General features: G+C 43.6%; 1 protein-coding gene and 1 non-coding gene across 6 annotated transcripts; both read left to right on the top strand.

The window, feature by feature from the left end:
• Positions 1–11,286: 11,286 nt before the first annotated feature.
• LOC137299370 (death-associated protein kinase 3-like) lies at positions 11,287–41,839 on the top strand. Of its 5 annotated transcripts, none has more exons than XM_067968065.1 (10): positions 11,287–11,312; positions 18,464–18,556; positions 18,670–18,824; positions 23,260–23,620; positions 26,666–26,795; positions 28,298–28,346; positions 29,076–29,102; positions 31,409–31,561; positions 33,222–33,267; positions 33,661–41,839. In XM_067968065.1, the coding sequence occupies exons 3-10, from the start codon at positions 18,739–18,741 to the stop codon at positions 34,201–34,203; spliced, it is 1,395 nt and encodes a 464-aa protein (XP_067824166.1). In that variant the 5' UTR covers positions 11,287–11,312; positions 18,464–18,556; positions 18,670–18,738; the 3' UTR covers positions 34,204–41,839. The 5 variants fall into 5 exon arrangements, with proteins under 5 accessions (XP_067824166.1, XP_067824169.1, XP_067824167.1 ...); XM_067968066.1 differs by lacking the exon at positions 11,287–11,312 and adding an exon at positions 11,324–11,428; XM_067968067.1 differs by lacking the exon at positions 11,287–11,312 and adding an exon at positions 14,077–14,161.
• Positions 41,840–45,430: 3,591 nt separating this feature from the next.
• trnag-ucc (transfer RNA glycine (anticodon UCC)) lies at positions 45,431–45,502 on the top strand. The gene has a single exon. It is a non-coding gene; the product is annotated as a tRNA-Gly (tRNA).
• The last annotated feature ends 16,212 nt before the right edge of the window (positions 45,503–61,714 follow it).

Here is a 61,714-nt window from a genome sequence, read left to right on the forward strand (position 1 = left end):
TTTAAACTATATTCTTACCTTCCCTCCTCTTGAACCTGAGTGGAACCACTCTGGTTCAATTCTCACTTTAACCCTCAACTATCTCCTTGATCTTGCCTAAGATCATCTTGAGTTTACATTTTATCAGCATTAGGTTTACATAAACACATAGACATATACATGTTGCTTCTAAGTTTCATTTGGTTAATACAGAAAGCTACAGCATATGATATTATCAAGAAATCATGGACTTAAAAGATTCTCCAGCTCTCCTTTTACTAATATCCATCTTGCTAAGTATTATTTCTCCCGAGCCGAATTTCATTGTTAACTGAAAGGAACCTAACCCTGATTTTTGGAAATCCAAATTACTTTAATTTCAATTCCTCTAATTAGTACCACTGTTACCTGATTGTTTCACTAATTAGTCGGGTTCTCTATGGAGCATGTGTCTGTGCCTTGTTTAAAAGGTTTTCCCAATCTCCTGAGCCACATCAACCATTTCATGTTGTGCTGTTGTCCAGTAACTGAGCATGTCTGTGTCCTGTTCAGTGCATCTTTATCACGCATTTCCGCATACTGGTTGCCTCACACACAACATATCATAGGTAACTTTCTGCTGGCTATTTCTTTTTCCTCATGGTATTTCTGAATATGTCATATGTCTAGTAAGATTTAATCCTGTAAGAGCAACTGCTCTGTTTAAAGAGTGCTTCCAATAGCTCACCAGGCTGTAGGCCTTTGTAATCATGTTCTTCATCCCGGTCTCCATTTCCAATTGATGGCAACATACATTTGTATCTTTCATGTCCACTGTAGCCATTCAGGTTATCTTATCAAAAGATGGGTCGGTGTTTAACAGGGAGCCGGGAGGGGATTTCCTGACGGGAAACCCAGAAGTATGGTTTTCCTGGAGGTCCTTACGATTTTGACGTAAGGATGTCTTTCATTTTTTTCTGTAGTTTTCCTGCCCGACAGGCCAGCCACATCGACAGGTCTGGCTGTTAGTTGGACGGGAGAGCAGCCAGGAAGCGGATGCCAGCAGGAAAGTCTTAAATGGGGGGGGGGGGGTCATTAGGGGGTCAGTCATCCAGGGTTGGGGTCGGGCATTGGGGGAGTCGGAGGTCATTCGGGGTGTTGGTCATTGGAGAGCCATTGGGGTCAGCAGTCATGGGAGGGTGATTGCGCTCATTCATGGAGGGGTCGGACATCGTGAGGGGGGTCGGAGATCTTGGCAGGTGTCGGACATCGTGGGGAGGGTCGGAGATCATGGGGGGGTTGGAGATTGTAGGGAGGGGTCCAACATGTGGGGGGAGTCGGCTGATTGCGTGTGTGGGATTGCGGCAAGTAAGCTTGTTGGGCCTGGAGGAAACACTCCTGCTCCTCCTGGCCCATAAGCAGTGCAATAAAGGCACTTTCCTGCTGATCCGGGCCTTCTCGCCTCCTCTTAGGCGACGAGAAGCAGAAGGCCCGGGAACCCCGGCCCCCAGGATTTAAAAATAAAAAACCTGTCAAAATGGAGACCCGCAGCCTCCTTAAAAGATTTTACTGACCGACCCGCCTCCTGAGAGTGGGTTGGTCGCCTGCCCCTCGACCCACCTCCGTCAAAATCGGACTTGGGCAATTTGGAGGCGGGTTGGGATCGGGTTTTACCTTCTTACGATTTTTACCACCGGCTCCCACCCCACCCGTTCAAGGGGTTAAAATTTACCCCAGAGAGAGAGAACGATCCCAAAAACCACAGTCCCCTGTTTTAAAAGAAACACAGAAAATCCATTGTGGCTCTTCTTGAGAGCCCAAGGGATTAAAAACAACAAACAATTCATTAATTTTCTTCTGTCACCCTTTATCTAGGGACCAGAGAGGACTCCTCACGCATTTCCGTGAATGAATCTAATTACCTCACTCCAGGAGGAATAGTCAGCAAAGGGAGCACAAAAATTATGCCCAATATTTCCTTCTATCACATGGGGAAATATCCACTTCCATTAAGAAATTTATCTTAAGTAAATGCAAAGGTTGTTGCTTGGTGAATTAAAAACAGATGTCTGTGTTCTTGGAAAGGGTTAATTTCTTTGCAGAAAAATAAACAATTCACACACAGCATGCGACAACGTAGAGTTTATGTTAATTTTGATAATATTTTAGCTCGTTCATCTTTTTAGTTAGTCCAACATTTCCAGATTTTTGTCATAGAGGCTGGAGATTAAGTTTCATTTCTTCTACTTTTAATTGAAGGACATGTTAGCCTTCACAGCTAAACAAAATCTTTGTAACATTACACAAAACAGAACACAAAGCAAACATTACGAAAAGAAAGCACTAACACGGGCTTTTAAAACAAAGAACACATTCTGTAGCTAGTAACGCTCTACTGATTTTTACATAATTCCTCTACAGCTTCTGTCTGCTGTGAAAGGACTCATTTTAACTCCTCATCCTCCTGCACAATTTCTTTCCCTCTTTTTCACTTCAAACATAAACTATCTGGAGCACTTGCCATCGTTATTTCTTTCTCTCTCTCGCTGTTTCTGTCTCTCTCTTTGGCTCCCTGTCTCTCCCTCTCCCTGTCTCTCTCTTAACACTAGTTATTTTTAAACCTTTAAAACTCGGGCCCACCTAGGGACGCCATATGTTAACAGATTTTCCCATTATTGTCGCAACTATGGGTTGTTAATCCTTCAACAAAAACTTCCGCTTCATTCTAGCCCAAGTGGTTATAAAATAGCAAGTTTAATAGATTGACTTACAGAGCATTGCACTACAGCTGTCTTCAACATTACATTCAATAGTATTATAGTTATAATACAACTGTCTACAGATTACATTAATGACAAGCAATCAATACAACCTGATTTGTCCGTGAATTCAGGATGATCAGTCATAACCTCGGGAACTGCCTTTGGCAATGGGCTCCCAACTGTCCCCTCTTGAGAGCTTTAATTTTTAGGAGGGAGCATGCTCTATCTTTAGACTATTCGGCTGCATTGTTCTGTACCTAAGCACCGCTGATCTTATCTCATGGTCGTAAACCATCCCATTTTGCTGACTCTCAGAAACCACCAAGGATTGTTTATACTATCTGCTGCATAAACAGTTTGTTCCATGACAGCCTTGAACATGGCTCCTGTGATGTCTTGTTTACAGTATGTGGTTTCTTTAGCAACCACATCCCTTGTTTTGGTATAAACCACCTTCTGACGTTAATGTTCTATTCTATGGCCTCCCTGATGTTCTGCTGTGTGAGCTGTCCTTGTTCTCACAGAGATGCTGAACTCCACCACCCCCCGCCTTCTGCTAACACCCACCCTCTTGCTAAGATGCTTGGGAGCTTTACACGAGCTGGGATGGGATATTGACCATGATTGTTTTAAACCATATTCTTACACTGGTCAACATTTATCCCTCAACAAACACTAAAAACAGATTAGGTTCTTTATTTCATTGCTGTTTGTGGGATCTTGCAGTGCGCAAATTACCTGCTGTGTTCCCCTACATTGCAACAGTGACTACACTTCAAAAGTACTTCATTGGCTGTAAAGCACTTTAGAACATCCTGAGGTTGTGAAAGATGCTACATAAATGCACGTCGTTCTTTATTGTGTAGGTTGCAAAAACCTTACTTATTTTATTCCATCCACACTTTACCACCCTGAGATATTTTGAGTGGACAGCTTTGCTCTCAGCTTGGCATTTAAAAAGGCGCAGGGTCTGATAACTTTATCCATCGTGTAGCTGAGCCATTCAGACCAGGAAGGTCACAGGTTTGGTCTCCGGTCTTTGTTGAATTAGCTGAACTCAGCTGGACCTGCAGTTGGAATTCGACAACTATCTTCAGTGTCATGGAGGAGAACAGTCAGCTAGGATAGGGGTCCAAAGTATGACCCATGGGCTAAATGTGGCAATCCAGCTCACACAAGCCTAAGCAGCTCAAGCTCAGTTCCAGCTTTAATTTATTACTTGGTAGTTTGTTCTGTTTGGCAGTTCTTAATGCTGTTGCCTCATTGGTGAATAAATCCTAGATCAGAACATTAAGATGCGTCAATTTCCGCAGCTTCACGTCGATGCAAATTAATGGGAAAATTAAACCTTATGGCGTAAATATGAAGGTGGGCACCCAATGCATGAAGCCCACCCCCAGGACAATCGGGTGCAGAGGCTTAGGACCTACAACCTACCAGAGGTGCTCACTGTGTCTCAATACAGAATGGATGGAACGGGGATTAAGAAGAAAATACCCAATTTGTGCACTGAGCTCATTAGGCCCCTAAGTACTGTCTAAGTGAGCTCCCTGCCCCATACTACAGTTGGAATTCTTGAACAGCACTCCACACGAGCATCGAAGGGGAGGCTGCCATATTTTTTTAAAATGTGGGCACCCCTGCTCGCTGCCTCCTGGTACCAATGATCTCCCACCTGATGCCCCCCTGATTGGGAAAGTGTCTGCTCAATGGGCAACCAGCAGCCCTTCACCCACAAATGCAGCCCCGTTGTTCCTGGCATGGGCAACATGCCCAAAGTATCAGTAAACTGTCTAAGTGGACTGACCTCTCTTTATCTGAGGAGGTAAGACCATTTGTGCGCAGGGGCGCGTAGACCCAGTATAATAGCCTGTGTTTATAGAGAGGAACCATTAAAAAAAATCAACTTTAAATTGCAGATGTCAGAATTTCAGGAATTGAAAGCAAACATTAAGCATCTACATAATTAAAAGTCTTGTGTCTGGTGTCGAGTGCACGCCATCATTACATAGGACTACATAGAAATTACAACACCGAAACTGGCTGTTCACCCCAGCCAGTCCCTGTTGTTTATATTCTACACAAACACTAGGCCTAACCTGTTTCCATATTCTTTTATTCCTTTTTCCTTCAACCACCTATCTGACTTATTCTTAAATGTTGACATGGTCCCTGTTTCAATTACCAACTCTTGGTAGTGCATTCCACAGCCTCGAACTCTCTGTGTGAAAAAAAGTTCCTCCTGCTCTCTGTCCTAAATATATTACCTTTAATCCCCAAATCCCTTTGCTTTTCCACATCACCCAACTTTCAAAGTATAATTATTCCTTTTAATTTTTTAAACCAAACCATACTACCTCACATTTACTGACTTTGAATTCAATCTGCCACTTTTTTGTCTATTCCCCCACCTTACCAATATCACCTTGCAGCTTCCTTTGGCCCTCAGCATTAATTACTATGCCTCCTATTTTAGAATCATAGAATTATAGAAAGGTTACAACACGGAAGGAGGCCATCCAGCCTATCGAGTCCATGCCGGCTCTATGCGAGAGCAATCCAGCTAGTCCTACTCCCCCGCCCTCTCCCCGTAGCCCTGCAAATTTTTTCCTTTCAAGTACTTATCCAGTTCCCTTTTGAAGGCCATGTTTGAATCTGCCTCCTTCACCCCGGCAGTGCATTCCAGATCCTAACCACTCGCTGTGTAAAAAAGTTTTTCCTCATGTCACCTTTGGTTCTTTTGCCAATTACCTTAAATCTATGTCCTCTGGTTCTTGACTCTTCCGCCAATGGGAACAGTTTCTCTCAATCTACTTTGTCTAGACCCTTCATGATTTTGAATACCTCTATCAAATCTCCTTGCAACCTTCTCTGTTCCAAGGAGAACAACCCCAGCTTCTCCAATCTATCCACGTAACTAAAGTCCCTCATTCCTGGAATCATTCTAGTAAATCTCTTCTGCACCCTCTCTAATGCCTTCACATCTTTCCTAAAGTGCGGAGCCCAGAACTGGACACAATACTCCAGTTGTGGCCGAACCAGTGTTTTACAAAGGTTCATCATGTCTTCCATACTTTTGTACTCTATGCCTCCATTTATAAAGCCCATTTTCCCTTATGCTTTTTTAACTGCTTCCTCAACCTGCCCTGCCACCTTCAACGATTCGTGCACATATACCCCCAGATCTCTCTGTTCCTGTACCCCTTTTAGAATTGTGCCCTCTAGTTTATATTGTCTCTCCTCATTCTTCCTACCGAAATATATCACTTTGCATTTATCTGCGTTAAATTTCATCTGCCACGTGTCCACCCATGCCACCAGCCTGTCTGTATCCTCTTGAAGTCTATCACTATCCTCCTCACTGTTCACTACCCTTCCAAGTCTTGTGCCATCTGCAAATTTGGAAATTGTGCCCTGTACACCCAAGTCCAAGTCATTAATATATATCAAAAAAAGCAGTGGTCCCAGCACCGACCCCTGGGGAATACCACTATACACCTCCCTCCAGTCCGAAAAACAACCGTTCACCACTACTCTCTGTTTCCTGTCACTTAGCCAATTCTGTATCCATTTTGCTACTGCCCCCTTAATTCCATGGGCCACAATCTTGATGATAAGCCTACCATGCGGCACTTTATCAAACGCATTTTGAAAGACCATATACATCACATCAGCTGCATTCCCCTCATCGACCCTATCTGTTACCTCATCAAAAAACTCTATCAGGTTAGTTAAACACGATTTGCCTTTAACAAATCCGTGCTGGCTTTCCCTAATCAATCCACACTTGTCCAAGAGACTTAATTCTGTCCCCGATTATCGTTTCTAAAAGATTTCCCACCACTGAGGTTAAACTGACTGGCCTATAGTTGCTGGGTTTATCCTTGCACCCTTTTTTGAACAAGGGCGTAACATTTGCAATTCTCCAGTCCTCTGGCACTACCCCAGTATCTACGGATGTTTGGAAGATTATGGCCAATACCTCCGCAATTTCCACCCTTACTTCCCTCAGCAACCTAGGATGCATCCCATCCGGACCGGGTGACTTATCTACTTTAAGTACAGCCAGCCTTTCTAGTACCTCTTCTTTATCAATACACAGTCCATCCAGTATCTCAACCATATCTTCCTATACTGAGACTCTGGCAGCATCTTCTTCTTTGGTAAAGACAGATGCAAATTATTCATTTAGTACCTCAGCCATGCCCACTGCCTCCATGAGTAGATCTCCTTTATGGTCCCTAATCGGCCCCACCCCTCCTCTTACAACCCGTTTACTGTTTACATGCCTGTAGAAGACTTTTGAATTCCTTTTTATGTTGGCTGCCAGTCTATTCTCATACTCTCTCTTTGCCACTCTTATTTTCTTTTTCACTTCCCCTCTGAACTTTCTATATTCAGCCTGGTTCTCACTTGTGTTATCAACCTGACATCTGTCATATGCCCCTTTTTTCCGTTTCATCTTACTCTCTATCTCTTGTGTCATTCAGGGAGCTCTGGCTTTGGTTGCCCTACCTTTCTGCCTCGTGGGAATATGCCTGGACTGTACCCGAACCATCTCCTCTTTAAAGGCCGCCCACTGTTCAATTACAGTTTTGCCTGCCAATCTTTGATTCCAATTTACCCGGGCCAGATCTGTTCTTATCCCATTGAAATTGGCTCTCCTCCAATTGAGTATTTTTACCCCAGAGTGGTCCGTGTCCTTTTCCATAGCTATTCTAAACCTTATGATACTATGATCGCTGCTCCCTAAATGCTCTCCCTCTGACACTTGCTCCACTTGGCCTGCCTCTTTCCCTAGAACCAAGTCCAGCAATGCCTCCTTCCTCGTTGGACCGGAAAAGTACTGGTCAAAAAAGTTATCCTGAACACATTTCAAAAATTCCTCCCACTCTTTGCCCCTTATATTATTATTGTTAACCCAGTCTAGATTAGGATAATTGAAGTCCCCAGTTATCACTACTCTATAGCTTTTGCACAACTCTGTAATTTCCCTGCAAATTTGCTCCTCTATATCCTTCCCACTAGTTGGTGGCCTATAGAATACGCCCCTTAGTGTAATGGCACCTCTATTATTTCTTAACTAACCAAATAGATTCTGTCCTTGACCCCTCCAGGACATCCTCTCTCTCCAGTACTGCAATATTCTCCTTAATCAATACTGTCACTCCCCCTCCTTTCTTTTCTTCCCTATCTTTCCTGAACACCTTATATCCAGGAATATTTAGTACCCAATCCTGCCCTTTTTTGAGCCAGGTCTCCATTATCACCAATACATCATATTCCCATACACCAACCTTGTTTACCATGCTTCGTGCATTTACACACATGCACTGCAAACCAGTCTTAGACTTTCTTGTACTCTCTCTTAGTTTGATCCCACCTAATACTGTACTATTACTTGCTCTAGTGCTATCTTTCTCTCCCGATCCTTTGTGCCCCTTGTTTCTCCTTTCCAATGCTACATTCTGGCGCCCATCCCCCTGCCAAATTAGTTTAAACCCCCCCCCACAGCACTAGCGAACCTCCCCGCGAGGACATTGGTCCCAGCTCCATTGAGGTGTAACCCGTCCGGCCTGTGCAGGTCACACCTGCCCCAGAACTGGTCCCAATGCCCCAGGAATCTAAAGCCCTCCCTTCTGCACCATCTCTCCAGCCATGCATTCACCTGCTCTATCCTTCTATTTCTATACTCGCTAGCACGTGGCACCGGGAGTAATCCAGAGATTACAAACTTCTAGGTCCTGCTTCTTAATCTCTTTCCTAACTCCTTAAAATCTGCCTGCAGGACCTCATCCCTCTTTCTACCTTTGTCGTTGGTACCGATATGGACCACGACCTCTGGCTGCTCCCCCTCCCCCCACAGGATGTTCTGCAGCCGCTCAGTGACGTCCTTGACCCTGGCACCAGGGAGGCAACATACCATCTTGGAATCACGTCTGCAGCCACAGAAATACCTGTCTGCTCTGCTAACTATAGAATCCCCAATCACTGTCACTCTCTTGACCTTTTTCCTCTCCCCCTGTACAGCTGAGCCACCCATTGTGCTATGGACTTGGCTCTGGCTGTACCCCGCAGAGGAACCCTTTCCCTCACCAGTATTCAGAACTGAATATCTTTCTATTTCTTTCTCCCTCATGTGTATATCTAACTTCCCCTTAAATGTATTTAGTGTGATAGCGAATTCCACATTCTAACCACCCTCTGGGTAAAGAAGTTTCTCCCGAATTCCCTATTGGATTTATTAGTGACTATCTTATATTTATGACCCCTAGTTCTGATCTCCCCCGCAAGTGGAAACATCTCCTTTATGTCTACCCTATTAAACCCTTTCATAATTTTAAAGACATCTATCAGGTCACATCTCAGTCTTCTCTTTTCTAGAGAAAAGAGTCCCAGCCAGCTCAATCTTTCCTGATAGGTATAACTTCTCAGTTTTCGTATCATCCTAGTAAATCTTTTTTGCACCTTCTCCAGTGCCTTTATGTCCTTTCTATAATATGGAGACCAGAACTGTTCATAGCACTCCAAGTGTGGTCTAACCAAGGTGCTATACAAGTTTAACATAACTTCCCTGCTTTTTAATTCTATCCTTCTGGAAATAGACCCTAGTGCTTGGTTTGTTTTTTTATAACCATATTAACTTGTGTCGCTACTTTTATTGATTTGTGTATCTGTACCCCCAGATCCCTCTGCTCCTCCACCCCATCTAGACTCTTATTATCCAAGCAGTATGTGGCCCCCTTATTCTTCCTACCAAAATGTACCAATTTCACACTTATCTATATTGAAATTCATTTGCCAATTATACACACATTCTGCCAGTTTATTAATGTCTTCCTGTATTTTGTCGCAGTCCTCCTCGGTTTTAACTATACCCTTCAATTTGGTGTCGTCCGCAAATTTTGAAATTGCCGAATCCAGTGCCGAATCCAGCACTGATCCTGGTGGAACACCACTTCTCACCTTTTGCCAGCCTGAGTAACTACCTTTACCCTTACTCTCTGTTTTCTGTTTTGTAGCCAGCCTGCTATCCATTTTGCTACTTGTCCCCTGACTCCACATGCTCTGACCTCAGTCATGAGTCTACTACGCGGTACCTTATCGAAGGCCTTTTGAAAATCCAAATATATTACATCTTGTCTATCCTTTCTGTTACTTCTTCAAAGAATTCAATTAAGGTTGGACAACAAGTATAATCTTCCCTTTTGAAATCCGTGCTGGTTACCCTTTATTATATTTTTGGTTTCTAAATGTTTTTCTATTACATCTTTGAGTAAGGATTCCATTATCTTTCCCACCACCGACGTTAAGCTAACTGGACTGGTCCTATCTGCCTTTTTAAATATAGGAATTACATTAGCTGTCTGTCAGTCCTCTGGCACTATTCCCTTTTCTACTGAATTTTTATATATATGCAATAGTGCCTCTGCTATCTCGTCCCTAACTTCTTTTAATATGCGCGGATGCAATCCATCCGGACCAGGGGATTATCCTGTCTAAGTTTGATTGTTTATCAATTATCTCCTTTTTTATCTTAAATGTTTTTATATCTTTTTTGATCTCTTCTTCTAAAATCATGCCCACCATGTTAGACTTCCTGGTAAATACTGAGGCAAAGTAATTATTTAATATTTCTGCCATTTCGCTGTCATTACCTGTGAGTTTATCGTGTGTATCCCTTAGTGGTGCCATCCCGATCCTGATTTTTCTTTTGTTATTTATGTGTCTGTAGAATACTTTACTATTTCTTTTTATATTCCTTGATAATTTAATTTCGTAGTTTTTCTTAGCCTTCCTAATTGTTTTTTTTAACTTCTTTCCTAACCTTTTTGTATTCCCTCTTGTCATCCTCCTTTGTTGTAAGAACATAAGAAGATAAGAAACAAGAGCGGGAGTAGGCGATACGGCCCCTCCAGCCTGCTTCGCTATTCAGTAAGATCATGGCTGATCTTCAACCTCAACTGCACATTCCCGCCCAATCCTCTTATCCCTGATTCCCTTAGAGTCCAAAAATCTATCGATCTCAGTACTTAGTGAATGCCTTTTTCTTTAGTTTCAATGTTGTCCTTATTTCTTTATTCACCCATGGTGTGTCACTATTGACTAGTTTGTTCTTGCTTTTTAGTGGGATATATTTCTCCTGGACTCTCTTGATCACTGTTTAAAAGGTTTCCCAATGCTGTTCTATTTCTTTGTCTATCAGTGAATATTTCCAGTTTATTTTCCCTACTTCAATTCTCATCCCCCAAACTTTTTTTGAAATAATTCGCTCCCTGGAGCTAAGTTGCAACATCATAACCCTCCAGCATTACGTCATCCCTTGCGGCCAATTAGAAAAGAGAAGAGGCGGACGCTCGGTTAACGCCTTACGTCATGCTGCCGGGCCCCGGCTCGATGATTGACTTGAAATCCGTCCTATCAAAAGCGCGCGATGTGCGCTAGGAGGCGGGATCTTAGCTAACCGTGTTACGTCATGCTGCCGGGGCGCCGGTCAGTTGATTGACGTGTGGCGCAGCCAATCAGGCGGGGGCGGAGCGTGTGACGTCAGTTCCTCCCGCTCGCTGTGGCAGGGTTGGGAGTCTGACAATGGTGAGTGGGCGCTGAGGCATTTCATTGTGTGCCTGGGGTAGGGCCATTAGTAACCTCCTCTCTGCACATGGAAGGACAGGCACCGGGGAAGCTCTGAGTGACCCATTTCTCTTCTGGTAAAACAATGGTTTCCTTCTTCTCCAGGCGATCAATGAATGTGGAGGCAGAGAGGATGGGGTGACTAGGAGCCCAGGCTCCCAGCCACTCAACCCTCCCCATAGTCTTCCTGTGTAGCTTTCAATAGCTTGCAGTGAGTTGTCAGAAACTGTAACTGTATCAGAAGAAGTGTGGCCATTGTGCTGCTGTTAAATATAATTTAATATTTAGTTCTTTTTGTATTGAAAAATACCGATCTCTGGACTATTTGCAGAATTGGAATGAAGAGAAAGGGGAGAGAAGGGGGTTGTGTCTTTTTTGTAGAGTAAGTTTTAAATGGCCACAGGAATCTGTGTGGTATGTGGGGCCCAGAAATGCTTCCAGAGTTTGTGATGTGATGCACACACGGACGGCTTTATTCATGAAAGGATGTATATCTATTAATAATAGATATTTAATTGTCCTTAAAAATCATAGTTTATTTCTTAAATGCATTGAAATAATCTAGGCTTCATTCAGATTCATTTAAAAAAAAAATAATGGTAAAAATGTATCCATATTTTTCAAATCATTGACTTTTGTTGAAACTGCTTATGTTTTATTTAGAGATTAATTTTAAATTCAGGGTGTACTAATAATGTGACTGGTGTGTGGGCCCTTGTTAAGGGATACTATGGTGTTCTCTGTGAAATGCTTGTGTGTTGTATTATACTGTGTAATGTGCTGTTAAAAGTACAGACATTGCATTTAATGCTACCAAAGTTATTGTTCCTCATCAGCATCTAAAACATTAAATGACTCTTCCTGGAAAGTGCGGACATGTGGACATTGTACAAGGATAGAATGGGACATTGCTACGATGACCCCTCAGCATTGAATAGCCTGTTAACACTTGGCTTACACAAAGAATGGCCACAGTATCGGAGAGTTGCTGACATTCCTAGAACTAGAACCATACCCCCAAGTTACAGCATGTAGGAGCGGAGGGGAAAAAAAATTAAACTTCATCTTTATCTTGAGCTGGCTGATCTCATCAATCGGCATTCACTGCCCAGGCTTAGTGAAGATTGGGTGAGGCACTGAGGGTCTGGCTTCACCTGCAGAACCATAGCCCACTGCAAGTCATTATTTTCAGCAAAGACGACCAAAATGGCTGTAACTCATAGTTCAACATGCTAACAAGATGCCAATAAGTGTACAGGTACCTCCCCTTATAACATTGAGGTAATGTCAAGTGGGTCAAGTAGATAATTCTCCTTTTAATTCTTCCAGGAATGGTGTTTTAAAAGTAACAGTCAGCATTAATAAAGCTGCAACCTTGCTGTGCTACTCTGTTGCAAGCTGAGTCTGTGTATGTTAAGGAAAAGTTTAGACAAAAAAGTTACAAGATATTTTATGAGCCAGGGAAAGTACTTTTAATCCTTAGACTGTCTACTGGCCAGACTGTCACCCTGGGCTCATTAAACCACAGCCTACTCTGCCAGTTCTGCTTCAGATAGATATTAAAGATCTCACGGCACTGTTTGAAGAAGGGCAGAGGAGTTCCCCCAGTGCCCTGGCTAACATTCCTCTCTCAACTGCTCATTGCTGTTTGTGGGACCTTTCTGTGTGCAAAATGACTGCTGTTATGTGGGCAAACACCATAGTCACTGCGTTTAAAAGATGTGAAACGGCAAGCCTTTTCTTCCAGCGTGTTTTGGAGGTGCCATAAAATGTTTTCATTGGCTGCTAGCATTCACATAGAATTGATGAGCTTCAGCTTGGATGTGTAAAAACACAGCGAGCCAGCAAGGAGCCTCACCAAGTGAGTTTATGCCTCCACCCCCAGGAACCTGACAGTACCTGTGAGTAAAATTCATCCACAGTTGATACATTATACTGTTATTTCCCATGCCCCACACCTCCCTATTGGGAGAAATTTATTATTAGGCTGTTACCTGGGGCTGCTGGAAGGTGAGAATTTGAGGTGGTGTTGAACTGCTCTAGACTCTCAGTTAGCAGTGCTTGAGTTTCCCCCCCCCCCCCCCCACACACACACCCCCAGCCAACGCTGCCCTGGCTCAGATAAGCTAACTCAGCACAGATTGAGGAATAAAATTTCCTGGTCTGCGTTGCTTAGCACAACATCAGCTGGCCATTGGGTGAACTCGTCTATGCTTTTTTATTTGTACACACGTTCGTACGATCTGCAATTGGCATTCCCTTCCTGGACCAAGACTTGCTGCTTCAGTTTTTTTTAAATCAGTGAATTAACTGGACTGTATACCAATATGTAGCAAAAGCACATGCAAAACCGATGGTATTGTGTACCTCTGTTATTTAAAATAGTCAGAAATAGCACATCTTTGGGGGCTATCAGAACCTGAAGCTGTCATTAAGTGCACTTAATTAGGTAAATTTTTAGGTTCAAATGTAAAAGGGTGGTGGGTTTAAGGGTGCATTGTGTTCCTTTATGGTTTTGTCTTGTGACTGGGATGTGGTATTGTGTGATCCTGCTTTGGAATGTGTTTACTTTGAACATTCTCTACAAATGAGTTATCGAAGGAAAAATAATTCCAGTACTGTAGTTGGAATGTGATATGTCAGCACCATGAGATATGAGTATTCAGTGAATATATGACCCATAGATGGCACAGACATGTCTCCTACTGTTATTCAGTGCATGCTGCATTGCAGGTTAGGTTGCTGGTGAGCATAAATCGAGGTCGATAGGCTGGCTGAGAAACACTGTAAAACTTCCCCCTAAATCAGAGGTGGGTAATTGCAATGAGTGGCACTGTCGACATTGTAAATCACTTGATGTGGTTGATAATTTAATTGCGTTCTTTCCATGCTTCTTGTGCCACTGGCACTGAGTTGAAACTCTGTTCCAAGACTGTAGTTAAAGGTTCAGGTAATTTAAATAACATTGATTTTGCCATCAGACACAACTGTCCCCCATTGTGGGGACACTGGGTGCCAGTGAAATTGATACAGGTAATGACTGAAATGTGTGGCCATTGCAAATTAAAGTTGTTGTGTTTCGCAGTTTGAACTAAAATGAAGCTCCTTCCTACTTTTGAGCTATGGAGGAACAAAATACCTGATTGCCTTGCGTTGTGAGCTGTCCTATAGGCTGCTGTAAGCACCCAAACTGCAGTGTGCGGCAATGAGATGCCAGCTGTGATGTGTAGGTTTTGCTTTAGAACACGAGAAAAGGCCAATTCAGCCTATAGAAACTCATCCCCCCCCCGCCAGGAGCCCATCTCTCCCATTATGGCATCCAGCTGCATTTTGAATAGCCCTAATGTTTTTGCTTCCACTACTCCACCTGGAAAATTATTCCAAGCATTTAATAAATACTGAATAACGAGGTTCTTCCTAATATTTATATTGTTTTATTTCTCATTTCAATTTGTGCCCCCTCCCTCCTTGGTTTAATTGAATCCAGACACTTTCTAAAGTTTAAAATTGTTTTAGTCTCTATGCACTGAAGTTCTTGTGGTTTCCAAAACATAGCACACATGACAGTGTATTAATACCTGCTCTGCTGGATTCCTGTCATGGTTCTACTCTGTACCAGATATAATGCTGAAAAAGGCACAACCTAAGGAGCTGCTCCCATTTGCAATCTTTTTTAAAAAAAAGTGTTCAGAATCTGAAACTAATTTTCAAAGCTCTTCAAGGGCAACTGAACAACAACAACTTGCATTTATATAAGACCTTTAACATAGTAAAACGTCCCAAGACGTTTGACAGGAGTGTCGTTAGAAAAGATTTGACACCGAGCCACATCAGGACGGAGGTAGGTTTTAAGGAGAATCTTTAAGGAGAATCTTTAAGGAGAATCTTTAAGGAGAATCTTTAAGGAGAATCTTTAAGGAGAATCTTTAAGGAGAATCTTTAAGGAGAATCTTTAAGGAGAATCTTTAAGGAGAATCTTTAAGGAGAATCTTTAAGGAGAATCTTTAAGGAGAATCTTTAAGGAGAATCTTTAAGGAGAATCTTTAAGGAGAATCTTTAAGGAGAATCTTTAAGGAGAATCTTTAAGGAGAATCTTTAAGGAGAATCTTTAAGGAGAATCTTTAAGGAGAATCTTTAAGGAGAATCTTTAAGGAGAATCTTTAAGGAGAATCTTTAAGGAGAATCTTTAAGGAGAATCTTTAAGGAGAATCTTTAAGGAGAATCTTTAAGGAGAATCTTTAAGGAGAATCTTTAAGGAGAATCTTTAAGGAGAATCTTTAAGGAGAATCTTTAAGGAGAATCTTTAAGGAGAATCTTTAAGGAGAATCTTTAAGGAGAATCTTTAAGGAGAATCTTTAAGGAGAATCTTTAAGGAGAATCTTTAAGGAGAATCTTTAAGGAGAATCTTTAAGGAGAATCTTTAAGGAGAATCTTTAAGGAGAATCTTTAAGGAGAATCTTTAAGGAGAATCTTTAAGGAGAATCTTTAAGGAGAATCTTTAAGGAGAATCTTTAAGGAGAATCTTTAAGGAGAATCTTTAAGGAGAATCTTTAAGGAGAATCTTTAAGGAGAATCTTTAAGGAGAATCTTTAAGGAGAATCTTTAAGGAGAATCTTTAAGGAGAATCTTTAAGGAGAATCTTTAAGGAGAATCTTTAAGGAGAATCTTTAAGGAGAATCTTTAAGGAGAATCTTTAAGGAGAATCTTTAAGGAGAATCTTTAAGGAGAATCTTTAAGGAGAATCTTTAAGGAGAATCTTTAAGGAGAATCTTTAAGGAGAATCTTTAAGGAGAATCTTTAAGGAGAATCTTTAAGGAGAATCTTTAAGGAGAATCTTTAAGGAGAATCTTTAAGGAGAATCTTTAAGGAGAATCTTTAAGGAGAATCTTTAAGGAGAATCTTTAAGGAGAATCTTTAAGGAGAATCTTTAAGGAGAATCTTTAAGGAGAATCTTTAAGGAGAATCTTTAAGGAGAATCTTTAAGGAGAATCTTTAAGGAGAATCTTTAAGGAGAATCTTTAAGGAGAATCTTTAAGGAGAATCTTTAAGGAGAATCTTTAAGGAGAATCTTTAAGGAGAATCTTTAAGGAGAATCTTTAAGGAGAATCTTTAAGGAGAATCTTTAAGGAGAATCTTTAAGGAGAATCTTTAAGGAGAATCTTTAAGGAGAATCTTTAAGGAGAATCTTTAAGGAGAATCTTTAAGGAGAATCTTTAAGGAGAATCTTTAAGGAGAATCTTTAAGGAGAATCTTTAAGGAGAATCTTTAAGGAGAATCTTTAAGGAGGGAATTCAAGAGCTCAGGGCCTAGACGGCTGAAAGCATGGCCACCAACGGTGTGGCAAAGGAAATCGGGGATGCGTGAGGCCAGAATTGGAGAAATGCAGAATTCTCGGAGGGTCGTAGGACTGCAGAAGGTTACAGAGATAGTGAGGGGCAAGGCCATGAAGGGATTTGAACACAAGGATGAGAATTTTAAATTTGAGGCTTTGCTGGACCTGGAGCCAGTGTAGGTCAGCGAGTGTCTGTAGCTGCAGGCGAGTAGAAGGACTGTTATGGGCCTGACAGAACTCATTCTGCAAGTTCCTCAGTGCTTGCACTTCGGCACAGCAGCCTTGTGACACACCACTTCCAGCAAAGACCTGCTTGCGCGCAGAACAACAATTCAGTTTACATTCGTGTCAGTGACTGGTCCTGCTGCCCTTGGTTGTATTTTGCACTTGCTTGTCTAGTGCTTGTAACGTGCTTGTAACATGCTCACTGACCTCACACCAAGCCGAGAGCTATTCTACCTCCTATAAATCAGAACTTTATATATAGTGTGTTTATTTCAAAGGGGAACAAATGGCTGTGACTTTAATTCCAGGTATAGAAAATGTGAGTACATTGGCTGAGAATATGTTGTCCAAATAACATTGAGGCTAATGGCGTTCACCATTATTTATACGCAAATTGCACAGCAACTCCAGACGAGGGCAGATGTGTGGTTAACACAAAACTCCGTAAGTTGCTGCCCGAGATACGCTGCTTCGCGGAAACGGCATCTTGCTGTCTGACTCACCGTTCAAATGTGTTGAATGGCGTGAAGTTTCTGTACTTGGATGGTAGATACGGACTAAACTCGCCACAGAAAGTTAGGGCTTGCCCATCTCTAAGTATCCTTTTAACGGCGTGATAAGTGTTAATTACTGCCAAGCAGCCCCTCTGGCATTGAAAATTAACAATGACAAGTGTGGAGCCTCATTCCTTCAGCTTTTAATTTTTGGAGATTTATTAAAAAAAATTAATTTTTAGAATTTTTTCTTTGTCTCTTTCTCACTTAATCCAATCTATCTTTCCCTCTCTATTTCTTTTTCTGTACCTGATTTGACATTGAATTCACGATTCTAACTCACACTTCCTTGTTCAGACTCTGCGCTGTTCATTTAACAATTCTTCAGTCTGATTAGTTAAGGAGATACACAGTTGTTTGCACTGTTCACATAGATCCCAGATGCCCCACTTCCAGCAAGTTCCAGTGCAAAAGCTCATGGAAGTTAAACGGGCAAGTCTAATGTTTGGTGCCATTCTTAGACTGGCTACAGCAAATTCTGGGCCATTGTTTTTGTTTCATGGTTTGATGCCAAGCACAACCCTATACTGTGCAAGACCCTCTTACCCTATTCTGTGTGCTAACCGTTCCTTCTAAAACCAGAGTTTTCTAGCAAATACCCAATAGGAATTCGCCTTCCACTTATTTTTATAGTTAAATGATTTAAGAGTGACTTTCTCTTGTGTACCATACAAAAATTTGAAGTATATAGTATGTTTATGAAATTAAAACACTTTATAAAACTGCTGAAAGATGCACAGAGGGGTGCTTGAGATAAAGGCTGCGTAAGTTCACTTTAGATCATTGGGCATGTGTGTTACAGCTAAAGAAAGCAGCATGTTTAAGTGGAACCACTTGCTCTTGACAGAAGTATAGTGATATAGAGGTGATTGGAGGACAGGCAGCAGTACATGGACTGTGCGTGTTCCAGTCACACTCTGTTCACAATACGAGCTGTGCAGTGAAAGGTTCCCGTTTGTTAAGCACTAACTAAAGCGTGCTGTGCTCGCATCTGCTTACAGATTTGAATTGCAACAGAGGCGAGCACTCCAATCCGTTCTTAGTTCCTCAACCTCAACCAAAAGCAATGAATCCCTAAAAGTTAGGTGTATTATGTAAGTGGAAAGCAATGTTTCTAATTCCTAGTAAATATCAGTTGGGCTGTTTTGAATGTTCCTTTCTCTTGTTCAATTTAAGTGACGGTGTTTTGTGTATGCTTCTGTTCTAGACTGGCAGTTGAAATGGGAGGGATTCTCCTGGGCAACAGCTTCTCCAGTTGATACTTCTCAAGTGGATAATGACATTGGATTTGACCTGCAGAATGGCGGTTTTCAAGCAAGACAATGTGGAGAAGTACTATGAGATGGGTGAAGAGCTGGGGAGGTGAGATAACATGGCCTGTTGATCGTGTTGACTTTGTTGCTATCTTTACAACCTTGACATCTGTGGTTATGACGTATCTCCCTGAATTCACACTGAATTTCAGACAAACCAGGTGCTGAGCAAAGCTGAGAGTCCTTGTCCGGGATTGATGAGATCTGAATCATTCAGTAGGATCTATTTCAGCCTATATTCTCTCTCCTCTTCTCCACTTCAGGATTGCGTGCCAACCAGCGTAATGCATGTGGGTGCATGATCCTAGAAATATTTCAGATGTACCTTGGGAGTATTGATCAGTGCTTGCTGGGTTTGTGTTACATAAAATAAATGAATAGTTAATATTTCTCACCACATCGGTTTAAAGGGCACAATCCCTTTGTAAACCTCTGCTGCTAGTTCGGGTACGATGTCTTTTTCCCAACTGAAGTTAAAAGCAGAAACTTTAAAATGATTTCGAAGTGGGATTTTTGGGAAGATACGTACATATCAGTGGAATGGTCATTGTTGTGGGTTTGACTGATTTTCTGCTCCTGGGTTTGATTGTTTATGGGTTTTTTTGTACTTAAACCATTGTGTTAAATGTGCAACTGCAAATGTATTGGGCACTGCAGCTGAATTGTGACTTGTCATTATTTATGTGCTGGCCTCTTGACTCTGGCTTGCATTTACTGCAAAGAAAATCCTGAATAGGGAAGATAGTCCACGAGTCAGAGCTGCCAATCCACAGTGCCACAGAGCAGTATGATGCTGGTTCATGATTGTAATTCCCTGTGTGGTACGATCCTAATCTTGACCATGCCGCTGTGGTGTTGCCACAGACATAGCTATCCGCAGAGAACAAAGGAAAATCAGTGACCCATCCCAGGATCCTGTCAGGTACTTTTAAAAAGTTCGGTCAAGTGCACTGTTGGCCGGGGTGCAGACTGCCTCTCTTGGTCAAGATTATTGTCCAAAACGAAAGCATGGCAAAGTAAGTAGCAGGCTCCAGTCACTGTGATAACTGAATGGTGAGCATCGTCAGGTGAAATGAGTCCCATTGGATCAGCGCTGCTGTGGGGTTTCGCTGCTGTGGGGTTTCACTGCTGCAGCGAGCATTGCACACTGTGTCTGCTTGTTGTTTCGAATGTTCTAGTGTGAGGACTGTGTGAAAATGTGAATACTCTGTTAATGCTGAGCTTGGCTTGGAATGAATGAATACCTGTTCCTAATCTGCAGTCGTTGGGTCAGAGTGCAGTTCCATCATGAACATGCACTTCTGAAACTTCAGTTTTTTTTAAAATCAAAAATGTGGGAACCTTCTTAAACCCTCCGGTCGCCCCCAACTCTCCCACATTTCCAGTTGTCCAGCAGTGCACTATTATTGAGCTGAGAGGGAGGTAGGTGAGCAGCTTCTTTAGCCTCTAGAGACGCTGCTGTTGATCCATTCGCTTGGAGCTGCCGGTGACTTTTTCTAACCGCACAGCAGGGGTTGGGAGCTTGGCTGATGGGTACTTGATACTCTGTGACACAATACACCACAGATCCAACGTTGCACTCCTATTGGGAACGAATGTCTGGAGTGCAGACAGCAATCAGATTACATTCTGATAAACTAGCTATTAATTAGCAGTATCTTGATTCAGAACTTTAAAAAGGCTGCAGTTTCATCAGAAACTCTGAAGGTTTTTTTTAAAAGGAGTTGGCATCATTCCAATACTGGTGTCAAGAGCCTTCAAGCAATGGCAGTGCCCAACCACTGACATCTGGCTCACTCATCTCGTGCAAACTGACTGAGAGATTATTGAAGGGTTTGAATCATTCTTAGTCAGTGAGTCATTATTGTCTTGTGGACTGAAAGGCAGACCAATGCCTTTATAAGGATAAGTATTTCCTGTAGCATATATTTGTTATGATTAGCTCATTACTTTAGTATTTGCATTATAAACCCATATCTTTGAACCTTTACAAGAGACGGATGTTTTCTGGAAGACCAAAACATTTCCAAACCACAAACCAATTTTTCAGATCTTTTCTCCCATGCTCCCCTCTTCCCCACCTATGCTTAAATAGAACTCAGTACAATCTACCACTATGTGGAATGATGTTAATAATATGCCAACACAGAGTGGCAGTGCTGACTGGCAGCTCTTCCTTTTTTGTCTTTTTACAACTTTAATTTTGAAATTTGAGGAGGAAAAAGTTTGATATGTTTTGTATCCCTCAAATTTTCTTTTAGATTTCTTTTCAGCTGCATAATTTTTCTTTGATTTGTGTTTTGAAATTTTTTTATCATCAATCGATCAAACAGATCGCTGAAGGGAGGGGGGAGTATACCTGAATGTGCCATTTCTGCATTTGGAAGGTGGTCTAGGAGTGTAAATGTTAAACTTCGGTGATTTAACAGTTTTGATTTCTGGTTGACTTTTTTAGTACGTTCGTGGAACTTGCAATTTGCCATATTCTCATTGGTGAACTGCTGTAAATAAATGATGTCTGATTTCCTCCTCCAAAGATGAGTAGTTAGTGAAATACTTTTTTTCTCTCCACTTCCTCTACCTTGTCAGAAAAGTGAATGCCGTCAGTGAGGAGGGTTGTGCAGTGCAGCCTGGCGGAGTCAGTGAGGAGGGTTGTGCAGTGCAGCCTGGCGGAGTCAGTGAGGAGGGTTGTGCAGTGCAGCCTGGTGGAGTCAGTGAGGAGGGTTGTGCAGTGCAGCCTGGCGGAGTCAGTGAGGAGGGTTGTGCAGTGCAGCCTGGCGGAGTCAGTGAGGAGGGTTGTGCAGTGCAGCCTGGCGGAGTCAGTGAGGAGGGTTGTGCAGTGCAGCCTGGCGGAGTCAGTGAGGAGGGTTGTGCAGTGCAGCCTGGCGGAGTCAGTGAGGAGGGTTGTGCAGTGCAGCCTGGCGGAGTCGGTGAGGAGGGTTGTGCAGTGCAGCCTGGCGGAGTCAGTGAGGAGGGTTGTGCAGTGCAGCCTGGCGGAGTCAGTGAGGAGGGTTGTGCAGTGCAGCCTGGCGGAGTCAGTGAGAAGGGTTGTGCAGTGCAGCCTGGTGGAGTCAGTGAGGAGGGTTGTGCAGTGCAGCCTGGCGGAGTCAGTGAGGAGGGTTGTGCAGTGCAGCCTGGTGGAGTCAGTGAGGAGGGTTGTGCAGTGCAGCCTGGCGGAGTCAGTGAGAAGGGTTGTGCAGTGCAGCCTGGCGGCGTCGATCAGGAGGGCTGTGTAGTGCAGCCTGGTGTCAGGAGGGTTGTGCAGTACAGACTGTAGGAATCCCTGACTATCCAATATTACTCCTTGTTTGATCTACTAGAGAATGGGAATGGACCACCTTTCTCCCACTTCTCCTTTTGGACATTAACTTGAGACCCCATCTGCCAATTTTGGTGGTTCAGGTGGGTGAGCAATATTGTTCCACTAAAAGCAGAATGGGCTGGATTTTGCTGTGAGCGGCGAACAAACAGCACCTACTGTTTTAGATTTGCCTTTGCCCATGGGCTTTTGCACGGCAAATTGCTGACAGCAGGACAGCCAAACAGTGCGGCACCCTCTACAGGGCACCTGGGACCTGTGTGAACAGGGCAAGCAGCTGTGTATCTCCTTAACCAATCAATTTGAAGCATCATTGTTAAGCTGTGCAGACTGAACCAGGAAGTGTAAGTTACTATAGTGAATTCGATGTCAAATCAGATACAGTAAGTGAAATAAGAGAGAGTAAGAAAGATTGAATTAAGAGATAGAGGTAAAGGAGACAGAAAAAGTAAAACAATAAAAATTTAAAATTGTTTTTAAAAATGTCCAACAACAATTAAAATCTGAACAAATTTAATGTGTAAAATGTAAGGTGATACATATTAGTATAGGAAACGCAAACCATATCTGTATGATGTATATGTGCTTGATTGAACTTGGGTGCATGTATTGTTCTTCTCAGGAGAGGATGTTGGTGCCTTTCAGGTTGAAGGAGATTACCTTGTTATGAAAGACACAAAATACTGGCAATACCCAGCAGGTCTGAAAAGATCAAGGGTAGGTTAATGTTTCAGGTTGAGGGTCAAATATAGGAACGTAAGAACAGGAGTAGGCCATTCAGCCCCTCAAGCTTGTTCCACCATTCAATTAGATCAAGGCTGATCTGTATCTTAACTCCATTTGCCCACCTTGGTTCTATATCCCTAACCATCCTTACCTAACAAAAATCTATCAATCTTGGTTTTGAAATTTTCAACTGACTCCCAGCTTCAGCGGCTTTTTGGAGGAGATAGTTCCAGATTTCCACTACTCTTTGTGTGAAGAGGTACTTCCTAACATTAGTCTGGAAAACTAACCTGCCCTTTCTGTTGTCAGGCACTGAAGGACCTGCCGTGTATTTCTAGTGTTTTCTGCTGGTCCCTGGAATACTGATGGCGCTCTGATGAATTCTTGTCTTTCCGTCCATCGCAATGTAATCATGACCCTCCTTATTTATTTCCCTCAGTGGGCAGTTTGCTATTGTGAAGAAATGCCGCGAGAAAAGCACCAACGTCGAGTACGCGGCCAAGTTCATCAAGAAGCGACGCCTGTCCTCCAGCCGCCGAGGGGTGAGCCTCGAAGAGATTGAGCGGGAGGTGAACATTCTGAGGGAGATCCAGCACCCGAACATCATCACTTTGCACGATATCTTTGAGAACAAGACGGACGTTATTCTCATCCTCGAGTTGGTGTCGGGAGGGGAGCTCTTTGATTTCCTTGCTGAGAAAGAGTCGTTGACTGAGGAGGAGGCAACTGAATTTCTCAAACAGATTTTGGATGGCGTGCACTACCTACATTCAAAGAAAATTGCTCACTTTGATCTCAAGGTACAGTGTCCGTTAATCAGTGCTATTAAACAAAGACATGTGGTATACTATAGGAATTATTTAACCACAGTCAGTAGGCTTTTAAAAACCAAGCTTGGCATCACCTATTCACTTCTCGATTTACCGAATCTTCTCTCCTTTTCAGCTTTGGTCGTGTCCTGCATTATGGGTCCTTGGCCCTTCGTATTGATGTCTTAATTTTTTTAAAAATGATTAGTGTTTAGTTTTTGATCAGCTGCACATTAAACCTCAATCGAGGAAACTTTCATGAGGTGTTCAGATATATTGTAGGGTGTTGATCATTCCCTTCAGCTTGTCAGGAGTTTCCTGCTCCTATCCAACCCTCTGGACTGATTTATTTTTATTGAGCCAAGCACAGCTTTCCATAGATAATTATCATAGAGTCACCACATAAATAGTGAATCAAATTAGGTACTTAAAGTAAGAGGCCCCAAGGATCCATCTGGTACTTGCAACTATTGGCCTGCAAACTGCAGCATTAGAGCTGAATGCAGAAATATTGAAACCAATCTCTCTCGAAAGAAACATCTCGCTTCTCTAGCTTCTTTCTGTCTTCAGTCCTCCTTCTCCTTCCTGTCAGACAGGAAGTGATTTCTTTGCCTATTTGCCTTTTTGCCTTAAAGTAGACCATGTGACTAAGCAGCAGAAGGGGATAATGTCAGGTGGAACAAGTTTCCATGTTGTCTTTATTACTTTTGAAACCACGCGCAAGGTGTCAGCTGTGGCTCAGTGGTTTCACTCTCTCGTCTTTGATTCAGAAGGTCATGGGTTCAAGCCGCACTCCAGGACTTGAGCACAAAATCTAAGCTAGTACTTCAGTGCAGCACTGAGGGAAAGCTGCACTGTCGGAGATGCCATCTTTCAGGTGAGATGTTCAACTGAGGCTCTGCCTGCTCAAGTGGATGTAAACGAGGAACAGGGGAGTTCTCCCAGTGTCCTGGCCAATATTTATCCCTCACCCAACACCAGCAAAAGCAGCTTATCTGGCCTTTTGTCTGCAGGGGTCACTGGATGTGACCAAAGTGGGAATCCTGGCTAATTTTCCCTTCTGTAAAACGGGACTGCTAAGGGTAGTTGCACTCCTATTGCCACCCTAGCTAACCCAGCCCAGATCGGTTTTGAACTTGGGGTCTTTATGGTGAGTATGGCTTGGCTACCTACTGGATAAACTGTAAGCCATGAGGGGTGCATCCTATCCGATTTTCCTCGTATGAGGAAGGGGATCCCCAGAGTGCTGCAGTTGAGGTTGGGAGCTCTGTGTGCGAGTAAGGCCAGGCAATACCTGGAGGGCCAGCATTCCACATCACAAGAAGTGGCTGTGCTGGCACACTGTGCCATAGGGTGTATTAACTTTGCTGTGTAAACTGGAGCACTGTGGAGGCTGGGCAACCAGAGCTGTGATTTGCACTTAAAGGCCTATGGGGCACACAAATGATTCCTGCTATCTTGAGGAAGGATGGGCGTAGTGTTATATTTGTTTTAGTGGGTTGCAGTCGTTCCCTCGTGATTCAGTTGTGGGTCATGTACAACGTCGTTGCCAATAACCTATGGTGGCGTATCAAGGATCATGTGACTGGTTTCATTAACTCTGTCAGCACAGTGGAATTACTGAAAGTTGCGGTAAGCATTACTATTAATACGTTTTTTTTCTGTGACTGACGTTTTTTTGTATTGAGCAATCTGGTATAAGCTGGCTCCTCCCTTACTTCACACCTCTGACCTTGCTCTGCATTACACATTATGTAGTTGAAAGATCTTGTGGTTTTATCACATTACGCAATATTCACTGTAGTTGGGGAAAGTGGTTTGCTGCCCAAGTACCATAAATTGTGCAGAAGTAATTCCAAAGGCTGTAAAAATGTTGGTTTCTGAGCAGATCTGATGAATAACAAATTAATCGCCACAACAAATCTAAGTGATTGAATCTTCCAGGATGTGTCATGTGATGTTGCATGGTAAGATGGAACCACTGAAGTTTAAAGCACAGAAGGAGGCCACTTGGCCCTTTGTCTCTACATCGGCTCTTAGCTACAACAATCCATAACATCCCTCAGTCCTGCTGTCTCCTCATAGTCCTGTAGCTATCTCCTTCAAATATGTATTCAGCTCTTAAAAGATGCAGTAGTGTCTGCCTCAGCTACTCTTTGTGGCAACACGTTCCATACTTGAACACCTCCATGCGTAAAGAAATGTCTCCTAACCTCTCTCCTCACTCTCGGTGACCATTTTAAATTGATGATCCCTCATCACTGACTCTCCCAATCAGAGGAAATAGTCTTTCCCTATTCACTATTAAATCTCTTCATAATTTAAAAAACCTCTATTAAATCTTCTCTTAGCCTTCTCTGCTGCTAAGTGGAAATCATCCCAATATCTCGTCTCTCCTCATAACTATAGTTTCCTGTCCATGGCATCATCCTGGTGAATCTACACTATACACTCTGAGTTTAATGCCCTTTCTATAATAGGGTACCCAAAATCGCACCATTGCCTTGTGCAAATTTATTATAACCAATTTGCACTTGCACTCATATGTATTTAGAAAATGAGAAGGATAGGAAAAGAAACCAAATGGTTAATAGTGAATGACATTTGAGGAAGGGAAACCATGTATTAAATCCTGGCTTGCTTACCCATTGTTTGTGATATGTAAATGACTCACTGCCCTACTAGAGAAACTTGCTGAGGGTTTTGAAGTTTTTCTGTACTGTGTAGTTAAAGGTTGGCCCCCTCTTTAAACCGTAAACCCATCTGTGCATTACCCAGTGTGTGTTGTACCATGTTTCTAGACCTTGAATAATGATAATCGAGGTGTGGACGTGATCTAAAGAAGTTCCTGTCATTCATCTGAAAAATAATAATGTCATTCAAATGTGTTTGTTATGCTTGGTGTTACATAAGGATGAGCAAGAGTTGACTAATATGTTATCAGACAGGAATCTGCTTTCAAGTTTTTACACTTCAATTTTATATGTACATAGCACATCTCATTGCTTTAATCCTCCTTTTGTTTCTCTTTCTTAGCCTGAAAATATTATGCTTCTGGATAAAAATGTCTCCAATCCCCGCATCAAGCTGATCGATTTTGGTATTGCACACAAGATTGAGGATGGGAATGAGTTCAAAAACATCTTTGGAACCCCTGAGTTTGTTGGTAAGTACATTTTACTCTGGCATTCTGTGATTTTTAGCTATTCAACGCAGTCTGTTCTAATGTAATTTGGCAATGTTAGTTCTGAGGCCAGGAGTTAGTTGTCTAAGATTGAGATTTTAATGACTGGAAGTAGTAGCAGGATAAACCATAAGACAATATTAGTATCAAAACCAAATAACTCCTCACCTAATACTCAGAAGCATGCAAATAATCTTAGACTAGTACTTGAAGGCTGTGAATGCAACATACATACACAAAATTCTTACTTTACATCTGGAGTCCTACTTTGGCTTTAAATATCAGGGAGTATCCTCTAGTCTTTCGTTAAGTGCAAGCAGGTTAGTAGCTAAGTGGGACTTGACTTTAAATTGAGTGATCCTACCGTGTACCTAGCTTCTACCTTCTGACCGTTTCAGTCCATCTCCTGCTTGCGGTCTCTCACTGGGTCTCTTGGCTTAGTCTTTGGTCGGCAAAACACCAAAACATTCCTGGAGAGAGCTCTATCCTGTCTTTCTAAAACTATTACTGTTTTTGGGGAGCTGGAACACTCAAGCCTCTTCCAGGGTTCTGTTGGGGATTGGGTCTTTTTAAAGCACAGTTGATCAATACACCATGGGTCTCAGATTATTTGTGTTTGTTAGAGGGCATAACCTTAAAATTGGAGCTAGGTCATTCAGGGGTGATGTCAGGAAGCACTTCTTCACACAAAGGGTAGTGGAAATCTGGAACTCTCCCAAAAAGCTCTTGAGACTGGGTCAATTAAATTTCAAAACTATGATTGATAGATTTTTGTTAGGTTAAGGGTAGTAAGTGATATAGAACCAAATCAGGTAAATGGAGTTGAGATACAGATCAGCCATGATCTAATTGAAATAAAGGTGTGTATTGCTGCAGGGGGAGACAAAACATGGAATCAGGAACAGGCCATTCAGCCCCTCGAGCCTGTTCCTGATTTCATGTTATGTCTCCCCCTGCAGCAATGCACGCCTTTATTTTGAACAGCCTGCATCAAACTGTTTGATTTTATCTTTGAACTTGTTGCATTTGTACAGAACTTTGCTGTTTTGTAATCAGAATAAAAGTGAGGGCACAATGGGCCTCATAATTTGTTTCCTTCCCCCACCAATTTAGGCTTGTTCCTGCATTTATCTAGAGGTCATGATTCTGAGGCAAGCAGGCTCCATTAAACTGACCAAAATATCTGGGACGTAGCCCAGTTGCAGTGATTGAAATATTCTGCTTTGCTGTTTTTAGGAAGGGATGAGAAACATAACAACACCACACACCTAACTCAGTGACTTGTATTCATGATATGTATTTTTAAGAAAAGGTATATTCACACTGTAGTTATCAACTGTTTATTCTCGCTCTCACTCTCGCTCTCTTTCTCTCGCCCTGCCCTGCCCTTAAGGTAATACACTTACAGCACTAGGATGGAGTTGCTGTGGAATGTTCTTGGCGATAGTAGCACATTAAACGCCTTTTTCTTTTTCCTCCTTTAGCTCCTGAAATAGTCAATTATGAGCCTTTGGCTTTGGAAGCAGACATGTGGTAAGTTCACCCCCACTCCCGCGGTGAAATGTGCTATCTTTTTTAAAGTAGATGTATCCTTTTCTTTCTTCTCCTGCCCTTCAGTTTCCCTCCTCCCCTGAAGACGCCGACCCATGCTACAGTTCCACAGGTATTCATTGCCTTCCAGTACCTCTCACAACTAACCATTTTTCGTGTGTTCTTGGGACAGAGAGTCTCAACAGGCTATCCAACTGTGAGAGGCATCACAACTAAGCCTGGTCATGTCCTCACCTCAGGCACTTTCCAACAATACCAGTCTGCAATCAGCTTGCAAGAAGTTCGAGAGCAACTCCCAAGTGCTTTCTGTACTGCACTGCAGCAGCTTATATTTTCAATTTAAAAATCATGGATGTCAGGATTTCAGAAATAGGTTGAGCTTTACCTAGGCCACATTTATAGTGCATAGCTTATTAAAATCTTTACCATAATCTAGGCATTGTTTCTCTTGTAGGTTTCTGGAACCCAGTAAATTGATTTACCAAGTGTTCTCTAATTTTTCTGCTGTCCTTGGAAAGAGGAGAGTACTGTCACTTTAATGGGGTTTTTTTGTGCTATTTGTAAGGACTTGTCTTGCATTTGAGTTGATTTTGTATTATTGATTTAACCTAGAGTTTTACACCAGCCTGGTGTTGACTATGCCAGTGCTTTGTGAGTTATGGTTTGCAAAGTGTCCAAAATCTCACCAATATATCTTTTCTTCAATCGCAGGAGCATTGGTGTGATCACCTATATTCTGTAAGTATGTCATTTGGTGTTTTTTTCATGTCTGAACTCCTGAACAGTATTGCGTGATTTTTAATCTATATTTCCTGCTCATTATAAATGATCTAGTTGGGTCTTGTCAAAGCATTTTCCTTGCAGACATTGAGATAATTACAGATTCATATCTGATCATGGAATATTTTAGGAGCTCTTGATCGTGACTGCGGTGGCACGTACCCTGTAGTAAGGTGAATGTCTTTTGGGTTTTGTGCCGATTTTCTCTTCCACCCCCACCCCCCCCCCCCCCCCCAACCCCCAACACTGTCCTCCCTTAAAGGCATTCACTCCATTGGCAGCAGCCCCCTCCCCATACTTTGCCTAAGTTACCGTTCTTCATGTGTGAGCCTAGATGGTGAATATCAGCAATCTATTTGACCCTGCAGCATCTAGCCAAGCTTAATCCAGTCCACGCCCAACTCCACAAGCAAATACTTTTCCGCCGGAAGTCACTGGATGGCAGCCAGGAGCAGGAACCTGTTTGGTTTTGTTTTTGCTCCCCTTCCTAGCCCAGGGCTGCTGATGCCAATTATAGTGGCCCAATTACTATCCTTGTCTGACATCAGCTAACTCAGCCCAAACCAGCAATCAAATCGGGGACATTTTAGTCTGTATAATTTAAGTGCTAACCTTGGGGTGCCTCGGTTCACTAGACCACCAGGGTCTTGCAGTAATAGAACAGGTATTAGGCCTAATTTTCCCCTGTATTGTGCCCCATGAGTACCTATTTGAGGAGTGCAGTATAGCCTCCTATGCTCTTGAAGCACGTTTCCTTGGCATCCCTGAGCATAGGTGGGAAGCAGCTACTTCAAACAGGTAGAAGCATTAAAATTAAATACTGATGAAACATGGTTGATGTCAAAACACCTCCTGCCTAGCTGACAATGTAAATGGTTCCTTCTCCTCAGCTACTGTCCCCCTCCCTTTCAAAACTGCCATTGTTTCTTTCTCCTCAAAAAAAACTCCACCCTCGCCCTCTCTGTCCTTGCAAACTATCGCCCCATCTCCAACCTCCCTTTCTTCTCCAAAGACCTTGAACGTGCTGTCACCTCCTAAATTCGTGCTCATCTTTCCCACGGTTCCATGTTTAAACCTCTCCAGTCAGGTTTCTACCCCTGCCACAGCACCGAAAAGGGCCCAATCAAAGTCACATATGACATCCTCTGTGACCGTGATCGAGGTGCACTATCTTTTCTTGTCCTCCTTCTCGATCTCTCTGCATTCTTCGAAGCAGTTGACCACACCAGGGTACCTAGTAACTTTTTCAGCAGTAAAATGTAGGAAAAGTTGTAAGAAATCCAACGCTATAGAATTAACATTACTTGACCTTGGTGCCAGCAGGCTAGCTGCTGCTTGAAATGAAGTCTAAAAGAGACACAGAGAAGAAACAAAAAATTGTCTTTGCTTAGCAGAAGTGCCCAAGTCCTTGTGTCAACTTTCTTGATCACTTGAGAGCCATCCGATTAGTCCCACTCCCTTGCTGTTTTCCCACAGCCCTGCAAATTTTTCCTTTTCAAGTATATGTCCCCTTGAAAGTTACTATTGAATCTGCTTCCACCACCTTTTCAGGTAGTGCATTCCAGATCATAACCACTCGCTGCTTAAAAAATAATAAATTATGTAGAAGTATGAGATATAGTGTAGTAATACAAGAATGTGTTAAACTAGAAGTCCGGGGTGGGGAGTGAAGTGGAGCGTGCCAACAAACCAAGGAAGATTACAAGTGATTTGCACTGTTCAAAATGAATTTAAAGGAAAAGCACATTTGCTACCTGTTACTTGGCCATACAAATTGGAAAGGCTATCTTTTCTAACCAACTTATGAAGTGATTCTGAACCTGAGTTATATCATACTAAAGTAAATCAGATAATGGTGTGCTAATGTTGAGTTATTGTACTGCTTGTGGTGATTAATTAGCAAGTGTGTTATCCTTACTGGTGTAGAAGTAGTAGAATAAAGTAGTTGTTAGTGATGCACCTCCTTGTCTCTTGTTCAGTCTTTGATATCTGAGGTGAGCTAAGTATACTTCAACCAATGTTGTACTGTACTCTCTGCTGAGCCAAATTGAATATCTCAATTTTAGATGTATTTTGATTAATTTTTCTTACAAAAGTAGCACTTTATGAAAAATTCCCCCCCTTTTCAGATTAGTTGAGTCATTTAGGGTCCAAATTTGCACCTTCACTTAAAAAATTTATCTCTTGATGAAGAACCAGTCAATTGAATGATATTTGTTGCTGGTAAATACTTAGTGACAGAAATGTCGTCTTCCCATCACCAGTTTGAGCGGTGCTTCTCCATTCCTTGGTGAAACCAAACAAGAAACATTAACAAATATTTCTGCCGTGAACTACGACTTTGATGAGGAGTATTTCAGCAACACTAGCGAGTTGGCGAAGGACTTCATCCGCAGGCTTCTGGTGAAAGACCCAAAGTAAGAATTACTGTTGTCAAATTAACAGTAGTAAGATGATGTAAAAATCAAATGTACCTGTACTGAGTAGTAGGAACACTTATTTACCAATGAGATTTTATTTTTAATCTTTAAAAATCATAGAATTAAAGGTTACAGCACGGAAGGAGAACTTTTGGCCCATCGAGTCCATGCCGGCTCTCTGCAAGAGCAATCCAGCTGGCCCCGTAGCCCTGCAATTTTTTTCCTTTCAAGCACTCATCCAGTTCCCTTTTGAAGGCCAGGCTTGAATCTGCCTCCACCACCCCCTCAGGCAGTGCATTCCAGATCCTAACCACTCACTGTGTATTAAAAAAAAGGTTTCTCCTCATGTCACCTTTGGTTCTTTTGCCAGCCACCTTAAATCTATGTCCTCTGGTTCTTTCCCCTTCCGACAATGGGAACAGTGTCACGGGGGTCGTGCCAGAGACTGGAGAATTGCAAAATGTTACACTCTTGGGTATAAGGATAAGTGTAAGCCAGTCAGTTTAACCTCAGTGGTGGGAAATCTTTTAGAAACGATAATCGGGGACAGAATTAAGTCACTTGGAATAGTGTGGATTGATTAGGGAAAGCCAGCATGGATTTGTTAAAGGCAAATCATGTTTAACTAACTTGATAGAGTTTTTTGATGAGGTAACAGAGAGGGTAGATGAGGGCAATGCAGCTGATGTGATGTATATGGGCTTTCAAAAGGCGTTTGATAAAGTGTCGTATGGTAGGCTTATCATCAAGATTGCGGCCCATGGAATAAAGGGGGCAATAGCAACATGGGTACAGAATTAGCTAAGTGACAGTAGTGGTGAACGGTTGTTTTTCAGACTGGAGGGAGGTGTACAGTGGTGTTCCCCAGGGGTTGGTACTAGGACCACTGCTTTTCTTGATATATATTAATGACTTGGACTTGGGTGTACAGGGCACAATTTCAAAATTTGCAGATGACACAAAACTTGGAAAGGTAGTAAACAGTGAGGAGGATAGTGACCGACTTCAAGAGGATATAGATTGGCTGGTGGCATGGGCAAAAAACTCTATCAAGTTGGTTAAACACAATTTGCTTTTAACAAATCCATGCTGGCTTTCCCTAATCAATCCACACTTGTCCAAGTGACTTAATTCTGTCCCCGATTATCGTTTCTAAAAGTTTCCCCACCACTGATGTTAAACTGACTGGCCTATAGTTGCTGGGTTTATCCTTGCACCCTTTTTTGACCAAGGGTGTAACATTTGCAATTCTCCTGTCCTCTGGCACCACCCCGTATCTACGGATGTTTGGAAGATTATGGCCAATACCTCCACAATTTCCACCCTTACTTCTCTTAGCAACCTAGGATGCATCCCATCCGGGTGACTTACCTACTTAGTTATGAGCCGCGCCAGTAGTTGGGGTTCAGGGAAAACTTGACAACCCTGTTTATCTGGACTGAATCAAATGCCCTCCTGGCCGACGAAGGGGTTGACATTGACAGGACCCATGAAAATGCTGGTAGCACAGCCTGACCCCCCACCCGACTGGGGGAGAAACCCTGATCAGGAAACAGCCTGTGAGGGAAGAAAAATAAGGGGGGGAGAAAATAAATGCGGGGACTTTATCGTCCAGGAAGGCTTGTTCTGCATTTTCATCTTATGCTTTTTTTTTTAGGAAGAGAATGACCATTGGGGACAGTCTAGAGCACCCATGGATTAAGGTAACTTTTTTTATGCTGTCGTCCTAATCAGTACAGTAACTCACTTGTAACAGTGATTTGCCAACATCATCTGTAGGGTAGGCAGCCTAGTCCCCCTGGTTGTGCAGCCACCATAAAGTGCTTGTGAGCGACAAGGGGCTAATGCCCCCATCCTCCTTGAGATGAAGTGCTCAATCTTTGCTCAACCAATGTGGTGCACCTCAGGACACCACATTGTGTCTACTTTGTGGCTCCAAAAAGGCGGTACCATACAGTGGCACCAGGTCGGTATCATGCAGTGGTGCCAGGTCGGTTCAGTACTGTTGAGTAGGTTACCTGCAGAAGTATAGGTCTTGTCTAACTCTGAAGCGGACAGAATAACATCTCATTCCTTTTACCTTCACCCCTCTAAAGGTGATCAAGAGAAGGAATGTGAGACGCGAGGATAACGGCAAGAAGCCAGAGCGTCGTAGACTGAAGACAACGCGCCTCAAGGAATACACAATCAAGTCGCACTCGAGCATGCCTCCAAACAATACCTATGTCAACTTTGAGAGGTTCTCAAAAGTCCTAGAAGAAATCAATGCAGTGGAGGAAAGCATTCAGGAGCTGGTGAAAAACAAGAAGTCCTTCAAGGAGGACATTGATGCTCTCGTTTCCATTTATGACGAGAAGGAATCATGGTACAAGGAAGAGAACGATAGCATCAGCCAGGACCTCGGACACATTAAGAATGAGATGCGAAAGACAGAAACCTTGAGAAAACAGGCGCAGGATGAAGTCAAGTCGACTATGCTGTCCACCAATATCCTGAAGCGGAAGTACACGAAACTAGAAAACCGTTACGATGCAATGGCTGCAGAACTGAAATGGGTCAAGGAGCTCCTGAAGTCCGTGGAGCAGGAGGGAATACAAGGAGGGGTTGGTGGTGATTGCCGACTTGGGGGAATGCGCTAGGTACCATTCCATTGAAGAGTTTTGAGAAACCCTGTGCAAGCTAGTTCATTAATTGGAAGCCAGCCAAATTGGACTTGATGGCTTCGGAGTTTCTCCAGCATTTTCAGAACCGATTCCAATTTTTTTCCCGTCAAGTATCTACGTTTGGGTTTATTGCCAAATGTAAATGAAATTCCAGTTTGAAAACGCCATGTAAGGATGATGACCACCCAGTGGGCTATCTATCCCACAAACTACGCATGCTGCTGTTAGCATTGTCTCTGCTACAGTTGTGTTCCTCTGGTGAGCCTTGCTTACTTCCAGTCACCAGAGGTCATTGTGATTCCGGGGCATTGCCATGCTTGATTTGGGCACCTCTTTTTTAGGGAGGGGTTGGTTGAGTCATTCTGCCTGCTTTGTTGTGGGCAAGCCCCCCGTTATCATTTATCTATTGGCATTTTTTTAAAAACACATTCTTAGCTTTAAAAGGAAAATATAATTCTGATTTCCCCACTTTTACTCTTGCTGCACGTATTCAGGTCTTTTGATGAAGGAAACGTGGCTGTGCATCCATCACCAGCTAATCTAAGTGGGTGACTGGGTTGCACTGTCAAGTCTGAGGCTCGAGGTGTAGTCCCTTCCTTATAACCACAGTATAATTCACTTAATTTGAAACGATTGCTTATAAAAACAGATGAAAGAATATTCTATTTAACATGAGTTGTGACATTCAGTAGATTGATTGTGAAATTTCACCAGTATCTGTTTGTTTTTTAAAAAAAACCTTCTACCTAATCTGCTTTGGCGACTGAAGCAGTGTAGTTAATGGGTCTGAAATATGACCAAATGCATTGTCCTTTTTCCTTGCTTGTTGGAGAATTTGCTTATCTAATAATACCAATCAGCTCAGTTGCCCTTCTCCTACACAAGTAAATGGATCACTATACCAGTTGGGAGAGTAGAAATTCTCAGTTGACTTATTGCTTCCTTCTTGAATGCAGACTGATGTCATGGATATTGGAGGAGAGAGCATACATTCCTGAATTTTACTTCAAATTACCCCTGGGCATCTTGTTTTGTTTTTGGAGGGAGGGGAGAATGGTGGGGGGAGAATCTCAAATGCTTCCTCTGTACTTTAAGCTGTAAATTCAGGTCAGGTTCTCAAGTGAAGGGTCCAAGCACACATCTGATTCAAAGGGCAGCTCGCCTTCATTTTCTTTATTGAGAGACATGATGCCATAATATGAGCTCAGTATTCGGGTGTATTTAGATGGTATGAGCCCCTTTTTTAGATGGTGTGAGCCCCTTTTTGTTACCTTCAGGAAGCTCCACTGAATCACTGATTTAGGTGCTGTAATGGGAACGTGGAGTTGGTGTTCTGGAAGAATGAGATTAAATGGGCCTTCATCTGAATCTAGCTTGTGACATGCTCGTATTTGTTTTAAAGGTATCATGGAATCGTACATGTTAGATATTTGCATGCTTATGAACAGTGTTCTTGCATTTTAGGTACAGGAGGTAATAAATGTTGAATGTGTTAGGGATTGGGTTACAAGTCGAGCTTTGTTTGTGGGACCTTGATGTGCACAAATTGGCTGCTGCATTTCATACATTACAACAGTGACTACACTTGAAAAGTACTCCATTGGCTGTAAATCTCTTTGGGACATCCTGGGATCGTGAAAGGAGCTATATAAATAAAAGTTCTTTCTTTATACTGGCAGAAGTCATGTGCAACAGAATTGGCACCAGTGTGGTACCTTCCTCTCCAAAACTGGGCCTTGTCTTAAAAATGCCCCAACCTGGGGTTTTGAACTGGTACCAGAGTAAAGTGGCAAGTGGATGTCTAATTTCAGGCTGAAACAGTCCTCCATTTGTCCCGTTAATGAACATTCCACAAATCGTTGAACCAGACTCAGTACCTCCTGCAAAATGGCTGTTCAGGTTCCTAAACATTTTCTGCAATTCCTTTATATTTTAAGCCCATTAGAAAAAATGTTCTCTCAAAAGCAGCCATCCATCGCCTGTTAGCAGACCAGTGCAAGGTACTGACAGAAACCCTGAGTCAGAGGTTCCCGGAGTTTCCCAGAACCCGACACCTTGGGTTCAACTGCTACTGCACCTTGCAATTTTTCCTCCTCCCAAGACAGTTACAGTTATAGAAAATAGCCACTGGCTGTTCAGGAAGCGACTATAACAGTCATTAGCTGAGTACCAGAAGATTGTCTCCCTGTGTAATAGGGATGGGCTTCAATTAGAAGATTTTCTTGCACCAGCTCACAACTGCAGGTGTATATTGGAAGCTCATGGAGTGCAGTTTTTGTTGTCACTTAATGAGCAATTCAGCTAAGTTGATTAGTTTATGACAGATTTACATATCACCTGGTAACTTTGCTGAAGCTCTGTTATAAGGAACAGTATTAGAATTATCTCCCTGTTTAAAAGAAAACCTGAGGTTTGACCATGCCTGTACCTATAGAGGGTGCACTGCAGGCAGTGATGGTTACTGCATAAATTTTTCTAACTCCTATGAGTACATGACCTGTCACCCGCCTCTCTTCCCCCTCCCCGTCTCCCTCAGTCCATACACTGTAGCATTTGGAGCTGAGGTACTTCAGTGGGTATTCACTCGTCCCTCTTTTCATACAACAATCATAGTCTTAATATTTGAATTTTATGGCCTGCTAAAACAGCACAAGCTCATTTTGGTTCATTCTGTTTTGTTTGAACTAAGTTGTTATAAAATGGCAGGTTTCAGATATGTTTATTAATTATGGTAACAAAGCTTTATTTAATTCAAAGTGTTACGTAAAGAACTCCAGCATAGCACATGGTGCAAGTTTTATTTGATCTAGTCCTTAAAAAAAAAGGGCTTTAAAACACCCAGTTAATGTCACTGACACATTAATTACTGCACTTTCCTACATGCCATAATGAGTTTTTTAAGAAAAAAACTTGAAAGATTTGAAGTTAGGAAATCTGTTAGTTTTGTAGTTAGGTTTAATTTGCGGGGACGAATATCCAATCAGAATATTATTAATTGCTGGACTGTGTATATAAACACATTTGGGAGCCCTGAGGTTATCAACAGTGTCCAGCTGTAGAGCAGCAATAATGAGTAAAATGTCCATTGAGGAATCAGCTACTGTGTTCAGACTGTGTAATGGTAGGACTGCTTTAACTGCGTGTGAATTATTTTTGTATTGTGCTGGTAATTTTGTATCTCATCATTTTGTTCAGTCCAGTTGCTTGTGTAAGGCACTGAGCTGCATTGTGTCAAAAGTTCATTATTATGGACTGGAACATAGTTGGGCCTTTGCCTTTAATCAGGAGTGAGGGCATTCCATTGGCTGCTTTTATGAGCTGTGGCAGATGTTTAAAATGTCTTGAGTGGAATTTCAATTCTGTCCCATTCCCAAAAGATAGTTAGCAAAATGTTAACTTAATCGGTGAGCTAACTCTCAGTACATTCCGCAAACAAATTGACCTTTTTGTTTTAATAAAAGCTGAATTTTAAACATTAGTATGAGGCACTGTTGTTTGAAGGTCCATTAGAACATTACGAACACGTGAAGTCTGTATTGCGTCAGATTTATGTTGCAGATGTAAGTGTAACATGGCATCACACCTAACTATTTTAGATCTGTGTGTGTACACACTGCAAAATCCATGCTTGTTAATCTGAGCACTAAATGCACCTTTCAAACCTCTTATTCTGTTTTATATCCCCTGACTTACAGTAAATCAGTGACTTAGTGTCAATTCTTAATGCATAATGTGTTCCTAGCATGTATACAAAGGGGATCAAGAATATTTGGGCTTGATAGCATGGATGAACATACTCAGAGCTTAAATCTAAAGTAGCATAGGCCTGAGCAAGTCTATGACGTTCTAACCAACCTCCTTTCAGACTAGGAGAGACGTAGAGTAACACTCAATACTGAGTGTTTAATCCCAGAATATACAACATTGACATGCTCCCCCTAGTGGCTAAAGGCACCAAGCCAGACAGACTAGAAGTTCACAGGACTAATTTCTGATCTATAATGAGTTGGCTGAATTTAGGCAATTGTACTTGAGGTGCTGTAGTTATCAACAGCCGTTGTTACAGAAGAGAAAAATCAGAGGAGGGTTCTTGCTCCTTCTAGCTATCCAGTGACCTCTCTGCGAAAGTGAACCCATCTGGACATTGGAACAGGCCAGGTTGGGGTCATTGTGCTGCTCTTCACAGTCAAATAACCTGCCTACTCGCTACCCAGGCTTGCACATGAGGAATGCCTAGATGTTTGAGGTACTATGTCCTAACATGAGCCCAGTCTTTCAGGAGAGGAGGGGAGAGAAAATTGGGGCCTGGGTGAGGTGGGAGGGTTCGAGTACTGTGATGGTGCCTCTGACAGGGAGCTGTTTTTGATGTTCCAAACTTGCATCTTTTTGTGTAGTTTTATGTCTAAAATAAAATCTAGTCAGTTCCATCCCCACTAGTAAAAACAGAGTTAATTGGGATGGGGCAATGTCTGTGCTTCAGATTGGGATGTTGAACTCTTCAATTGATACGGAGAAAATGGGATTAAAATGAACTTGTGAACTTTGCAAAACCAACAAGCAATGGGGCTATCTTGGTACTTTGAATAAGAAGGCAGCTTCACTGCAACTTTAAGTAGGTAAATATCTGTGGATACTCCAAACACTTTATACCTTGATACTCACTGTAGTGGATTAATTTGCAAGCAAGGAGGTAATTACTGTCTCAACGAGATGGAGTAAAGTTACCATCTGGTCTCTGATGTGTTGATCGACTGTCCCATGTTGTCCATTTAATCCGACTTTAATGTCTCTGCAATAAAATGGAGCACAATTGCAAACTGTTTGCTAATCAACTTACGGGTGAGCACCATTGCACGTTTAAAATGATTTGAATTTGTGGAGGAAATTGTGTATTAATTGTGTATAAATTTAGTCCCAGCACATGGCTGTAAATGTGCCATACGTAGGGCATGTGACACCTCGCATCACGACACCCTGCGACATTCAGTTTCTGAAGTTACTGTGTGTAGCAAGTGTTGCTGCAATTTCACATAAAATGTCCCGAGTTCATTAAGTGAGTGAGTCTAATCAAATCACTTGACCTAGTCATTAGTTGTGGCTGTGGCCGCATTGGGTTAGTGTTGAACATAGTCTGTAATCAGTCCAGTCTGGCTGAACCGTTCATCCTACTGTTCTGTGTCGAGCTGACATTTCAGTATGGCAAAAGAGATACTTTTCAGATTTTTTTTTTCCCCAGCATTCCCTGATGTGCTGTGCAGAGCCGGTTAAGAGTTGGGAGGTCACAAAGTGGTTCAGAAGACTCTTGTTGGCCCGTAGTGTAGCTGTGGCAGTGGCACTGCAATGTGCCTCATGCTCATAACTCTCCACATGGCAAGGACCCAACAAGGAGAGCCTTGGTTGTTTCTCAGTGAATAGGCAGCTCTTCCACCTTCTTGTTGCTCAGAAGTATCATCGACAGGCTTGGTAGAAATTTTCCTGTCCTCTTCTCAGCTGTGGAGTGTTAGACCCAAAAGAAGGGGAATAAATTAAAAGAGGAGGAGGAGTGAGAAAAGCCATGTGAGGCACAACTCCCCAGAAATCCTCATTTTTGGCCGCTTTTTGAAATTCTAAGTGAGGGTTCATACCACTTTTTTTAATGAGACTAAATCCAGCTGTAATCTCTCCTCTTTATCTTCAAGCCTGTTGACATGAGCTCACACATGAAGAATGGCTACTTGGGTGAGGTACAGAGGGTGTCAGCATCCACTGAATGACCCTAGCCTGAGCCAGTACCTTCAGGAGCATTGGAAATAAAGCCATTAGCCTCAGAAGATTTGTACCTCTCCATTAAACAGAGTGATTGATTATTTCACACACAAGCCAGTCTGCACAGTTGCAGAATGAATGAGCTGTGCTTCTAAAACCCACTGTCATGTGGAATGGATGATACTCATAATGGCTATGCGATGGGGATGGAAAGAATCAGGATTACTTAAACTTGAGGTCTTTTTCTCAGCCAATCTCTACAAGAGAGGGGAAAGGAGAATTCCAATAAATTATCACACTGCACCAAACCTTGTGCTTGCCGTGTCTCAGGTACTGTAAACTGAAGACCTGGAGCCTTTTCGAACAGCACAAACTACGTAGTATTACATATGTAGAATTTACAGCACAGTTCATTGGAGTTCAGAAGAATGAGAGGCGATCTTATTGAAACACATAAGATTGTGAAGGGGCTTGATCTGGTGGATGTGGTAAGGATGTTCCCAAGGATGGGTGAAACTAGAACTAGGGGGCATAATCTTAGAATAAGGGGCTGCTCTTTCAAAACTGAGATGAGGAGAAACTTCTTCACTCAGAGGGTAGTAGGTCTGTGGAATTTGCTGCCCCAGGAAGCTGTGGAAGCTACATCATTAAATAAATTTAAAACAGAAATAGACAGTTTCCTAGAAGTAAAGGGAATTAGGGGTTACGGGGAGCGGGCAGGAAATTGGACATGAATTTAGATTTGAGGTTAGGATCAGATCAGCCATGATCTTATTGAATGGCGGAGCAGGCTTGAGGGGCCGATTGGCCTACTCCTGCTCCTATTTCTTATGTTCTTATGAAACAGGCTATTTGGCCCAACTGGTCTATGCTGGTGGTTATGCTCCACACGAGCCTCCCCCCACCTTACTTTATCTAACCCTATCAACATAGCCTTCCATACCTTTCTCCCTCATAGACTTATCTAGCTTCCCCTTAAATGCATCTATGCTATTCGCCTCAACCATTCCATGTGGTAGTGAGTTCTGCTCGCTGAAGTCCTGTTGGGTTGTATTTATATTTGATGGGGATGATTTGAGGGGGAAAAAATGGAAAACCGTAGCTGCTCATATAATACATGCAGGTGCTCCAGTGAGGGTAGGTTAAAACTTAAGTTGTCTCCACTTCCCATTTTGATTCGAGGTTCTCCTATTTAAAGCCCTATAAATGGGTGTATGGTCCCCACCGTGGGATGGGAAGCAGTTACAGTGCAGCCCTGTGTCTGGCTGCTTGATGCCAGCAGGGTTCCTCACTTGATTATTGGTTCCTGTGAATTGCTGATTTGGTGCAGCTAAACTCACCAGCATGTTATTTAAAGGAACACTCAAGTTCTATAGGTGAAACCATTTTATAGTATGTTTTTAACATAATTAAGTTTTAAATGCATCCAGCATTTACTTGTTTAATGCTAAGAAAGTTGGAATACTGTCTGATGATTGAAAAATGCCGTATTATAGGTGGGGTGGGGGGGTGGGATGATTAGGGTCTGGTTTATATTTATCAAGTATTTAGGGTCCATTTAAACTGCACTGTGGTTCAGCTCATGTTTGCCTGTGCATTTACTGAACACTTATTATGCTACCACACCTTTATACACAAGGTGCATGTATTTGAAAAGACTTTCCCAGTATACATTTTCCTTTTTGTTTTGTAAACTTCATGGCAGAACATTTAGTGGCTGTTTGTATTATTTGTCTTCATACACTAACATGTAATAGTGATATTATCAGAGAAAGTATTGACATTTTATAACCATGCTGTTTAAAGTGATCAATAAGGCCTGTTTGATACTTTAACATTTATAATAAACTTTTTAAATGAAACAAAATGGTAGTATTTTTACTTTGTGTGTGTGTGTGTTTTATCAGTGACCCATTATACATTTCACAGGTCTACAGTAGATATTCTCTCTGTTTCAGCATCACCCATCCCTCCCATGAGCACTTTTGCTGCCCAATATCTAGTTGAACAATAGCATGACCTGGGGCTTGTAACATTGATCCTTGTTGCATGTACTGGACACTATGAACTCGTATGTGATTGCCTGCTTTTCTGGAAGGTGGACTGATGAGCACTCTGAGAAAAAGCCAATCGTGAACCAACAAACTGGTTTATTTTACATGCAATATAAATTAACAGAATATAGTTTTGACAGCGAAACTCACCTATTTCCTATCTCTCCTTTACCATAAAAATAACATACTCAATCATGCCTCTGTTACTGCTACTACAACAACTTGCATTTATATAACGCCTTTAACATAGTAAAATGTCCCAAGGCACTTCATGGAGCGATAATCAAACAAAATTTGACACCGAGCCGCATAAGGAGATATTAGGACAGGTGGCCAAAAGCTTGGTCAAAGAGGTAGGTTTTAAGGAGTGTCTTAAAGGAGGAGAGTGAGGTGGAGAGGCGGACAGATTTGGGGAGGGAATGCCAGAGCTTAGGGCCTAGGCAGCTGAACGCGTAGCCCCCAATGGTGGAGCAAATAAAATCAGAGATGTGCAAGAGGCCAGAATTGGAGTGTTGTTACAGAGATAGGGAGAGGCTAACCTCACGTAATTCAGTAGTTCCGGAAATGGGAATGGGAGAGGGAGCAATAGGTGGAGAAGCGACACACAAGAGTGGGAGAGGTGGGAGTAGGATTGCCAACCCTCCAAGTTTGTTCTGGAGCCTCTGTGAATTAAAGATTCATTTCCTGGATACTGCTGCAAGCAACACTTGGGAGGGGAGAGAATCATAGGGACATCAAAGAAAATGAAAACACACCTTTTTTAAAACGCATATTGGAAATGAGGAAAAAGGCTGGTTGGAGATTGGAGAGGGAGAAGTGGAGGAAGTAGTGATGGGGTGGGAGATGTGGGGTGGAAGAGGGTGAGGGAGAAATGGGGTGGATTAGGGAGGGGGTGGGAGAGTGAGAGGGAGAAATGGGCTCAGAGGTGGGTTGGGAGGGATAGGTGGGAGAGGGAGAAATGGGGATGGAAGAGAGCAAGGCAGAGGTGGGAGAGGGAGAGATTGGGTGGAAGAGGGAAAGATGGAGGTTGGGAGACAGTGAGATGGTGTGGAGTGAGCGAGGGTGAGGTAGTACACCTGGAGTACTGTGTTCAGTTCTGGGCACTGCATCTGAGGAAGGATATATTGGTCTTGGAGGCAGTGCAGCATAGAATTTACTGGAATGATACCTGGACTCCAAGGGTTAAATTACAAGGAGAGATTGTACAAACAGGGTTGTATTCCCTGGAATTTAGATTAGGGGTTGATTTGATTGAAGTTTTTAAGATATTAGGGGGAACTGGTAGAGTAGATAGAAACGATTTCCACTGGTGGGGAGTCTAGGACTAGCGGACATAGCCTAAAAATTAGAGCCAGGAATTTCAGAAGTGAAGTTAGGAAACGCTTCTACACACAAAGGGTGGTAGAAGTTTGGAACTCTCTTCCGCAAACGGCAGTTGATGCTAGCTCAATTGTTAATTTTAAATCTGAGATTGATAGATTTTTGTTAACCAAAGGTATTAAAGGATATGGGGTTAAGGCGGGTATATGGAGTTAGGTCACAGATCAGCCATGATCTTATTGAATGGTGGATCAGGCTTGAGGGGCTAAATGGCCTAATGCTGTTCCTATGTTCCTATGGTAGGGTGGATGAGGATGAGGTGAGTTGGGAGATGGTGAGATGGGTTGGGAGAGAATGAAGTAGCGGGGGAGAGGGAGCTGGAGGGAGGTAGGGTGGGAAAGGTTGAGGTGAGGTGGAAGATGGCGAGGTGGGGTACATAAGAAAATAAAAACAAAGAAATGGGAGCAGGAGTAGGCTACATGACCCCTCCAGCCTGCTCCACTATTCAATCAGATCATGGCTGATCTTCGACCTCAAATCCACTTTCCCACCCGATCCCTATATCCCTTTATATCCCTTGATTCCCCTAGGAGGGAGAGATGGGAACATAAGAACATAAGAACATAAGAAATTGGAGCAGGAGTAGGCCAATCGGCCCCTCGAGCCTGCTCCGCCATTCAATAAGATCATGGCTGATCTGATCCCAACCACAAATCTAAAGAACACAAGTAGGAGCAGGACCCGGCCACACAGCCCCTGGGCCCTCTCCGCCACCCACAGGGCATTGACCGATCCGAACTCAACTTCATGTCCAATTTCCTGCCCGCTCCCCATAACCCCTAATTCCCTTTACTTCTAGGAAACTGTCTATTTCTGTTTTAAATTTATCTAATGATGTAGCTTCCACAGCTTCCTGGGGCAGCAAATTCCACAGACCTACCACCCTCTGAGTGAAGAAGTTTCTCCTCATCTCAGTTTTGAAAGAGCAGCCCCTTATTCTAAGATCATGCCCCCTAGTTCTAGTTTCACCCATCTTTGGGAACATCCTTACTGCATCCACCCGATCAAGCCCCTTCACAATCTTATATGTTTCAATAAGATCGCCTCTCATTCTTCTGAACTCCAATGAGTAGAGTCCCAATCGACTCAACCTCTCCTCATATGTCCGCCCCCTCATCCCCGGGATTAACCGAGTGAACCTTCTTTGTACTGCCTCGAGAGCAAGTATGTCTTTTCTTAAGTATGGAGACCAAAACTGTATGCAGTATTCCACGTGCGGTCTCACCAATACCTTATATAACTGCAGCAATACCTCCCTGTTTTTATATTCTATCCCCCTAGCAATAAAAGCCAACATTCCGTTGGCTTTCTTGATCACCTGCTGCACCTGCATACCAACTTTTTGATTTTCTTGCACTAGGATCCCCAGATCCCTTTGTACTGCAGTACTTTCCAGTCTCTCGCCATTAAGAAAATAACTTGCTCTCTGATTTTTCCTGCCAAATTAGGGAACTGGGAGATCGAAATGAGGACTTGGAAGGAGGAGAGATGGGGTTAGGAGAGGGAGAGATGGGGTAAGAGGAAAGAGATATATTAGGTGGGATACAGAGAGATGGGGTGGGAGACGGAGAGGTTGGGAGGTAGAGGGAGAGATGGGGTGAGAGAGATGTGGAGTGATTAGGGCTGAGACAGAGAAGCAGAGGGAGAGATGGGGACTCGGAGGGAGGAGCAGGAGATGGGGTAGGAGAGGAAGTTGGGGTGGAAAATGGCGGTGTGAGATGGAAGCAGTGTTGGCGGTACAGGGATAGATGAGGAAGGGAGTCTGAGGGATGGGAGAGGGGAGATGAAGGTGTGGGAGGGAAAGTTGATGGAGGTGGGGGTCACTGCATATTTTGGGTCTGTGATGCATTTCTTTGCCTCTCCTTTAGAATAATTGGAATAATCAGGAACAAAGCCCTTTCACTCAATCTCTGGCTCAGGCCACGGGATGATGGGGGGAGGGGGATTGGAGGAGGGGGGAGGGGTAGAGTCTGGTTGTGGCTTGTGCCGATGTGGAAGTTTTACTCGCCGCTGTTTCCAGACCTGCGATGGTGGTATAGTGGTGAGCATAGCTGCCTTCCAAGCAGTTGACCCGGGTTCGATTCCCGGCCATCGCAAGTGTTTTTTAACAAAAAGTGAAGGGAGAATTTGTGTGTATTTTTTAGTTCGCTGCCCGAGCCCAGCAGCTGATGTTTCAATTTAACTGTAACATTGTAAGGACCTCAGACACTGTGACACTTTTCGGCATCTAGCGTCACCCGGTGGCCGTTGTTGGTATCGCACCATTGGGCTTCCGGACGAATTCACCGAGCCGCCTGTCACTGCGAGGACCAGGTGCTGGGCTCCACCGCTCAGTGCAATGATACAGCTGGATCCAGGGACTTGGGGGTTGCAACCTGGAGCATAGCCAAGAAAACTCCCTCAATTTCTACTGCTTTTCCTTCTCTCCTGATTTGGTTTATGTTCTAACTGTGCCAACACCCTTCACGTGTTCTCATCCATGAGCTTGCACACCACGTGGAGCTATTTGACTATGGTGGGCATCACAGATGGGATCTTCCCGATCTTTTAATCACAGTAATTATTCACTGCTCCAACTGAAAGGATGGCGAGGAAATACTTAAATACTCCCTTCAGGGGAACTTATAAACACCTATTCTTTAATAGCTAAGATTCTGTTGTGGCTTATTAATTCTAATTTTGTGATATTGGCAAAAACGGGGTTGAGCTAGTGGCAGCTCAGGAACTTGTTCCCTAATTTGAATGGGCAACTGGCCATGAAAAGCTTGGCCTGTATCTAACTAGACTAGGGAGCATAAACTCCAGAAAGGGAGCAGCTCTTTATTTTATATTCATTCTTGAGATGTGAGCTTCACTGGCAGGGCTGGCATTTATTGCCCATCCCTAGTAACCCAGAGAAGGTGGTGGTGGACCTTCTTCTTGAACCGCTAGTGGTTTGAGACAAATTAGTGGCTTGCTGGGCTAATTACATTGAGTTGCATCGAGTCTACAGCACAGAAACAGGCCATTCAGCCCAATTGGTCTATGCCAGTGTTCATGCTCCACACGAGTCTCCTCCCTCCTTCATCTAACCCTATCAGCATACCCTTCTATCCCTTTCTCCCTCATGTCCTTATCTAGAGGGCACTTCATAAGGCAGTTAAGAGTCAACCACATTGGTGTGGTACTGGAGTCACATATAGGCCCCACGGGTAAGGAAGGCAGGTTTCCTTCCCTAAAGGATATTAGTTGGATTTTTATGACAATCCAACAGCTTCATGGTCACTTTTACTGGTACTATGAAGTGCCGCAGTTTGCCATTAAAGTGAAATGGCGGTGGCAGAAAAGTGGACTGATTTTTAAAAATGGCACATGAGAAACATTTGGGTAGCATGGCTCTCTATGATTATGAAGAGTTGGAGGTCCTCCTGTAGGAGATGCATCAACGGAGGGTTGGTCCTATTTGGGGCTGAACACCATCCTCCAATAAAAGCAAAGGTGCCAGCTGTATGGAGGGAGATCAGTGGCTAAGTCAATGCAGTCACCCTGGTTCCCCATAATTAGCCACCAATGAGGAAGGAGGTTGCTGATATCAGGAGCAAGGTATAGTATATGTGCCCCTCACTTTTCCACACATATCCTGTGGAGCTCATCAAACATGGCACACAGGTAAGATGGGAATTCCTGCACCCTGTGGGAGGTACCATCTAAACCGCTGCACATAACTATTACCCTTTTACGTACACTCATTATGTCAAAGCTGGATGGCACACTTCACTTGCCGGAGATGGTGGCGGATGTGGAATAGCCAACAGGTGCTCAGGCTTCCAGCCTGAGGCTTTGCTCTGCTGTGAGGGGGTTTCTCAGTGGGATCAGCAGCCACGATGCAGAGGATAGCCCTGGTCTCCTAAGAGCAACACTGGCCTCCTTCCAAAAATTCGGGCATCGTGGTTTGGCAACTAATGAAGGCATGAAGATAGCTTCCTGGATAGTGGCCATTTCTATACATAATGGTGTTTCTGTGTTCAGATGCTGCCCATACATTAATGGACTGGAAACCCTTCCCTTTCATGTAGGCCATGGGGTTGATATGAGGAGCCCTGATATCCTGATTTATTGGTATCAGTCTTAGCTCAATAGTAGCACTCTCAATACTGAGTCAGAAAGTTGTGGGTTCAGATCCCATTCTTGAGCATATAATTCAGGCTACCACTTCAGTGCAGTACTGAGTCCAGGCAGTGGCAACGAGGTCTGGTGAAAAGTCTTCCTAGGACTCAGAAGCTCCGAGACAAGAGCCACCTCGCTCCCAAGAACCTGTTGCTACCACATCCAAGCACCACTGGTGTCACCTTAGTGCAGCACCAAGATAGTTTTAAGGTCAGCACAGAGAGGCACCAGGGGTAGGTACGGTGGAAAAAACCACCTGTTGTAAATAGATTTTTGCGCAGTAAAAGCACTTTGTTGTATGAAGTCCAGCATTCGAGGTCATAGAGTCATAGAGTCATAGAGTTATACAGCACGGATAGAGGCCCTTCGGCCCATCGTGTCCGCGCCGGCCATCAAGCCCTGTCTACTCTAATCCCATATTCCAGCATTTGGTCCGTAGCCTTGTATGCTATGGCATTTCAAGTGCTCATCCAAATGCTTCTTGAATGTTGTGAGGGTTCCTGCCTCCACAACCCTTTCAGGCAGTGAGTTCCAGACTCCAACCACCCTCTGGGTGAAAAAGTTCTTTCTCAAATCCCCTCTAAACCTCCCGCCTTTTACCTTGAATCTATGTCCCCTTGTTATAGAACCCTCAACGAAGGGAAAAAGCTCCTTAGTATCCATCCTATCTGTGCGCCTCATAATTTTGTACACCTCAATCATGTCCCCCCTCAGCCTCCTCTGCTCCAAGGAAAACAAACCTAATCTTCCCAGTCTCTCTTCATAGCTGAAGCGCTCCAGCCCTGGTAACATCCTGGTGAATCTCCTCTGCACCCTCTCCAAAGCGATCACATCCTTCCTGTAGTGTGGCGACCAGAACTGCACACAGTACTCCAGCTGTGGCCTAACCAGTGTTTTATACAGCTCCATCATAACCTCCTTGCTCTTATATTCTATGCCTCGGCTAATAAAGGCAAGTATCCCATATGCCTTCTTTACCACCTTATCTACCTGTTCCGCCGCCTTCAGGGATCTGTGAACTTGCACACCAAGATCCCTCTGACCCTCTGTCTTGCCTCGGGTCCTCCCATTCATTGTGTATTCCCTTGCCTTGTTAGTCCCTCCAAAGTGCATCACCTCTCACTTTTCCGGGTTAAATTCCATTTGCCACTGTTCCGCCCATCTGACCAACGCATCTATATCGTCCTGCAGACATAGGCTATCCTCCTCGCTATTTACCACCCTACCAATTTTTGTATCATCAGCGAACTTACTGATCATACCTTTTACATTCATATCCAAGTCATTAATGTAGACCACAAACAGCAAGGGACCCAGCACCGATCCCTGTGGTACCCCACTGGCCACAGGCTTCCAGTCACAAAAACAACCTTCGACCATCACCCTCTGCCTTCTGCCACTAAGCCAGTTTTGTATCCAAAGTGCCAAGGCACCCTGGATTCCATGGGCTCGTACCTTCTTGACCAGTCTCCTGTGGGGGACTTTATCGAAGGCCTTACTGAAATCCATGTATACCACATCCACTGCGTTACCCTCATCCACACGCCTAGTCACCCCCTCAAAAAATTCAATCAAATTAGTCAGACATGATCTTCCCTTGACAAAGCCATGTTGACTATCCCTGATTAATCCTTGCTTCTCCAAGTGGAGACTAATTTTGTCCTTCAGAATTTTTTCCAATAATTTTCCTACCACTGATGTTAGGCTCACTGGCCTGTAGTTCCCTGGTTTTTCCCTACTCCCCTTCTTGAATAATGGTATTACATTAGCGGTTCTCCAGTCCTCTGGCACATCCCCTGTGGCCAGAAAGGTTCTGAATATATGTGTCAGAGCCCCCGCAATCTCCTCCTTTGCCTCACACAGTAGCCTGGGATATATTTCGTCCGGGCCTGGGGATTTATCCATTTTTAGGCCTGCTAAATCCGCCAATACCTCCTCCTGCTCGATGTTAATATGTTCGAGTATATCACAGTCCCCCTGCCGTATTTCTATGTCTACATCGTCCTTCTCCATAGTGAAAACAGATGCAAAAAATTCATTTAGAACCCCTCCTACATCTGCCGGCTCCACACACAGATTGCCATTTTTGTCCCTAATGGGCCCTATTTTTTCCCTAGTCATCCTCTTACCCTTAATATACTTATAAAACATCTTAGGATTTTCCTTTATTTTGCTCGCCAGTGTTATTTCATGGCCCCTCCTTGATCTCCTAATTTCTTTTTTAAGTATCCCCCTGCACTTTTTGTACTCCTCTAGGGCTTCCTCCGTCTTTAGCCTTTTGTATCTGCCAAAAGCCCTCCTTTTTTTCCTAATCCATTCTCGTATATCCCCTGACATCCAAGGTTCCCTGGAGTTCTTGGAACCACCCTTGACCTTTACGGGAACATGTTGCCATTGTATGGTCTCAATCTCCCTTCTGAAAGACTCCCATTGCTCCGATGCGGATTTTCCTACAAGCAGCTGATCCCAGTCCATTTTGGCCAGATCCTGCCTTATCCTATTAAAATCGGCCTTCCCCCAATTTAGAACCTTTATTTCCGGCCCCTCCTTGTCCTTTTCCATGACCACCTTAAATCTCACCGAATTATGGTCACTGTCACCAAAGTGCTCACTTACTAGCACTTCTTCCACTTGGCCGGCCACATTCCCTAGAATTAGGTCCAGTACCGCCCCCTCTCTTGTAGGACTTTCTACATGCTGGCTCAAAAAGCTCTCCTGGATGCACGTTAAGAATTTTGTACCCTCTAAGCCTTTTACACTCTGAGTATCCCAGTTAATATTGGGGAAGTTGAAATCCCCCACTATTATTACCCTATTATTTGCACAATTTTCTGAGATTTGCCTACATATCTGTTCCTCTATCTCCCCCTGACTGTTTGGGGGCCTATAGTACACTCCCATCAAAGTGCTTGCCCCCTTTTTGTTTTTAAGCTCCACCCATATGGCCTCATTAGAGGAACCTGCTAATATATCATCCCTCCTTATGGCAGTAATTGATTCTTTAATAAATATTGCGACCCCCCCTCCTCTTATACCTCCCCCTCTGTCTCGCCTGAAGATTCTGTACCCTGGAATATTGAGCTGCCAGTCTTGCCCCTCCCTCAACCATGTCTCTGTGACAGCAACAATATCATACTCCCATGTGTTTATCAACACCTTCAGTTCATCCACCTTATTCGCAAGACTCCTTGCATTAAAATAGATGCCATCCAGCCTTGCCCTCACATATTTGCCCTGTCTTCCAAGCTGACTTGTTTTTTTCTCTATATTTGGCTGCACATCACCCCCTATTGTAGCTCCACTCTGTATCCCATCCCCCTGCCAAGTTAGTTTAAACCCCCCCCCAACAGTGCTAGCAAACCTCCCCGCAAGGATATTTGTCCCGCTCTGGTTCAGGTGCAACCCGTCCGACTTGTACAAGTCCCACCTTCCCCAGAAGCAGGCCCAGTGATCCAGGAAACTGAAACCCTCCCTCCTGCACCAACTCTTTAGCCACGCATTCATCTGTTCTATCCTCCTATTTCTATACTCACTAGCCCGTGGCACTGGGAGTAATCCAGAGATTACAACCTTTGAGGTCCTGCTCTTTAATCTGCTACCTAGCTCCCTAAATTCTTGATGCAGGACCTCATCTCCCTTCCTACCTATGTCGTTGGTCCCAATGTGGACCACGACCTCTGCCTGCTCACCCTCCCCCTTGAGAATGCCCTGTAGCCGCTCAGTGGCATCCATGACCCTGGCACCAGGGAGGCAACAAACCATCCTGGAGTCACGTTTACGGCCACAGAAACGCCTGTCTGTTCCCCTTACGATAGAATCCCCTACCACTATAGCTCTTCCACTCTTTTTCCTCCCAGCCTGTGCAGCAGAGCTACCCCTGGTGCCAGGAAGTTGGCTGCTGCTGCCTTCCCCTGATAAGTCATCCCCCTCAACAATATCCAAAGCGGTATATTTGTTTGAGAGGGGGACGGCCACAGGGGACCCCTGCACTGCCTGCCTGCTCTTCTTACTCTGCCTGGTGGTCACCCAATTACTTCCTGCCTGTACAACCTTTACAAAGGTAGATTCCTGCCAATCTACCTTTGACAACTCCCCCCTCATACCTATGTAATTGGCTTTATTTAAGTTGAAGATTCTAGTTTCTGACTTAAGTACATTACTTTCAAATTCAATTTGAAATTCTATCATATTATGATCACTCTTCCCCAGAGGTTCTTTTACTGTGAGATTACTAATTAACCCTATCTCATTACATAATATAAGATCTAAAATAGCCTGTTCCCTGGTTGCTTCCATGACGTATTGCTCGAGAAAACCATCTCAAATACATTCCATTATCTCGTCTTCCAAACTACCTTTGCCAATTTGATTTGCCCAGTCTATACGCAGATTACAGTCCTTCATGATGACTGCACTTCCTTTGATACAAACTCCCATTATTTCATGATTAATACTCTGTCCAACGGTATTGCTACTAATAGGGGGCCTATAAACTGCTCCCACCAGTGTTTTCTGCCCCTTGTTATTTCTTATTTCCACCCATACTGATTCTACTTCCTGATCCTCCGAGCCAAGATCCTTTCTCACTACTGTCCTTATGTCATCCTTTATTATTAGGCATGATGTGGAGATGCCGGTGATGGACTGGGGTTGACAAATGTAAAGAATCTTACAACACCAGGTTATAGTCCAACAATTTTATTTGAAAATCACAAGCTTTCGGAGATTATCTCCTTCGTCAGGTGAGTGTGGGAATCTTTGAACGTTTCGCATTTATAGTCAGAGAACAATACCTGGTGATTACAGATAATCTTTCCAACTGCCCGTTGTCAAGGCAATCAAAGTGTTCAGACAGAGAGGTGTTACCTACAGGACCACCGAATATACAAACGGCCAGAACACAAGACAGAGAGAGGGAGAAACACCTGAAAGGAAGAGAAAGACAGAGAATGACCCGTTGTATTAAAAACAGATAACTTTTATTCGCTGGTGGGGTTACGTGTAGCGTGACATGAACCCAAGATCCCGGTTGAGGCCGTCCTCATGGGTGCGGAACTTGGCTATCAATTTCTGCTCGACGATTTTGCGTTGTCGTGTGTCTTGAAGGCCGCCTTGGAGAACGCTTACCCGAAGATCGGTGGCTGAATGTCCTTGACTGCTGAAGTGTTCCCCGACTGGGAGGGAACCCTCCTGTCTGGCGATTGTTGCGCGGTGTCCGTTCATCCGTTGTCGCAGTGTCTGCATGGTCTCGCCAATGTACCATGCTCCGGGGCATCCTTTCCTGCAACGTATGAGGTAGACAACGTTGGCCGAGTCACAGGAGTATGAACCATGTACCTGGTGGGTGGTGTCCTCTCGTGTGATGGTGGTATCTGTGTCGATGATCTGGCATGTCTTGCAGAGGTTGCTGTGGCAGGGTTGTGTGGTGTCGTGAACGCTGTTCTTCTGAAAGCTGGGTAAATTGCTGCGAACGATGGTCTGTTTGAGGTTGGGTGGCTGTTTGAAGGCGAGTAGTGGAGGTGTGGGGATGGCCATAGCGAGGTGTTCGTCGTCATCGATGACGTGTTGAAGGCTGCAGAGAACATGGCGTAGTTTCTCCGCTCCGGGGAAGTACTGGACGACGAAGGGTACTCTGTTGGTTGCGTCCCGTGTTAGTCTTCTGAGGAGGTCTATGCGATTTTTCGCTGTGGCCCGTCGGAACTGTTGATCGACGAGTCGAGCGTCATATCCCGTTCTTATGAGGGTGTCTTTCAGCGTCTGTAGGTGTCCATCGCGTTCCTCCTCATCTGAGCAGATCCTGTGTATTCACAGGACCTGTCCATAGGGGATGGCCTCTTTGATGTGGTTAGGGTGGAAGCTGGAAAAGTACCATGCTCCGGGGCATCCCTTCCTGCAACGTATGAGGTAGACAACGTTGGCCGAGTCACAGGAGTATGAACCATGTACCTGGTGGGTGGTGTCCTCTCGTGTGATGGTGGTATCTGTGTTGATGATCTGGCATGTCTTGCAGAGGTTGCCGTGGCAGGGTTGTGTCACAGACATCAAGTTTTTACAGAGCTGCAAGAAAGCAGACAAGATCCCGAAAGGACTACAGATCACGAACCCACTCAATTCGGCATACAACTCAGATTACGCTGAGAGACTCTGCCGTCGTACCTCTCGCACACTCCGCAACCATCTCATACACCAACTCTACAGCAGACGCCGCAACCTCGAAACCAAGATAGAGTCCATACTCTCAACCTGTACTCAGGACACAGCAGACCAGCTACGAGACACCGCCAAACAGACGAGGCAACGGAACTACGCTGCCGACATGAAAACCAAGAGCAGGAAGCTTGAGAAACTCGGCATCACCACCAGCATCAACTAAGCCTCCCCTGGTACCACGGTTGCAACCACAGGGAAGTCTATCGTCAATTTGTCCGACCACACCCTTCAACCAGACGAAATCGAAGTTCTCAGCCGAGGGCTCAATTTCTGCCCCACTACCAAAATGGACCCCATTGGTGTCGCGGCAGACACAGAGGAATTCATCAGGAGAATGAGGCTCTGGGAATTCTTCCACAAATCCCAAGATTTCAGCAGCAAACCCAATGAGACAATCAACGATCCGGAACAGCAGACAGAGGAATCCGCGGTACAGCAACCGAAGAAGAAAGAGTCAAACTGGACTCCTCCGGAGGGCCGCTGCCCTAAGGTTGACATGTATGCTCAAGCTGTCAGGAAATGCGTCAATGCCAGATTCATCAGCTGCACTCACAAGACAGTCCATAATGTCACCCAAGCACAACGCAACGCCATCAACGCTCTCAAGACCAACCGCAACATCATCATCAAACCAGCGGATAAAGGGGGAGCCATCGTCATACAGAACAGAACGGACTATTGCAAAGAAGCATATCGACAACTGGACAACCAGGAACACTACAGACGGTTACCTGCAGATCCGACCGAAGAACACACCCACTAGCTCAACAAACTGATCAAGACCTTCGATCCAGACCTTCAAAGCATCCTACGCGCTCTCATCCCACGTACTCCCCGCGTGGGAGACTGCTACTGCCTCCCAAAGATACACAATGCCAACACACCCGGACGTCCTATCGTATCAGGCAACGGAACCCTGTGTGAGAACCTCTCTGGATACGTCGAGGGCATCCTGAAACCCATCGTTCAGGGAACCCCCAGCTTCTGTCGCGACACTACAGACTTCCTACAAAAACTCAGTACCCACGGACCAGTTGAACCAGGAACACTTCTCACCACGATGGACGACTCAGCACTCTACACCAGTATCCCCCACGATGACGGCATTGCTGCAACAGCATCAATACTCAATACCAACAACAGCCAATCTCCAGACGCCATCCTACAACTCATCCGCTTCATCCTGGATCACAATGTCTTCACCTTCGATAACCAGTTCTTTACCCAAACACACGGAACAGCCATGGGGACCAAATTTGCACCCCAATATGCCAACATTTTCATGCACAAGTTCGAGCAGGACTTTTTCACTGCACAGGACCCTCCAACCAACGCTATACACCAGATACATCGACGACATTTTCTTTCTATGGACCCACAGCGAAGAATCATTGAAGAGACTACACGATAACATCAACAATTTCCATCCCACCATCAAGCTCACCGTGGACTACTCCTCAGAATCGGTTTCTTTCTTGGACACACAAATCTCCATCAAAGACGGGCACCTCAGCACCTCACTCTACCGCAAGCCCACGGACAACCTCACGATGCTCCACTTTTCCAGCTTCCACCCTAACCACGTCAAAGAGGCCATCCCCTATGGACAGGTCCTGTGAATACACAGGATCTGCTCAGATGAGGAGGAACGCGATGGACACCTACAGATGCTGAAAGACACCCTCATAAGAACGGGATATGACACTCGACTCGTCGATCAACAGTTCCGACGGGCCACAGCGAAAAATCGCATAGACCTCCTCAGAAGACTAACACGGGATGCAACCAACAGAGTACCCTTCGTCGTCCAGTACTTCCCCGGAGCGGAGAAACTACGCCATGTTCTCTGCAGCCTTCAACACGTCATCGATGACGACGAACACCTCGCTATGGCCATCCCCACACCTCCACTACTCGCCTTCAAACAGCCACCCAACCTCAAACAGACCATCGTTCGCAGCAATTTACCCAGCTTTCAGAAGAACAGCGTCCACGACACCACACAACCCTGCCACAGCAACCTCTGCAAGACATGCCAGATCATCGACACAGATACCACCATCACACGAGAGGACACCACCCACCAGGTACATGGTTCATACTCCTGTGACTCGGCCAACGTTGTCTACCTCATACGTTGCAGGAAAGGATGCCCCGGAGCATGGTACATTGGCGAGACCATGCAGACACTGCGACAACGGATGAACGGACACCGCGCAACAATCGCCAGACAGGAGGGTTCCCTCCCAGTCGGGGAACACTTCAGCAGTCAAGGACATTCAGCCACCGATCTTCGGGTAAGCGTTCTCCAAGGCGGCCTTCAAGACACACGACAACGCAAAATCGTCGAGCAGAAATTGATAGCCAAGTTCCGCACCCATGAGGACGGCCTCAACCGGGATCTTGGGTTCATGTCACGCTACACGTAACCCCACCAGCGAATAAAAGTTATCTGTTTTTAATACAACGGGTCATTCTCTGTCTTTCTCTTCCTTTCAGGTGTTTCTCCCTCTCTCTGTCTTGTGTTCTGGCCGTTTGTATATTCGGTGGTCCTGTAGGTAACACCTCTCTGTCTGAACACTTTGATTGCCTTGACAACGGGCAGTTGGAAAGATTATCTGTAATCACCAGGTATTGTTCTCTGACTATAAATGCGAAACGTTCAAAGATTCCCACACTCACCTGACGAAGGAGATAATCTCCGAAAGCTTGTGATTTTCAAATAAAATTGTTGGACTATAACCTGGTGTTGTAAGATTCTTTACATTTGTCAACCCCAGTCCATCACCGGCATCTCCACATCATGCCTAATAATAAAGGATGACATAAGGACAGTAGTGAGAAAGGATCTTGGCTCGGAGGATCAGGAAGTAGAATCAGTATGGGTGGAAATAAGAAATAACAAGGGGCAGAAAACACTGGTGGGAGCAGTTTATAGGCCCCCTATTAGTAGCAATACCGTTGGACAGAGTATTAATCATGAAATAATGGGAGTTTGTATCAAAGGAAGTGCAGTCATCATGAAGGACTGTAATCTGCGTATAGACTGGGCAAATCAAATTGGCAAAGGTAGTTTGGAAGACGAGATAATGGAATGTATTTGAGATGGTTTTCTCGAGCAATACGTCATGGAAGCAACCAGGGAACAGGCTATTTTAGATCTTATATTATGTAATGAGATAGGGTTAATTAGTAATCTCACAGTAAAAGAACCTCTGGGGAAGAGTGATCATAATATGACAGAATTTCAAATTGAATTTGAAAGTAATGTACTTAAATCAGAAACTAGAATCTTCAACTTAAATAAAGCCAATTACATAGGTATGAGGGGAAAGTTGTCAAAGGTAGATTGGGAAATGAAATTAAAGAGTTTGACAGTTGAAAAGCAATGGCAAACATTTGAAGAAATATTTCAATATTCTCAACAAATATACATCCCATTGAGATATAAAAACTCCACAGGAAAAGTGATCCACCCGTGGATAATTAAAGACGTTAAGGAGAGTATTAGATTCAAAGAAGAGTAATAAGCCTGGGGATTGGGAGAGTTTTAGAAACTAACAAAGGATGACCAAAAAATTGATAAAAAAGAAGAAAATAGAATATGAAAGTAAACTGGCAAGAAATATAAAAATGGATTGTAAGAGCTTCTACAAGCATGTTATAAGGAAGACAGTAGCAAAAGTAAATGTTAGTCCCTTAGAGGCTGAGACAGGAGAAATTATAATGGGGAATCAGGAAATGGCAGATGCGTTAAACAAATATTTTGTATCTGTCTTCACAGTAGAAGACACAAAAAGCATACCAGAAAAAGTGGGGAACCAAGGGGTAAATGAGAGTGAGGAACTTAAAACAATTAATATCACTAGAGAAAAGGTACTGGACAAACTAATGGGTCTAAAAGCCAATTAATCTCCTAGACCTGATGGCCTACATCCGAGGGTTCTAAAAGAGGTGGCTGCAGAGATATTGGATGCATTGGTTATGATCTTCCAAAATTCCCTGGATTCTGGAATGGTCCCAGTGGACTGGAAGGTAGCAAATGTTACCCCATTATTCAAGAAGGGAGGGAAAGAAAAAACAGGGAACTACAGACCAGTTAGCCTGACATCGGTCGTCAGGAAAATGCTGGAATCCATTATTAAGGAAATGGTAAGAGGGCACTTAGAAAATCATAATATGATTAGGTAGAGTCAACATGGTTTTATGAAAGGGAAATCGTGTTTGACAAATTTATTAGAGTTTTTTGAAGATGTAACTAGTAGGGTAGATAAAGGGGAACCAGTGGATGTAGTATATTTGGATTTTCAAAAGGCATTCGATAAGGTGCCATAGAAAAGATTCTTATACAAGGTAAGGGCTCATGGGGTAGGGGGTATTATATTAGCATTGATAGAAGATTGGTTAAAGGGCAGAAAACAGAGAATAGGGATAAAAGGGTCATTCTCAGGTTGGCAGGCTGTAACTAGTGAGGTGCTGCAAGGATCGGTGCTTGGGCCTCAGCTATTTACAATCTATATTAATGACTCAGATGAAGGGACCGAGTGTAATGTATCCCAGTTTGCTGATGATACAAAGCTAGGTGGGAAAGTAAGCTGTGAGGAGGACACAAAGTCTGCAAAAGGATATAGACAGATTAAGTGATTGGGCAAGAAGGTGGCAGATGGAGTATAATGTGGGGAAATGTGAGGTTATTCACTTTGGTAGGAAGAATAGAAAAACAGAATATTTTTTAAATTGTGAGAAACTATTAAATGTTGGTGTTCAGAGAGACTTGGGTGTCCTCGTTGAAGAAACACAAAAAGTTAACATGCAGGTACAGCAGGCAATTAGGAAAGCAAATGGCATATTTGGCCTTTATTGCAAGGGGGTTGGAGTACAAGAGTAGAGAAGTCTTACTACAGTTGTACAGGGCTTTAGTGAGACCTCACCTGGAGTACTGCGTACAGTTTTGGTCTCCTTATCTAAGGAAGGATATACTTGCCTTAGAGGCAGTGGAACAAAGGTTCAGTAGATTAATTTCTGGGATGAGAGGGTTGTCCTATAAAGAGAGGTTGAGTAGAATGGGCCTATACTCTCTGGAGTTTAGAAGAATGAGAGGTGATCTCATTGAAACTTATAAGATTATGAGGGGGCTTGACAGGGTAGATGCTGAGAGATTGTTTCCCCTGGCTGGAGAATCTAGAACTAGGGGGCATAATCGCATAGACTGAGATGAGGAGGAATTTCTTCACTCAGAGGGTTGTGAATCTTTGGAATTCTCTACCTCAGAGGGCTGTGGATGCTGAGTCATTGAATATATTCAAGGCTGAGATGGATAGATTTATGGACTCTTGGGGAATTGAGGGATATAGGATCAGGCGGGAAAGTGGAGTTGAGGTCAAAGATCAGTTATGATCTGATTGAATGGCGGAGCAGGCTCGAGGGGCCGTATGGCCTATCCTGCTCCTATTTCTTATGTTCTTCCTTAGTTGCAGAGCTGAGAAAAGATTTTTCTAATCACTTCAGTCAGAGCTGATGTTTCAGATAAAGTTTGTGGTTGTTGAAAGTCCGTGAACTCAACCACTTCCTGGTTTGACAAGTCACGCTGGTAACTGACTCTCCTTTTCTGCAGGTTTAAGTGCAGTGCAATTCTGGTTTAAATCGTGGAATTTCTTGGCCCTCTTTATTCTCTCATTTGCATACACTCCCACATGGAGCGTGGGCCCATCTTCTCCCAGCAGCCAATTTCACCAGAATTTAGTGTGTATTTGGGAATGGGTGTAACTCCGGTGTATCTGACATACACCCCAAATTCCGGTCCCCTACGCAATTGCCTGTGCAATCAATCTCTTCCCATCTTTTAAATTTAAGTTTTCCCTCTGCTGCCATAGCAACATCAGATACCAGGAATGCACAGCCATTCTTTGTGCCCAGCGTTGCTATGGGTCAAATAACAGAAAATACATCAGGTGACCTATGTCCATTATTAAAATGGAAAACAGAGAATATCAGACAAATGTGTTATGTGTTCATTTGCTAATGTCTAACCCATATTGTTCTATTGAATATGCCAAAAAATCACTAAAGACTTTAACTAAAATTAAAGCACATGAAAAAGAGATTTTCTGGAACAGGTGTAGAGAAGCTGCATTTTGACTCTCTCATCCACCTGACTGACTTCCAACAACAACGATCCAGGTTTTGCAATTTATTAACCTCTTATTGATTATTAACGTTACTGCTCGCATTTCCCTATGAACATTGACCACTCTAACATAGACAGTGTGGGATATAGCCCAGTTACCTCATGGTACCAGAGACGTCTCCTGCATGCGTGCAGCAGGAAACTGAAAGCAACTCTCAAAGTCAAAGAACATAACCAGGCACTGCACTCGCACTGAACAGGCCAACGGTCCTCATCACCGGAGGTGAAATCGTTCAACACCAGTAGCGCAAAACAGACCCGAGGACCATCAACCAGGATTCAATTGACTACATTGTAGTTAGATGCTTCTCAATCACTTTCGAACTGGACAGGGGCAGTGCGCCTCAAATCTTCACCTATGGTGACTTCGTGATGATGATAAATGTCCTTGTGGACAAATACTAAGCACGTTCCACGTTGTTGAATCATGTCCACGAACTAAACTATCTACTCGCTTTGCATGTTGATGACGACAGTGCGCTAAGATGGCTGGAACTATACGCTGAGTCTACAGGCGCTACATAAATAAAGCCATCAATGATTTGAATCTTCAGTAATAAAAGTGTAGCTATATTTTACTCTGAGTTTCTCTCCTGAAGGGACTGAACTATGTTGTGGTATGGTTTAGTAGCCATTACAATGAACAAGTGGCCATTCGTCATGTGTGAGATTGACGGTAAGTATTGGCAAGCTATTCAAACTGTGGCCTGATTACTGCTAAGCCTGATCCTGTCCTCACCTGACATCGCACATGCTCACCGTGGACAGGCGCGGGAACCCTGGTTAATTTTCCACTTTCAAAGCTTGGGGGTGCTGTAGCCAATTGCAGTGTCCCAAATACTGCCCAAGCTGAGATCAGTCAAAAAAAAACATTAGCACTGCCATGATCGCAAGAAGTTCTGGGATTCGATTCTACGGACACCAAACATTCTCCTGTACTTCATGCAAGTGGCCATTCTTCATGTCTGAGCCTAGATAGTGAGTTTCAGCAGGCTATTTGACTGTAGAGGACATAATGAGAATCTGTTGCTGTCCTCACTTCAGGTCCAAATACATTCACTTTGCAGCAAAGGCCATTGGATAGTGATTAGGTGTGAGAGCCTTGACTGATTTTTCATTTCTCTAGGTCAGGGGTGCTGAATGCAGTTGTAGCATCCGTACTGCCACCTCAACTGAGTTCAGATAATTGAATCTTGGATCTTTCTGGTCTTTATGACTCAATAACAACAAATTGCATTTATATAGGGCCCTTAACATAGTAAGGCATCCCAAGACGTTTCACAAGAACATAATCAGACAAAAATTGACACTGAGCCAAAGAAGGAGACATTAGGACAGGTGACCAAAAGCTTGGTCAAAGAGATAGGTTTTAAGGAGCATCTTAAAGGAGGACAGAGAGGTGGAGAGGCAGAAAGGTTTAGGGAGGGAATTCCAGAGCTTAGAGCCTAGACAGCAGAAGACACGGCCGCCAATAGTGGGGTGAAGGGACTCAGGGATGTGCAAGAGGCCCAAAGCTCAGCACTACATCGGTGAAGAGGCCAAGTATCTATCCACTATGAGAGAGAGCTAACTGTCCTACTAATTATACTTCCTCTTCAAAATTAATTAGACCCATGAATTTGAATGAGCTCGATTGCATTATTTTGCAATAAAAGCAAAGATTCATCTGATAACACAGCATATGATCGAAAACCTTGTGACTTAGTTTCACTTCTCTCACACGACTTAGGAGCACGCGATGTGATATTTGAATCGGCAGTTAATG

This window comes from Heptranchias perlo, chromosome 29 (assembly GCF_035084215.1).
Source record: "Heptranchias perlo isolate sHepPer1 chromosome 29, sHepPer1.hap1, whole genome shotgun sequence".
NCBI lineage: Eukaryota > Metazoa > Chordata > Chondrichthyes > Hexanchiformes > Hexanchidae > Heptranchias > Heptranchias perlo.

Bases quoted from the DNA above. Each gene is read 5' to 3' on its own strand.
- LOC137299370 (XM_067968065.1), top strand. From the start codon at position 18,739: ATGACATTGGATTTGACCTGCAGAATGGCGGTTTTCAAGCAAGACAAT. The intron at 29,103-31,408 runs GTAAGTATGTCA...TCCCATCACCAG, and splicing joins GGTGTGATCACCTATATTCT to TTTGAGCGGTGCTTCTCCAT. The intron at 33,268-33,660 runs GTAACTTTTTTT...ACCCCTCTAAAG, and splicing joins TAGAGCACCCATGGATTAAG to GTGATCAAGAGAAGGAATGT.